General features: G+C 33.3%; 1 protein-coding gene across 3 annotated transcripts; it reads right to left on the bottom strand.

Moving 5' to 3' along the window:
* Window positions 1–8437: 8437 nt before the first annotated feature.
* On the bottom strand, window positions 8438–54645 carry LOC127730973 (solute carrier family 28 member 3-like). 3 transcript variants are annotated; one of them, XM_052239610.1, is made up of 14 exons: window positions 54525–54645; window positions 53717–53814; window positions 46788–46888; window positions 43389–43513; window positions 35425–35663; window positions 33924–34065; window positions 32939–33130; window positions 30441–30602; window positions 28464–28589; window positions 25213–25343; window positions 18668–18836; window positions 15536–15712; window positions 11604–11784; window positions 8438–9140 (listed from the first exon to the last, which is right to left on the bottom strand). In XM_052239610.1, exons 3-14 carry the CDS (start codon window positions 46873–46875, stop codon window positions 9025–9027), a joined length of 1848 nt encoding a protein of 615 aa, XP_052095570.1. In that variant the 5' UTR covers window positions 46876–46888; window positions 53717–53814; window positions 54525–54645; the 3' UTR covers window positions 8438–9024. The 3 variants fall into 3 exon arrangements, with proteins under 3 accessions (XP_052095570.1, XP_052095569.1, XP_052095571.1); XM_052239609.1 differs by lacking the exon at window positions 53717–53814 and having other exon boundaries at window positions 54525–54627; XM_052239611.1 differs by lacking the exons at window positions 43389–43513; window positions 46788–46888; window positions 53717–53814; window positions 54525–54645 and adding an exon at window positions 41566–41712.
* Between the last annotated feature and the right edge of the window lie 3869 nt (window positions 54646–58514).

The following is a 58514-nucleotide window of genomic DNA, read 5'->3' as shown; positions in this document are numbered from 1 at the left end:
AATCCATTAGATCTGTCAACCTTTACTTTAGAGTAGAATTATTTTGCTTTTAAAAGCCATTATTTAATTGAGTTAATTAGTTATACAGAGAAAAAATATTTACAGGAAATTATTCACTAAAAAACGCAATATCACGAATATCAAACAGATTTCTTAATCAAATTAATGATGTGATTGGCTTGTCTTGGCTAAATCAAGTAAATGTAAAAGTGTTTTTATTTGATATCATAGCAATGTTTTTACATGTCTTACATAGAGTCAAATGTCATTTATCAGCATCTCTCTTGGCCGTATAACTCTCACTAAGCAAATTAGCACTGTATAAGCACACCAAAATCATTTTTTCCAATATCTTTTCGAAACGATTTACATTTTATTTTATGAGCCAGTTCCCGCGAACTCTACATGATAACCAAATATTGTGCCGTAAAACCACGTCACTGAATGTTGTTGCATCGCTTGGCGCATTCAAGTGTAAAAAGTTGGACATAACCTCACATGGACCTTTATCAGTAGTTCTCGTGAATACCTTTTTGTACAAGTATCCCATAGGTTAAATGTTTAAGCTATATTTTCTGATAGTATATGTCATAATCGTTGGCGCACGATGCAGTGCTTTTTGTCTGCAATTTGCTTTAAGTTCGACGTTGCTTTTTGTCCGATATATTTTGCTTTTTTCCCGCAACTTTTGCTTTTTGTCCGATTTTCTTTTTGTCAGAACATTTTGCTTTTTTTCAGATTTCTATTTTGTCCGATAATTTTTCTTTGTATCCGAATTGCGATAAATATATCTGTTTAAGAAGCCTAACTTTGCTTAAATAAACTAGTTATATAGACGTTACGACCGCGATACGACCTCTCAGTGACCATGCACAAACATTCACGATCGCAACGATCTCTGCGACGTCTCCACTTTATTTGGACCAGGTTACAAGAAAACAGTTCATTTACCAATAGTCAGCTGGGAAAATATCTTTCGTGGTTATAAATCTGAGACTGCAAAACATCTTATTTTAGTTATACCCATTATAAATCAAAACTGTTAACGGCCGAGAGCAACAGTGAACTAAATCTTTGACCTATATATATTGACCTCGAAATCAAAAGGCTTCTTTCCCTTCCATATATTTTCCAGTATATGTGTCATTCCAATCATGCAACGGATACTAAAGTTATCATCCGAAAACAATTAATTTCGGTCACACAAAAGAATGGACAGACTGATGTAAGACGGACTGACAATACGATTATATGCTCCATAATTTTTTTTCGAGTAGCATATAAAGTAATATGCTAGATACCACTGTGAGTGATGAACTGATTAATTTTCTCCTTTACAACATCTACTTACGTTTCGGAAACAAAGTTTATCGACCGGTTATTGTATTCCATTGGGCAACGATTGCACCTCTTTGATAACATATTTGTTCCTGTATTGTTATAAATCACAGTTTTTTTGCCAAGCCCTGTGAAGATCCGTCTAAATCTATTTGATAGAAAAAAATGTATAACACTTTACCGTTACTAAATGGTATTCATGTTTTTGCTTATACTATCAAAAATTCTTTACTTATACAGCTGGCATTGCCTCCAGGAAACAGATTTTTTAATAAATCTAATATGAGAAGTACTATTTGTCCCTTTTTATTTGAACATTTTAGTTTCACGCATAAAACTGTGTGTTAAAATTTAAGAAAGAGAGACGATTTTTCGTTCCCTATTGTTAATTTTCAATTTTAAGACGATGATGTTCCTTTGCTACGTTCTTACCGTGTTTTTATTTCCCGATTCGTCGTTTAGCCTGAAGTGACGTATCTAATAAAAATGTACATAATCTGTGTATAATTGGTAAAGTATCAAGTCAGGGATATTGCTACCATTAATGGATCAAAACCTTAACTAAATTCTTTCAAAGAAAATAAAGATTTGGGTTTGAAGTTTGGCTGTACCTGTATTCTAGAGATTCCGTTTCATTTTGGTTGAATGTTATGGTACATCCGTGTCAAAGATGAAGCGACAATCCAGTCTGCTATTCCACGAATCAGATATTGTCGAATGCGACTTAGCACCGAATGGTTGTTAATGCTATGATTTTCACTAGTGGAGCAGGATCTACTTACCTTTCCCGAGGACCTGAGATCATTCCCGTGTGTTTGTGTTGCTAAGTCTTTTCAGTTTTCTGTGTAATGTTTTGAAGACTATTGTTTGTCTTTAAGTCATGGTGTTGTCTGTTTATCTTCGGCTAAATGATTTGTTCATTGTACCCTTAAATCTTCTGCCTTACTTTTCAAGTAATAAAAGAAAACCAAACGGTCCCTTACATTTAAATTCATGGAAAATAGTCGTGTAATATGTTAATATATTAAAATTGACCGTTCTGAAGAGTAAATTTGAGATTTCTTTTTTTCAAATTACAAGTACTGACTAAAATATTTAAGATTTCAAATTTTGACCCATCTAAATTGACTACATTTTGCGTATTGGTCTTAAAAATTAAATGAAAATCTTTAGAACTTATGATTATCGGAGTAAACATACGTTAGTTCTGGCAAAGCCGAAGGGAAACATATTTGCACTCAGTCTGTAAGTCCGTCAGTAGGTCATTTCATATCATAAGAAGTTATCAAGCTACGTTAAGGTAAACATATTTGCGTAAAATGTTGCCATTGGAATAAGGAATTGCTTGAAAATCTCCGCATTTTCTATTTCTGTGTTGGAATAATGCCTTGGGTCAAGTGGACAGTTAACTTGTACGCAGCACGATCAGACTCAGCTTGTCGATTTATCCAAAGCAGGGTATAATCGTCCTGATTATAAGTGTAATATATTTGCCATTTTACCGTGAGCGACCATCAAAGTATCAATCAATCTATAGTTTCCTGTACAGTATTTTTTTAAATGTTATGCAATAGATAAGTATTTAACTAACTACCTATCTTAACAAATACCTAGCTGTTCTAATATAAGAATTAGAAATTAAAAATGGACTTAACTTCAAGGTTATTTTCTGTATAATACGGAAGAACAAAGTCACAACAAAAAAGACTTTAAGTACAGATCTGAGAGTACTCGCAGCTACTGACAGCTAGTTCAGAGCCAATAACAACTAATAAAAAAAATCATGTATCTAAGACTAAAATATCATTCAGTTCACATCCAACATCCAATAGATTTAGTGTAAAGACGTCATTAACAGTCAGAGAAAAACATGACCTTATAATTCAATTTCACACGACGCATTTGCTATTCTGTTCAATCAGTAAAAATTGCAATTTTTCCTTGTTAACAAGAAAGAACAGAACACCTATTACTTAATTATGATCTTAAAGAGGCAACAAAATGAATTACACAAATGACAATCATAATTATGTTTTATTAATATGCAATTAACAAATCTGAGTCACTGTTGTTAGGAAACTAACGTAACTTAATTTGTTTGGATAACACTCATTCTCTTTCATTGTAACACAATATTTGCAGTTTGAACCGTATCGGAGACTATCATGACTATATTGCGTCAACAAAACTTTCGATATCTTTTTTATGTAGTACTTTTATCCAATCGACCACACTTGAGTTCGAAACTCCAATAACTGACAATTACGACCATGTTGACTTATTTGTAGATCTAGTCTTGCTGATTATTTTTGTTATTAAAAGTATTAATCTCTCTAGTATAGGTTTCAAGATAATAGACAAATACACAAAAAGTGGTAAAAATTGTCATTAAAGAGCAATAACTCCATGTCGTCTTATTTTTTATATCTTTTCATTATTTTTCAAGATATTAGGCAAAAACCCATACTGTGAAACATTAGTAAAAATTGTCATTACAGGGCAATAACTCCAATAAGGAGTCGAATGACGATTTCAGCAATTTGACTTTAAAGTAGATCTTGTCTTGCTGATCATTTTCCTTTCTAAAGTTTCTCTATTTATTATCGTTTTTGGAAATAAAATTGACAAAATTCGTCTTTTACTATAAGGGCTACATCTATAATAAGTAGTCTGCCAGTTTTGATGTAAATGGACAGTAGGGAGATCGATCTGAAAATTGTGAACATTTCTGCCCCTGAAGATATTCTCTATCTAAAGCCGTTTCAAGATATTAGACAAAACTTGCATTTTCCCCCATGTTTTATTTTAGTTTTAAAAAATACCCCAATGATGATTGTGGGAAAGTTTGGTTCAAATACGCCCATCAGAGAAGACTTTTTGTAAAAGTAAACAGACAACAGACGACGGATGCAAAGTGACAAGAAAAGCTCACTTGACCCTTTGGGTCAGGTGCTGAACACCAAATTTTGAAAGCCATGTATGTATACTGGAGGAGTTATATTACCTATAAGAGACAAGTACTGAATGGCCAAATCCATCTAAGATCATTTGCCCAAGGGAGTTATTCTTTCTTAAAAATTATATAAATGTTCTGCTTTGTTAAAATAATGCATAGGATTTAAAATCAGCGTCAGAATTCCTTGTTGTTTCAACTTCATCATCATCTTGCAAGAATATCTAGTGTAAGCATGATGTCATATTAGCAGATTATGTACTGTTAGGTTGCTTTTAGTTAATGTTACTATCAGTATAAAATGTTTTGTAGACTGTTTTACTTTTTGTCGTTTTTCGTTTTTTTTATGGTGGCGTTGGTCTAGCATCGACTTGTGAATTTAGATAATCAAATAATTGATTTTTTGACATATATATCAGGGACATAACTTTTTTATCCTTTGAAGTAGACTTTTGATATATTGTCATATGGGTGCATACATAGCTTTAGAATGTTGTTGCAAACCATTGAGATTACCTCAAACCTAAAACCATATTTATTCTTGTTTGCAATGGCAAAACCTTTTGCACCAATGAGTTTCTCAAAGTTTCATAAAATTTATTGTGTTTCTATCTGTTTTTTATCTAAGTAAATGAGAAAAACTTTTTTTTTGACAAATGTATAATAAACTAAGCTTGTTTTGCTGCAATCTTTTAATGTATCATTTAGTAAATATGCTACCAGTTTAATGTATCATTTAGTAAATATGCTACCAGTTTAATGTATCATTTAGTAAATATGCTACCAGTTTAATGTATCATATAGTAAATATGCTATCAGTTTAATGTATCATATAGTAAATATGCTACCAGTTTAATGTATCATATAGTAAATATGCTACCAGTTTAATGTATCATATAGTAAATATGCTACCAGCTAAGTCCAGCTTGCAATGTTTCACCAATATGTTGACAAATTTTACTGTGTGGTCTCACAAAATTTTACATAAAAATATCAACATTTCTCTCTTGTAGACTAGATAATATTGAGCAATGAGTGTATAATACTGATGTAAACTTTTAAATCCTCCATAATCTTGAATTTATCATTATAAGAATATCAAAATATTTATAAAGTATGATCATGGGTGCTAATATCATCTATATATATTCAGTATGGAACAAAGATGTATGATTACTTTATACCTTACTTTTCATTGCATCAATTTAATATTCATGAAATGAAAAAGAAGTTTATCTCATCTAATACAATATAATTAAAGTTTGTAATTGATAAAAACATATCACTCCCAGGTCTCAAAGTTACAAAGGATATCAAATATAAAATGAATTATCTGATCAGCTACATGTAAAAATGTTTAATGTGAATAGACAGAACATAAAAACTGTCTTTTCATCAAAATTCAGGAAATTTTTATTCACATGATTTATACTTTTTCAAAGGTTGAAACTGTTAAAGTAAAATTAGTTCAACCATGAATTTAGTCCAGATAAAAATAACATCTGCAGAGAGTATTATTCTGTTTTGATTTTCATAAATCCCTCATTCACACAGTAACTGGCTCTTTCTATTCATGACACTATCAATCTTTATAATGTAGGATCAGTGGGATATCCAGTGAATGAAAACAAACGAAAATTCACTCTTCTATGATAGAGAAAGTCAATAATAAAACAAAGCCGGTGACGATTATGATTTCCAAATAATAATTGTTCATTTTAAATAAGTTAATTGTTAAACTGTGTTATTAGAAATATACATGCAAATACACGATGTTTTATGTTCAGTATTTATCGAGATAATTGCGTTAGAAGCTTGTGAAACTGAAATTTAAAAACTGCCAAAATCTTTACTGTATATTGATAAAAAAAATTGGAAAAAATCATGAACATAGAAAATCTAAAGATCTTTCGGGTCACCAATTTTCGGAGTGTTCCACAAAGTCCTTAGCATGTTACAAGTTTGTAGTTTTCAATATTTACAGGGGAGGTAATATTTTGTTACTAGATTTCCCACTGGGATGTCTTAGTTCTGAATATGTTTGTCATTATGTTAAAAATTCAAACATTACTAGCAGATATGTCAAATTCGAGATCCATGCTGCCATTTTTATAGGGAAGGCATAATTGTACTTGCAAGCAAAAATAATATCAACTGAAATGGATATCTAAATAGATTTAAAACAGCATAAACAAACATAAAAAAATAACTTAAAAAACTAACAATAAAGACAGAAATGGTAGATCACAGGTCTATGTTGAAACAAACTTTACTGTTTACTGTGAGCAAAGAACTGGCTCCCACTAGTTGCAATTTGAATTCATTTTTTTTTGTTTTAGAGGAAAACAAATGTAACTGTGAGAAAGCTAATTCAGATATTTAGTTCAAAATACCCTAACTAAACATTTGGTACAAGATTCACTGAAATAAATGTACTTATTAGAAAAAAGATCCAGAAGATGGTAAAGGAAAAAAAAACAGTACCACAGCAAAAATCAACAAATAACATATACATATCACTTCATTAAAAACTGAAGACTGAGCAACACAAAAAACTCCACAAACAGGGGATAATCTCAGGTGATCTGCCAGGGTAAGCAAACCTTGCTCCACATGTGCCACCTGTTTTAATGGAAAATTCAGGAAAGTTTCGATCCAAAAGATATACTGACATAAGTAAAAAAAAAACTCTTTCATGTATCAGTGTATATCAATGCTTATTTTTATCAAGAGAAGTCTTTTCAATTTAAGGGCATAACTCAATAATATAAAATCATCAGACTTATTATTTCCCTTCATCCATTAGATTCATTCAACAAATAAAGTGAATCTATATATTCTTCATAGCTTTATAAATTATTCTTTTTTAAATCTCTACTATCCAATAGTGATACCCTTGGCCACACCCTAAATCCTTTATAAATTATTCTTTTTTAAATCTCTACTATCCAATAGTGACACCCTTGGCCACACCCTAAATCCTTTATAAATTATTCTTTTTAAAATCTCTACTATCCAATAGTGACACCCTTGGCCACACCCTAAATCCTTTATAAATTATTCTTTTTTAAATCTCTACTATCCAATAGTGATACCCTTGGCCACACCCTAAATCCTTTATAAATTATTCTTTTTAAAATCTCTACTATCCAATAGTGACACCCTTGGCCACACCCTAAATCCTTTATAAATTATTCTTTTTAAAATCTCTACTATCCAATAGTGACACCCTTGGCCACACCCTAAATCCTTTATAAATTATTCTTTTTAAAATCTCTACTATCCAATAGTGACACCCTTGGCCACACCCTAAATCCTTTATAAATTATTCTTTTTTAAATCTCTACTATCCAATAGTGACACCCTTGGCCACACCCTAAATCCTTTATAAATTATTCTTTTTAAAATCTCTACTATCCAATAGTGACACCCTTGGCCACACCCTAAATCCTTTATAAATTATTCTTTTTAAAATCTCTACTATCCAATAGTGACACCCTTGGCCACACCCTAAATCCTTTATAAATTATTCTTTTTAAAATCTCTACTATCCAATAGTGACACCCTTGGCCACACCCTAAATCCTTTATAAATTATTCTTTTTTAAATCTCTACTATCCAATAGTGACACCCTTGGCCACACCCTAAATCCTTTATAAATTATTCTTTTTAAAATCTCTACTATCCAATAGTGACACCCTTGGCCACACCCTAAATCCTTTATAAATTATTCTTTTTAAAATCTCTACTATCCAATAGTGACACCCTTGGCCACACCCTAAATCCTTTATAAATTATTCTTTTTAAAATCTCTACTATCCAATAGTGACACCCTTGGCCACACCCTAAATCCTTTATAAATTATTCTTTTTAAAATCTCTACTATCCAATAGTGACACCCTTGGCCACACCCTAAATCCTTTATAAATTATTCTTTTTAAAATCTCTACTATCCAATAGTGACACCCTTGGCCACACCCTAAATCCTTTATAAATTATTCTTTTTAAAATCTCTACTATCCAATAGTGACACCCTTGGCCACACCCTAAACCCGCCTCTGCCATCCTTTACAGTAATGTTGAATTTTCAAATGTATACATTTTATTCAATATTATTGTTGTAAATATTGAGACAGAAATAAACCGTCTTAAAGACATGATTAATAAAATTAAAACACTACACACCGGTATATCAAGAAAAACACAATTGAACACATAAATGAGAAGTATTATCATAAAGCACATTAAAAATTATCCCTGTAAAATGGGGAATCATTACCAAAATATCTACCAAACTTTCTAAACAAATAGGTGATATACATGTTAATACTAGCTCTATTACAAATGGTAATAAAGATGGAAGTGTTAGCAAATAATAAATTGGGACAGCATTATATGCATTGCACTTGCTTTCATATGTTGGATGATGCTGGTTTTTTTTCAGCCAGCTAAATAATCTTCTGTTTCTTGCTTTTTGTCAACTATAAAGTTAGCGATTCAAAACTAATAGCTAATGTTGTTAGGCCTGCCTTATAAATAATGTGTCAGCCTATATGGAGTATGATTTGACAGATCTAGAACATATATTTGATATAAAAAAAGAAATAAAAAAGCAATCTTACAGTTGTATATAAAGGATTGGAGACAGTCATAAAATTAAAAATAACATTTATGAAATGTTTAAAAAAAAATTAAAACCGTTAAAAATATGTACAGACTAAAATACACTGTCATCATAAAGCTTCTGTGACATTATAGGTAACACTTGTAACTGTAGAATTTAGGATGGCTGAAGAGTTTGACATGTATGTACAGGCTATCATTGATGGATCATCAGACACCAAAAGTCCTGAAAAAAAAAAGTAAAATAATTGAAAATAAATAGCTTGACCATGAGTGCACAATTCCTAACCCCCTTGTTTTGATCACTGAAGTCTCATAACTATTAAACACTGTAGAATCTGCTAGTGGTCCTGAAACACAATTAAATTTGTCAAATTCAAAACAATAAATGCCTATAATTCTGGAGTGACAAATTTAAAAAACATCAAAGTAGAAAGTAAGCTGATCTCTGTGGAACCAAGAATTGTGATAAACTTCAAAAAGATCCAGTAAAGTGAAATGATTTGAGATATCATGAGACATTCTCTGAAGTTCTGAACTGCTGAATATTGAACCACTGAAGTCCTTTTATTCTGAAATATTAACCTTTGTTAGTATGAGCACATCTTCAAATAACTCATGCAAGCTTTCATAGATATTTTACCAAACTATTTACACAATGTTTGCATCTATGAAGATAAGCTTCCTTAATATTTGGAATGCTTTCAGATTTTCTTATAATGTTCCAAAAATTGATTTCAAATGGTATCATTGATGTTTCTTCTTCTTCAAATTTTAAAGAGCAAATAAAACATAAATGTACAGTAGTTTTCTCAATTGAATTGTTTCATATTTATTATGTTGGGGCCTTTTATAGCTGACTATACGTTATGGGTTTTTCTTATTGTTGAAGGCCGTATGGTTGCCTATAATTGCTTACATCCACTTCATTTGAACTTTGGTGGACAGTTGTCTCATTGGCAATCATACCACATCTTCTTATTTTCATATTATCCCTTCACTCAATACTCAAATGATTTCCACCTTTACTGAAGTCAAACTGGGAATGCTAAATACCAAAATATGTATTTTGTGGCAGTATATTAACAAGAGTGCACACGCTGAAATGTCTCACCTTCTTTACTAATCATTGATATTATGTTGATAGTCCTAAATATAAAGCTTTATTACAACTGTCACATAAACTTAACATTAACCAAGTAAACTAAACATTGACCAATGAACCATGAAAATGAGGTCAAGGTCAGATGAACCATGCTAGGCAGGCATGTACAGCTAACAATTCTTCCATACAACAAATATGGTTGACCTATTGCTTATAGTTTAAGAAAAACAGACCAAAACACAAAAACTTAACACTGAGCAATGAACCTTGAAAATGAGGTCAAGGTCAAATAAAACCTGCGTGACTGACATATAGATCATAAAATATTCCCATACACCAAATGTAGTTGAACTATTGCATATAGTATTAGAAAAAAAGATCAAATCTCAAAAACTTAACTTTGACCACTGAACCATGAAAATGAGGTCAAGGTCAGATGACACCTGCCAGCTAGACATGTACACCTTACAATCATTCCATACACCAAATATAGTAGACCTATTGCATGCAGTATTAGAAAAAAAGACCAAAACTCAAAAACTTAACTTTGACCACTGAACCATGAAAATGAGGTCAAGGTCAGATGACACCTGCCAGCTAGACATGTACACCTTACAATCATGCCATACACCAAATATTGTAGACCTATTGCATACAGTATAAGAAAAACAGACCAAAACACAAAAACTCAACTATAACCACTGAACCATGAAAATGAGGTCAAGGTCAGATGACACCTGCCAGCTAGACATGTACACCTTACAATCCTTCCATACACCAAATATAGTAGACCTATTGCATACAGTATAAGAAAAACAGACCAAAACACAAAAACTTAACTATAACCACTGAACCATGAAAATGAGGTCAAGGTCAGATGACAACTGCCAGTTGGACATGAACACCTAACAGTCCTTCCATACACCGAATATACTAGACCTATTGCTTATAGTATCTGAGATATGGACTTGACCACCAAAACTTAACCTTGTTCACTGATCCATGAAATGAGGTCGAGGTCAAGTGAAAACTGTCTGAAGGGCATGAGGACCTTGCAAGGTACGCACATACCAAATATAGTTATCCTATTACTTATAATAAGAGAGAATTTAACATTACAAAAAATCTTAACTTTTTTTTCAAGTAGTCACTGAACCATGAAAATGAGGTCAAGGGCATTGGACATGTGACTGACGGAAACTTCGTAACATGAGGCATCCATATACAAAGTATGAAGCATCCAGGTCTTCCACCCTCTAAAATATAAAGCTTTTAAGAAGTTTGCTAACGCCGCCGCCGCCGGATCACTATCCCTATGTCGAGCTTTCTGCGACAAAAGTCGCAGGCTCGACAAAAATATTCAACAGATTTTGAATGATGGCCTTTTGAAAGGCAAAATTGCTGCTCCTATTAAACATACTACTTTTGTTATTAGCTATAAAATATCAAATGTCCAATTTCTATATTGAATGCTTTTTAAATCAGCAAATTGATTTATTGTTACAACTAGGTCACTGTAATATTTATTTATTATCTAACATTTATCTGTCCCTAGATGTTGAAAATGAGCAACCAATCACTCACCTGCTACAGAAGCTGTTATGAGACAGGCTATAATTCCTCCTAGTAAAGATCTCATTACAATCTGAGCTAAATCTCCTTTTCTTGAAGGGGCCATTGGACCCAGAGCTCCAAGCTGCATCCCTAGGGAACTGAAATTGGCAAATCCACACAAGGCATAGGTAGCAATAGTCTCTGATCTTACCTGAAAAAAAAAGAAGGAAAATGTTGTAACCGTTACAATGGAATTGTTTTTTCTGTATACACATTTTTAGCCAGAATAAGCGAATTTTAGCGAGAGCTAATCCCCCTAAAAATAAATAAAAGTAAAACCTCATTTTGCCTTTAATTTCTGCCAAACAGTACAGATACCATGTGCTACCACTGAAGTTTGTCTTGCTTAATAGGACAGATACCATGTGCTACCACTGATGTTTGTCTTGCTAAACAGGACAGATACCTTGTGCTACCACTGAAGTTTGTCTTGCTAAACAGGACAGATACCATGTGCTACCGCTGAAGTTTGTCTTGCTAAACAGGACAGATATCATGTGCTACCACTGAAGTTTGTCTTGCTAAACAGGACATATACCATGTGCTACCACTGAAGTTTGTCTTGCTAAATGCATAAATTTTCAAATCCCATTATAATCTTGCTAGCATCTTAATGTTTAATTTTGAACTTTTAAATTTATCTAATCTTCCCCTTTCAGGACCTTTTTTTTCTTTCAAAAAAACGTTTTTTTAAGGTAGCACAATACAAAGATTTTTTCACCCCAAATCAGACAACTTTAAACTGATGTAATTTCTTTCATCCAGCTTTAAATTTTATAAATGAGGTACCAAAAGAAAGAAGAAAGATTAATCTTTCAAATATTGAGATGTCCACACTTGAATGAAAATAGCTTCTTTGTTATTCATAGCATCCCAAAATATTTTATAGATTCTTGTATAACACAGTTTGACCTCCAAAAGGGTGTCTCAGATTTTTCCTATTGTATTTCATTCTCTCATAAACCTTCAATGAAGTTTGCAACCTAAATTCATAAGAGATCACTAAATTTAATTGGGTATAAAATTTGTTCTATTGATGTTTTTGGAAATCTGAGACACCCTTTTGATTGATTGATTGATTTTTGGTGTTTTAACGCCAATTTTAAGCACCGCTTTTGGGCTATTTCGTGGCGGCCAGTTTTTATTGGTGGAGGAAGCCGAAGTGCCCGGAGAAAACCACCGACCTTCGATAGGAAAACTGACAATCCTAGTCAATTAAGATTGGAGTCGAGTGCACCCGCACGAGCGGGGTTCGAACTCACAACCTCAGTGTTGACTGGCTAGTGATTACAGTAGTAACTACTTAGACCACTCGGCCACCGAGGCCCCCGACACCATTTTGAAGATAACTGGTCAAGGAACAACATGTGTGAAAATCAGACATATAGGGGCACCCATCTAGGAGCTAAATTCATTTAAAACTACATTTTCATGACAAAAATGAATGTGTCACAATTGAATAAATAAGGATTTTCCTACTTCTACCCCATTAACTTCAATATAATTCACACATGTACCATTGGGATATTTCAGGATTGGCCTTCAATCATAAATCAATTAGGTTTTGACCAGTAAGAAAGCATTCAATTTCAGGAATTCTAAATATATAGAGAAAATGCACACCCTATGCATCAAAAACCAGATCTGGCGGGAGATGTTATATCATTATTGACCTTGTTGTAAGTCAGTTGCTACTGATATGGTCAAAACTCCGCCCACCATGATAAACCTTTACTACTAATGATCTTAGAAGTTTAATTACACATTGCATTTACTTTTTTCAATATGGATTTTATTCATTTAGTACATAACATAATATATTTTGTTTTTTGATTGTTACAAAAAGTAAGTTATGCACGTGCACACAAAATGATCTGTTGGTCAGTTTAGGGGATCCTTATGGGGGATTTTTAGAATTGTAATTGTATACAAGGACAATATGGTGTTTTACACAAACTAGATTTTGTTCAATTTTGCAGTTTGAAAATGAAATATTTAATTTGTATTTTCTTATAAAAAGAATTCACATCTAAACATTCTCCCCCAAGAAATTCCAGTACATTAATTGTTATACAATTACATTTGTTTAATTTCTGTACATTTATATTTTGATTCCCTCTATATCTCCAAATTGTACTTTGTTTTTTTTTCTCCTGGCAGCTCCATTAATGAAATGTATTTTTATTTGGAATTCATTATCTTCATTTTTCCATTAATCCCTAATCCACCTCTTTTTCGTAACTGTTATTTGTATTGCTGGTCAGTGGTCATAAAGCTATCAAATGATTCTATTGATTAACCACAAAGTACTGCCCACATGTTCTTATCTTGTATCAGTCAGACACATGCATTTGTTTATAAAACTAATTATCATCAAAACTCATTAACAGTTCAAGATATGTAAATGAATTTTTCTTCTGTGGTTTTGGAATATTAAGAAGTAACAAAAACAGCTGAAAATGAAATTTTGATAAAATTTAGTTGCTTTTGTATTGTGCTACCTTAAAAGGACAACCAACTTTTAACTTTTTACACATTGTGACTTGGATGGAGTGTTGTCTCATTGGCACTCATACCACATCTTCTTATTTCTATATAAAGTATGCCTTTTTTAGCATTAAATGGTGTATTTAGTATTTTATACCAAAATCTTGTTTTCCAAAATGTTGCTAAGAAAAAGTTAAGTAGTTTTTAAAAGTTCATGCTAACAAATATTACCTGTTTTATGGCTGTCTTCAATTTTTAATCATTGATTTTTATAGTGAAGACACCCACATTGGTCTATGACAGGTATATATAACATAAATTTGATCATTAACACCATAAGGATGATTTTGGTCAAGTAAAACTTATTTTTTATTGTTATTTCACAAACAAATCCCCAAACATGACAGGGAGGTTTTGGAGAAGCAATTAATTGATTCCAACCCATTTAGATATTTGACAGACACCGGTGCACTTTTAAATGGAAGATGTCATGGGTTAGTTTATCAACAAAAGCTCCATTATCGCAGCCACACTGGACAAGTTAGGTGATGTCATTGGATTCTTTCTGTAACTGATCATTAAAACTTTTTTCCTTATTCTGTTTTATATAATACTTTCTATTTATAGTAGTGGTGGACATTGACTTGGAGCAAGAACTGCACTACTAGAGGATTTGTTCATACACACAAGTAGAGAAGATATGACTGAAATATAACAGACCAGCCAGTGACTGCAGGAATTCAATTGCACCTTGTGTACAATCTTTACCAGGAAATGATTCAAATTTGATCAGATAAAAAAAAAAAATTGTCCCAGAATGTTCTACTTTTAGTTATGGTGGTCATCCTGTTTGGCAGGAAAGGGTATTGGCAGTTATCTTAATGGAAACCTAAGATAAAATATTGCTACAAATTTGACAAACTGGCAGCAGGATCAGATGTTTTTTTTCTGGAAAAAAAGATTATATAAGACTTACCATACACCATATTCAAATTGAAGCAGCCAATAATTTTAGCAAAATTGTTGTACATTTTTTTATGGAACTTACTCTATTTTAGTCACAGAAGCAATCTTGGGATTTTTGAAAACATTCTGTGAGTGCACGACTAGAGAACCATTTTAACAACATTTAAATCATCAAAGTTGCCTTACTTCAGAATAATTTAAAAATAAAAGCATTTAACCCTTATGTTCTATTTCTAGTAAAAGCAGCCATGTAACCATGCTGACGAGCATATTATGCACAACTTTCAATTAGACACCAAAAGAATGATAGTGGCCAACTTAAATGTAAATAAACCTAATGTTTTCAAAAGAAAAAATATTGAAAAAGTTTACAAACCTCAAACACAAAGCGATGGCCCATTTGGGCTTAAAGGCAAGAAAGGTTTTTTATAACAGACTAGCAAACCTACAGATAAATGAGGCCCTGAGCAGTCCATTCTGTTGGACATGTAGCCAGCTAACTCTTTATAGGCCAGGAATTCATTAAGGAATGTTTTCATTCCTATAAGTTCTCCTACCATACCAGCATCCTTCCAGTCTACTCCCATCAAATAGGCTAATGGCATCAACACATAGGAGCAGATTATCTACAATTAACAACAGATGTAATAGGCTAATGGCATCAACACATAGGAGCAGATTATCTACAATTAACAACAGATGTAATAGGCTAATGGCATCAACACATAGGAGCAGATTATCTACAATTAACAACAGATGTAATAGGCTAATGGCATCAACACATAGGAGCAGATTATCTACAATTAACAACAGATGTAATAGGCTAATGGCATCAACACATAGGAGCAGATTATCTACAATTAACAACAGATGTAATAATATTTCTCTTATGTCTTTCACACATTCATGCAGGTTTTTGAATTACAAAAATTTATTCAGAAAATTATAATTGGAGTTTTTTATTGAATCATTAGAGGAACAGATTCTACCATGAATTACCTACTGCCATTTAGGGCTTGCAATATCATTTATACACTTGTCCATCATAGCGAGTTGACCTCTTGTAAAACTTGTATCTGTTTAAATTTTCAAAATGATCCAGGCAATTCAAGCTTGCTTTAATTCAAAGACACTGTCCATGCAACTCTCTGAATTTTTGTTTTTGTTGTAAATGTGTGTTATTAGGCTAGGGGTCAAATTGAAACACTCAATGCCTCTTTTATTCATACTTATTAAACAGTTTTGGATGTTCTGTTTAGACAGTTTTGGGGTTTCCAAACCTTTGGTCTTAAGCATTGCTTAATGAAGGCTATGATTTTATTAAGAGGCTAGATTTCATCTTTACCTAATTTTACTGGACATAATTTTATTGTGACATTTTGCATAGCATTATTATAACTAGTACTTGGGTGGTTAGATGTGTTGATCAGTTTCATGCCACATACCTCATGAATAACAAGAGGCTCACAAGAGCCAGAATCGCTCACCTTGTAAAAATATGCCATTTTGAAAAGTTAAAATGTTCAAAATTTCTCTCTATCTGTTATAGTTTTCAAGATAATAACCAAAAATTTTCAAATCTTCAAATAAATGACATTTTCTGAATTTTCCATAGAAAACAGACCTTGACTTCTGATTGTTTTTAACCTCTACAGTTTTGCTCTAACTGTTTAATTTTTTGAGTGTAGGCCAAAAAATGAAATCAAATTTACTTTTCAGGGGCAATAACTCCAAAAAAAGGCAGTTGGATTTTCCTAAAAATATCTGCAGTGAAAGACTTTGACATGTTTATAATTTTCCCCAGCATCAGTTTTTCTCTAACTGCTTTAGTGTAAGAGAAATAAGCCCAAAACTGCATTTTACCCCTATGTTCTATTTTTAGCAACAGCAGCCATGTTTGTTGATGAATCAAATCCTCTGATACAAAGTTTTGAACAAGATTTTCTAAGGAACGTTTGGCCCAGTAGTTTCAGAGGAGAATTTTTTTTTTAAAGTTTACGAATAGGGATTTAGGTCAACAACTACAGATGTCAAGTGATGGCAAAAGCTCCCATTGCCTTTTAGAGGAGGTGAGCTAAAAACAACATATCTATCAAATTGTTACATATTGTATATATATATATATATATGTATAGAAAGGTAACACATACATCCTCAGTTATTTATTAAATTTGTGTTGCTCAGAAATAGTTTCCTGTGAAATGTTTTGTGATAGTTTTTTGTCTTCTCCATATTGAAACAGTGTTGTATTTACTTTGACTTGGTGCTTTTTTGTATCACCCTATGTGTATTCTTTATAAACATGAATACATAAGGTAAAATTGAGTATGAAAATGGGGAATGTGTCAAAATCCCTCACCCGGAGGCATGCTTCAGCTGGCCCCTAAACAAAAATGTGTACTAGTTCAGTGATAATGGATGTCATACTAAACTCCAAAACATATAAATGAACTAAAATTAAAAATCATACAAGACTAACAAAGACCAGAGACTCCTGACTTGGGACAGGCGCAAAAATGCGGCAGGGTTAAACATGTTTTGTGAGATCTCAACCCTCTCCTATTCCTCTAGCCAATGTAGAAAAAAACAAACACACAGCAATACGCACAGTAAAACTCAGTTTAAAAGAAGTCCATGTCTGGTGTCAGAATAGGTAACAAAAGAAACTAAGCAAAATGACAATGATACATAAATTAACAAAGGACTACTAGCAGTTACTGACATGCCAGCTCCAGACCTCAATTAAACTGATTGCAAGATTATGTCTTCATCATATGAAAATCAAGCACAATCTCTCCCGTTATGGGTTTAGTATCATACCATCAAAATGCAAAGACTCTATGAGTGAATCAATATTAATACCAATAATGCCATCTTTAATGGCCTGACAACAGTATCGTAACTATATCCCTTCTTAATAAGTCTGTTTAAAGGTTTGGTTAGCTTTTGAGGTGAATGCCGACATTTTTGTGCTTTGTAAAGAATATTACCATAAAAGATTGGATGTGAAATACCTGAACGTATAAGATGTCTGCATGTTGAATTATATTTACGAATGATGTCCTTGTACCGATGATAAAATTTAGTAAATGTTTTGACTAGTTTGTGATATCGAAAACCCTGGTGTAATAATTTTTCAGTAATACATAGATTTCTTTCGTTAAAATCAAATGTTGTTACATACACGAGCAAATCGAAAATAAAAAATCATCTCTTTTATCATAAATTTTGGTATTAAGCTTCCCGTTAAAGATATAGATATCAAGATCCAGGAAAGGGCAGTGTTCATTGTTAGTATTAGCTTTATTTAAAGTCAGTTCAGCAGGATAAATCTCTTTAGTGTACATACTGAAATCGTCATTATTGAGAACCAATATATCATCCAAATATCTAAAAGTGTTATTAAATTTATGTATCAGATGTTGTTTCTATGGGTCGTTGCTGATTTTAGTCATAAATTGTAACTCATAACAATACAGAAACAGGTCCGCAATAAGTGGTGCACAGATAGTCCCCATTGGAAGGTGTTTGTATCATACATGGCCTAAGAGAAAATTATTGGCAAGTTTAAACAGTTTTACCTGAAATGAAAGCGTTGGAAATCCAACAAAGCTGCCAAACCATGATAAGACAGCATTAACAAACTCTAACATGGCTATAAAGGCTATTAAATTGACTGCAATGTTGGCTACCAGTTTAATGGATGCTGATGCACCAGCTGCTGCTGCTTCTAGAATGTTTGTTTCTTTCCTGAAATATCAGAAAAATCTGAAGATTGATTTAATGCACTAATATATATATATATATATATATATACACAAGTCTAAATTGAAAACAACGTTCAAACCTATGATTGCGTTGGATAAAAACCACAATTTTCATATGTGTGCATGCAAAACAAATTTCTTGTTAGAGGGGTCTAAATACAGCACAAACAACATTTTCCAAAAGACCAAAAAAGTGAAAAAAGTATTTTTTATCAAAACGCATTTGACTAACAGGTCGAACAACAAATGTTCTTAAACCCTGCTGACTGCCATTGGCGATTGCCAAATAAACGGACCACCGATGTAATAAATGGATCTTAATTATAAATTTAATACTAAACAGAAAACAATAAACTTGCGGAAAAGACGGTATACCGCAAAAAAAAAGTGTGCAAAGGTTTGAATTTTGAGGAGTCAAAATAGGATGAACGGATCATATATATATATATATATATATATAATGATTAAGCACAACTATAACAACCAACCATAACAAAATAAAAATTTTGGCAAGAATAAGGTTGAGAAGACCCAGAAGAAGAAATACTTCTTATACATAATGTCTCCCTTCATTGAACGGGAAACATAATAAGATATAATAGAATGCTTCGCTGAGCGCAGCTGGATACAACCGCAGCTGGATACAACCGCAGAGGTCCAACCCTGAACAGTTGGGGCAAAAATGGACACAATATTCGCGCTTGATACAGGTCTGAATTTGGATTGTAATTAAATATTTGACACATAAAAGGTTTCTGACACCGAATAACTGTAGTCATAGAACACTATGCTGTTGCGAATTGACCCCCCCTTTTTTTTTGCTTTTGTGAATACACTATGCTGTTGCGTATTGACCCCCCCCCACCTTTTTTGCAAAAAAAAAATATTTGAAGAAATTTTCTTTTTAATTTTTGAAATCTGAAATGAAAAAAAAATTCCCCTTTTTTGCCCCTAATTCCTAAAAGGTTTGAGCGCCATAACCCCCCAAAGCCAATCCTAACCATCCCTTTGTGGTATGGAAACTTGTGGTATAATTTCAGAGAGATCCATACACTTAAGGTGGATAGGGGGTCTTAAATAAAATCCATAGAATTTTTTAATAATTTGTCAAAATGTAGTTTTCATCATGCTTTTTTCCAAAATATAATAAAAAGTATGGGTCACCGGACTTTTTTTCACCCTAAAGATTGTGCAAAATTGTCAGATTTTGTATAGATTATGCATGGAAAATCCAATTTTGTGTGATAAAAAGAAAACTAAACCATAGCATTTTAAGATAAAATGTGAGACCATAGCTCTTATAACATGCTTTCAGATAAGAAAAAGAAAAAATGGGGTCACCGGACTTGTTTTCTTGCTACATATTAAAATAGGTAAATTCACAACACTTTCTATTATAAAAATTCGTAAGGGTTCCACGGAACCCAGTGTCTCGCCTACTTTTGGTGTTAATCGCAGGCTCAACAAAAATGAGGAAAAAAATTAATAAAAATATTCCTCTCTATACTATCTTTTGATTGTAAGTAGCTTCTGTCCAAGTTTGGTAAAAATCCAGGATAATTTATGAATCTAATAAATGTTTTAAAAACTTAAACTGCAGAATGTATGTAATGTTGACTGGAAGAAAAACTAAGTCCATTTATAAGTAAAATATGAAAAAAATGGAACAAAATTTTATCAAAATTTCCTTCTAGATACTAGCTTTTGATCATAAACAAGCTTCTGTCCAAGTGTGGTACAAATCCAGGATAGTTTAAGAAAGTTGTTAAAATTTTAAAAACTTTAACCAGAGTGAATGTAACGTTAACTGGCAGAAAAACTAAGTCCATTTATAAGTAAAATACGGAAAAAATGGAATTTTTTTTTTACAAAATTTACTTCTGGATACTATCTTATGATCATAAACAAGCTTCATTCCAAGTTTGGTAGAAATCCAGGATAGTTTAAGAAAGTTATTAAAATTTCAAAAACTTTAACCACAGAGTGAATGTAATGTTTCCTGGCAGAAAAACTAAGTCCACTTATAAGTAAAATATGGAAAAAATGGAATTTTTTTTTACAAAATTTACTTTTGAATATAATCTTATGATCATAAACAAGCTTCTTTCTAAGTTTGGTAGAAATCCAGGATAGTTTAAGAAAGTTATTAAAATTTCAAAAACCTTAACCACAGAGTGAATATTTGTGGACGCCGCCGTTGACGCCGACGGAATGTAGGATCGCTATGTCTCGCTTTTTCGACAAAAGTCGAAGGCTCGACAAAAATAACTTTATCTGAGTTATCTCCCCTTATGTGGCAAAGTTGAAAAAAAATGAATCAAACAAAATTTTTGTGTTTTTCAGAAAATACAGCCGTAAATATGATAAAACACATTATTTTGTATATTAACATTAAAAGTCTTACACATGAATTACATACTACTCTCAAAATTTGCACATTTCATTAAAGATCTAGACCAATTGTCATCTGCTACTTCAAAATCCAAGTTGGAGGAAGACACCCCAGCCACCTTAAACACAAGTTATTGTCTGGAAGTTACAAAAATGCTTATTTTTGGCCCTAATTCCTTAACTGTTGGTACCATAACCCCTAAAATCAATCCCAACCTTTTTTTGTGGTAATGAACCTTATCGTAAAATTTCATATAGATCCATTCACTTAAACTAAAGTTATTCTGTGAAAACCAATGTGTCTTCGGACGTCGACGAAGACACCAACGTCATACCAATATACGACCGCAAAAAGGTCGTATAACAATGACATACATAATCATTGCTAAAATTAATATTCCTTTAATAGTAACTTCTAAGAATAAATTGACAGCTACCCCCTAATCACCTCAAGACAATACAAAATTTACGTAATCACGTAACTTTAAGCTTAATCACTGATCCATATAATGAGATCAAGGTCAGGTGAACTCTGTCTGATGGAAATGTAGACATTGCAAGGAACCAATATACCAAATAAAGTTATCCTATTACTCAAAATAAGTGAGAAATTCACATGACAAAAAAAATATTTTTTTTCAAGCAGTCGCTGAACCATGAAAAAGAGGGTTAGAACAATGGCCATATGATATACGGAAACTTTATAACACAAGGTATCTGCATACAAGGTATGAAGCATCCATGTCCTCTACCTTCTGAAAAATAAAGCTTTATACAAATAGTTTACATCGCTGCAGCCTCATAGTAATCCCTATGTCACACATGTATACACTGCCTACTGCAACTTTCTTTGTAGGCGAGACAAAAACTGTTTTGTAGCTTTCAAATCAAGAGGAAGGCAAATATTTGGTTGCCTATTTTTCACCGCATTTGTTATTTGGCTGGAGGCATAATTAATTTTTTTTCTTCCAGAGTTGGAAAGTGATTTGCTCTCCTTGCAAACCTGGAAAAAATAGTCCACAGTGATAATTATGGAGTTGATATCAAACATAATCTGAAAGAACCACAATAACCACAAGAGTGCACATGCTGAAATGTCTCGCCTGCTTTACTGACCATTGATTTTATATTGAAAGTCTTAAAGATAAAGGTTTTAGTAAAAGTATCACATAAACTTACAATTTCTAAAAACCTATGACAATGAGGTCAAGGTCAGATAAATCCTGTCAGACAGAATCATTCCATACACCAAATATAGTTGACCTATTCCTTGTGTTAATTGGAAAAACAGACCAAGCACAAAAACTCAACTTTGATCAATGAACCATGAAAATGAGGTCAAGGTCAGATAAATCCTGTCAGAGAGATATGTACACCTTATGATTATTCCATACACCAAATAAAGTTGCCATAATGCTTCTAGTGTTTGAAAAACAGAACAAAACACAAAAACTTAACATTGATCAATGAACCATGAAAATGAGGTCAAGGTCAGACGATACCTACCAGACAGACATGTACACCTTACAATCATTCCATACACCAAATATAGTTGACCTTTTGCTTATAAAACTTGAAAAACTGACCAAAACACAAAAAAATTAACATTGACCAATGAACCATGAAAATGAGGTCAAGGTCAGACGATACCTGCCAGACAGACATGTACACCTAACAATCATTCCATACACCAAATATAGTTGACCTATTGCTTATAGTACTTGAAAAATTGACCAAAACACAAAAAATTAACATGACCAATGAACCATGAATATGAGGTCAAGGTCAGATGAAACCTGCCAGACTGACATGTACCCCTTACAGTCATTTCATACACCACATATAGTTGACCTACTGCTTATAGTATTTGAGAAACAGACCTAATCATGTAACTTTAACCTTGATCACTGATCCATGAAATGAGGTCAAGGTCAGGTGAACCCTGTCTGACAGACATGTTGACGTTTCAAGGAACCCATATACCAAATATAGTTATCCTATTACTCATAAGTGAGAAATTCACATGACAAAAAAAACTATAAATATTTTTCAAGGAGTCACTGAACCATGAAAATGAGGTCAAGGTCAATGAACATATGACAGACAGAAACTTCGTAACATAAGGTAGCTACATACAAGATATGAAGCATCCAGGTCTTCTACCTTCTGAAATATAAAGATTTGTACATATATATTACACTGCCACTGCCAGATAGTAATACCTACGTCTCCAGACAACAAGAGTGCACACACTGAAATGTCTCGCCTTCTTTACTAATCATTAATATTATGTTGATAGTCCTAAATATAAAGCTTTATTACAACTGTCACATAAACTTAACATTAACCAAGTAAACTAAACATTGACCAATGAACCATGAAAATGAGGTCAAGGTCAGATGAACCATGCTAGGCAGGCATGTACAGCTAACAATTCTTCCATACAACAAATATAGTTGACCTATTGCTTATAGTTTAAGAAAAACAGACCAAAACACAAAAACTTAACACTGAGTAATGAACCTTGAAAATGAGGTCAAGGTCAAATAAAACCTGCAAGACTGACATATAGATCATAAAATATTTCCATACACCAAATATAGTTGAACTATTGCATATAGTATTAGAAAAAAAGACCAAAGCTCAAAAACTTAACTTTGACCACTGAACCATGAAAATGAGGTCAAGGTCAGATGACACCTGCCAGCTAGACATGTACACCTTACAATCATTCCATACATCAAATATAAACCTATTGCATACAGTATAAGAAAAACAGACCAAAACACAAAAACTTAACTATAACCACTGAACCATGAAAATGAGGTCAAGGTCAGATGACAACTGCCAGTTGGACATGTACACCTTACAGTCCTTCCATACACTGAATATACTAGACCTATTGCTTATAGTATCTGAGATATGGACTTGACCACCAAAACTTAACCTTGTTCACTGATCCATGAAATGAGGTCGAGGTCAAGTGAAAACTGTCTGACGGGCATGAGGACCTTGCAAGGTACGCACATACCAAATATATTTATCCTATTACTTATAATAAGAGAGAATTTAACATTACAAAAAATCTTAACTTTTTTTTCAAGTAGTCACTGAACCATGAAAATGAGGTCAAGGACATTGGACATGTGACTGACGGAAACTTCGTAACATGAGGCATCCATATACAAAGTATGAAGCATCCAGATCTTCCATCTTCTAAAATATAAAGCTTTTAAGAAGTTAGCTAACGCTGCCACAGCCGCCGGATCACTATCCCTATGTCGAGTTTTCTGCGACAAAAGTCGCAGGCTCGACAAAAACCACATTTTTGTGCTGGTATACCTGTACTTGTAGTTAAAAGTATTGGAAAACAGGATTTGTTGCCTTACAGCTTTCAACTCATCACCACCAAGCTGATGACTAAATGTGAAGTTATTCTGTTCAGTATTTCATTTTGCACCACATAAAAGTGTGACAGAAATACTTTTTTGGACGAACATCAGAACTATGAATAAGGTGAATGCTATATAGCCCCATTCCTAGAGTGGGGGGTATAAATAATTAAGCCATGTTTGATGGTAATTGTTAATCAAACAATTCCATGTGTTGCTAAATTTAGAAAATTCCAAGAAATTATGATGTCCAAAAGACTATTTTTTCCATGATTTTTTTAAAGAAATGTTGCATTAAAGATTCTGAAAAAAAATGTTTGTCTATGTAAAATAACAGAGGCAGTGATTTCTTAAGGCTATTAGGCACATTAAAAAAATTTGGTAATGCATCATTCTTTGGAAATTTTGTAAACTTGTCCTTTTTCAGGTTTTTTAATTTTAATTTTTATTCAATCATAAAAGGCAGTCATGTTTGATAGGGGTTATGTCATCAAGCAAAATTTAAAAGGGGATCATAAGTTCATCTTTTTTTTGTTTAGATAAGAGTTAATTGTTTTTATTTTGTATAATTTTTACTTTTCCTCCTGTTGTAAATCAGCTGTAGTTTTAAGCTTGCTCTGCTCAGTCTCAGGATACAGAAGTTTAGATACTGCTAAGGCACAGGGGGCATTCATCACAGATGCACACAATAAATGTTCTGCTGGTACCTAGGAAACATTAAACAAACATTGTTAACCTAAATATGTGTAACAGAGTTCTATTGTTTTCACATTTCAAATTAGAGACCACACTATCTTTAACATTTTTCTAATACAGTTTAGTAAGTTTTTATCAGTTGTGGATTAATTTTGGATTGTTTGCCAGCAGCAAATAAACTGCTTCGCTGAGAGCAGCTGGATACACCCGCAGAGGTCCAACCCTGAACAGCTGGGGCAAAAATGGACACAATATTCAAGCTTGATACAGGTCTGAATTTGGATTGTAATTAAATATTTGACATATTACAGGTTTCTGAATAAATGTAGTCAAAGAACTTGAAATTGGTTATATGAATTGAATTTATATTCAATTAAAGATTTCTTGCGGTTGTGCAATACACTGTGTTGTTGCGCAATACTTAGTAAATCTGTTGTCAGACTATAAACAAATAAAGTTAAATTAATTCTCAATATCATATTAGAAATTTATGAAAATCAAAAGGGAGCTTACATCAATAGGTATAAACAATTCACCAAAGTCTCATGAGAATTGCTGACAGCATTTTGATTTATTGTCCGAATACTGGAAAATCCCCCCTTTTTTAATGAATAAAACCCCATAACTCAGAAATGTAAAATGTAAAATTTATAAAATTCTAAAGGGAGCTTACATCAATAGATATAAACAATTCACCAAAGTTTCATAAGAACTGCTGAAAGCATTTATGAGTTATTGTCCGAAAACTGGAAAATCCCCCTTTTTTTAATGAATAATACCCCATAACTCGGAAACGTAAAATCTAAAATTTATAAAAAACGAAAGGGAGCTCACGTCAATAGATATAAACAATTCACCAAAGTTTAATGCAAATTGGTTAAAGCATTTTTGAGTTAATGCAGTGATTTTGCTAGCGCTCGTCACTTTCGTAATTTACGAAACTGTTTTCAAAATGACGAAAGTATTTCAAATCAATTTCGTCACTTAAATTTGGAAAGTGTAAAAATATTTTCGCATGAAAATACTAAATTCTACCTGTCTACATGTTTCTGACAAGTTTATGACCCTCAGCTAATTAACATTTACAACAGGTGTTATAAAGTTGTGATTACAGGTAATCCGCTTATCGCCATCGGATGGGTCACTAATCCAGTTAATTATTTTCCCCAGTAAAATTAGTCAGTCTGCTTTTTAATTTCAATATTTCTCAAGGCCAACGACCAGATTTTGCAGTTCGCTTGTCCTAGTTACGTCATTTGAACAAAATTGTTTTCCCCCGGACAATTCGCTTTTTAATTTCAATATTTCTAAAACGATCATAACTTGCAGTTCGTTTGTCGTAGTTTTGTCAGATGATTGTATTTTCGTCATCTTTGATATAAAACGTTCAATTTCGATTAAAAGGTTGAACTTTATTCAAAACGTTCAGAAATGTTTTCACGTTAAAAACTTCCATCATCATCAACGAGTCAAACAGGTGTTTCCTTTACGATATACTGCCCATGCGTGAAAGTATTCCTATGAATTTATAGACACTAAAACGTAAAATATGAAATAAATTTAGTGCCAAAATAAATGAGAGAGACAAATATAGTTCTTACTATGCAAATTGAAATAAAAAAATTATAATTTCCTGCCTTTTTTTAAACACAAACCAATCCGTAGATGAATCCTGATTCATTCTGAATTTATTATCTACTTGTCACTTCCCGTTTACATTTCATTTGAAAATCGAAAGAAAACGTGATCAATTCTCGATTAATTTACAATTTAGTTATTGGAATCGTTCCATGTGAAATTGTACAAATCCTTGGTTCCAACTTTATAGAAATTAATTCAAAATATCGATTTAAATGTTTTATAAGGATAATGATTATGCAGTGTAATTGTCTTACAAAGTTCATTTATACTGTGATTCCTGGTTTCAAAAGTTGGAACCCAACTTTTGTTGATCAGGAATGTCCCCGAAACTAATTGAAGTAAAATTTTGAACTAGATTTTCAGATCTTATATCCTAATCTTCATATTTAAGTGACACATCAGTCAAATCATGCAATTAGTCCTTCAAAGTCTGACAAAGATGTATAGTTAGTAATATACATACATCCTTGGTCCCTTGCTGTTACCCAAAATAATGTTGATTTTCATCTCGCGCAAAAGTGACTAAAGCCCTCAAAATCCTAGCTTAAACCAGGGTTAATGTCAGACATGTTGATGACGAATGGACAGACAGACGGACAACGGTATACCATAATACGTCCCGTAAACGGGCGTATAAAAATTCGATAACAATTCAAAGTTATGTTTGTTTTCGTCAACTGAAAACATATATTTTTTTTCAACTAAACTCATCAGTTATTATGCCATTAAAATAATTTTTTTTTACACGATTATTAATTTCAGATTCCTTTAAAGGGGCATTAGCTGTCAAATTCATATTCACTGATTTGACTCAAATTCTCATATTTGATTTATAACATCCTAAAACGAATATCCAAATTACAATAAGTCTGAAATAAACAATTAACAATGCATGGACTATATAATAAATATCAGCATTTCGTGTGTATTTTAGTCTAGATGCCATCTAATTAACCAATGAGATGACCTCGGAAGACTGCTGCCCGATATAAACAAACATAAATATAAATAGATTGCGACCACATGCAATTGGATTTTTCTAGGTCTGATTGATTTCATGTTATAGGTTAAAAAGATAAGTTAATCATTGTTTTTACCTGTATAAGAATGATTTTTCATGGATCTAATCAGTCAACGAAATGGTTTACCTTTGTTTCAATTTCAATGTTGACATTCTTTTCCTTTTAATGGCTGAACACTCATTATACATGCGTTACCAATCTCTAGCTAAGCAAGTTAATATTTCATCAGCGATGTTTCTTAGCTTATTTTGACAAAATTGAACTAAACTGGCTGCTAAAAGCTAATTATTATTTCACTATTTCACTTTCATAAATGATTGAAAGAAAAAAATCATATTTTATTTTTCTTTATATCTCGTAGCTAATACCCCACCATCCATAAAACCATGAAATAATTGGAGAATGACTATATCATCATACTAATAGTACTCTCTTGATATCATATAGACTCCCTCAAGTTGGTCTTACCCCAAAAGAGATATAAGCTGCTAAAACACCACCAGCTATGGTAGCAAATCCTCCTGTCATAACAGCATTAAGTTCTGACTTAGTCATCAACCCAAGAAATGGTCGAATCAGGATTGGAGCTTCTGTCTGAAATTAAAGATCTAAGTATCAAAATATTCCCTTTTTTATGCAAGATTTTTAATGGACATCTCCTTATTTTTATATTGTATATTAATTTTTTAGAGCTGAAACACATTGTATCAATTTTATTCAATCTATATAATCATTTAAGAAAGGATCAATTCAATCAACTGTCTCATCTGGTTTAAAGGGTCACGATTGAATCAATCGTATTCGATACCATCTTTTATGAGTTGTTCAATTCAATCAACTGTCTCTTCTCATTTTCAAGACTCATAATCGTATTGATTGTATTCAATTGATACAATTGTTTATGGGTAGAGTTATTGTGTACGAAATGGCGTTCATTAACATTCATGACCGTCGGACAATTTTCAATCATGTTGTTGAAAACACAACTCGAACAGAATTCAAGTTGTAAAGAATTTCTTCAGACGGTACATAGTTTTTCGACGCTATCAATCAAATTATTTTTTTCAAAATTTAACACTATAAGGTATGGGGAAAACCTGGATTCAGAATTTTTTTTTTGTCATCTGCTTGACCACAATTTTTTTTTCCATCAAATTGAGGATCAGAATATTTTTTTAAGAAAAAACCATAATTGTTTGTCAATCAACCGACAGATACAGTCCTGAAATGATTCTGACTTTTGCTGCACAGAACTGTCAGAAGCACATGTACAAGACGAGATTTTATTAATACATGTTTATATACTGAATACACTATTCATTATATATACAAATATTTAAAAAATCTCGTCTTGTATCTGTGCGAAGAAGTTGAGCAAAATGCTTCAACTTCATATTTGTTTTCGTCTATAGGTCCATCATGATGTTCTTCAAAAAGATTCATCATATTGTAGTTATCCGTATATGTCCTTATATTTTGCGTCCATGTGATCACATTTCGCATATTTGACAGCTAATACGCTACACGGTTGTTGAAAGCCATGCTTGATTATTTAAAATCTTGGTCCTTGAAACGCTTTACTAATCCATAATGGTCCCTATTATCAAACGTTTAGAAGATCTGTAGTATTCTAAATGAATAATCGGATCCGGACAGAGCGAAAAATCCCGATAATTAATATTATTTTTATTTTTGTCAATAAAATGTTTAGAGTCGTAGGAAACGTAGGTAGGGTCAGGAAACTGGAAAAACACAATTTATTTATTTTGGCCTTAGAATGCTCATAAGGCAATTTTCCATATAATTAATATTTCCAAGGGGCATTACTCTTTTAAAAATTATTGATCTGCACTGATTTTTAAATTCGACCAAGACATTGCTAATATAAACCTATGATTTAAGTTTCATAAAATTCTGGCAAGATTTGTACATATGAGACAGATAACAATGCAATTCTCCATATAATTTATTTTCCAAGGGCATAACTCTTTTAAAAGTAATTGATCGGCACTGATTTTCGATATCGTCCAAGACATTGCTAATATAAACCTATGATATAAGTTTCATAAAAATCTGGCAAGAATTGTACAAATGAGAGCTCTAACGATGCAATTTTCAATATAATTAATGTTTCCAAGGGGCATTACTCTTTTGAAAATAATTGATCAGCACTGATTTTCGACGCATTACGCAGGGGACAATAAGACATAATAATGACTACGAATGACAATATTTGTGGCCAAATTCCCAACCATTCCAGAGATATGGGCAATCAAACATACAATAGTAATTTTTGCGCAACAACTGTCAAATTAATTCTGGTCAGGCAATCGTCTCCTGATAATTTATTTTGGCTCGACCATTCCGCGAACAACATTAATTCAGGAGCAAAAGTGTTAAGTACTCTCAAAAAGACATGGTTAACAAGATATCTACTGAACTTACATTGCCAATGAATATATTTCCCGCAGCACATAGTGACTCTGCAGCTGTAGTACCCAGTGTCACTCTCATTATCCACGCTATCTTACCAATCACAATCTTCATAGCTCCAACATAATATAATACTGATATCGCACAACTAACAAATACTACCACTGGTAAAATCTGAAACATAAATGGTTTAACACTGATAACAATCTGCATAGCTCCAACATAATATATAAGCATTTATATCACAAATCTAAACAATACTACCACACCACAGGCAATACCTGAAACATAAATGGTCTAACATTTATAGAACAACTGAAGAATACTTCCACTGGCAAAATCTTCATAGTAAAACTACCTTCAACCCAAAATTTACAAACTGCTATTCACTAAATAACACAGAGATATGTCTCGCCTTTTTGTACTTTTGATAATGCAAATGTTGAAATTAAAATAGCAATACTTTAACACGTAAGTTATGCAAATATTCAAAGTCAATGAACCATGACTGAAGGTACATGGCAAAACAATCTCCATGGAAATGAGATGTGCCAATGCTAATACAACTGCATACCAAATACCATAGACTTATCATAAGTCGTTCCCTTTCAACAAACCTAAACACAAACATTGACTTGTAAACTATGTAAAAGTTTCAAAGTCAATGAACCATGATGCGGGGGTGGGGCTATATAATCTCCATGGAAACGAGACTTGCAAATGCAAATAAATTTGCATACCAAATATCATTGCCTTAACATTAGCGGTTCATCTTAAACTGATCTAATCACAAACTAATACATATAAACTAAGCAAATGTTTCAAAGTCAATAGACCATGACTGAGGGGGCGAGGCCAAATATTCTCCATGGAAATGAGATGTGCTAATGCTTATACAACTGCATACCAATTAACATAGGCCTACCACTAATGGTTCCCCTTGAACTGACCTAATCACAAACTAATACATGTAAACTAAGCAAAATTTTCAAAGTCAATAGACCATGACTAAGAGGGCGGAGCAAAATAATCTCCATGGAAATGAGATATGCCAATGCTTATACAACTGCACACCAAATATCATTGACCTACCACTAGTGGTTCCCCATAAACTGACCTAATCACAAACTAATACATGTAAACTAAGCAAAAGTTTCAAAGTCAATAGAACATGACTGAGGGGGCAGGGCTAAATAATCTCCATGGAAATGAGATGTGCCAATGCTTATACAACTGCATATAAAATATCATTGACCTACCACTTGTGGTTCACCATAAACTAGACCTAATCACAAACTAATACATTGTTGACGCCGCCGTGATCGACGCCGGAAACAGCATACCTATGTCTCGCTTTTTGACACCATCAAGGCGAGACAAAAACCCCATTGCACTTTTAAAGGAACAAGAAAAGGGAGGCCCTGTGCTCTGAATTAAAATAACATAATGTTTACTTTCTATTTAGGACCAGCTAAAATGCTGTACATATTTGTTTTTCCTTTTTAATATTAGTAGGGGTGATGATAACACTTAAAATAAATATAGGAAGATGTGGTATGAGTGCCAATGAGACAACTCTCCATCCAAGTTACAATTTATGAAAGTAAACCATTATAGGTCAAGGTACAGCCTTCAACACGGAGCATTAGCTCACACCGAACAGCAAGCTATAAAGGGCCCCAAAATATTACTAGTGTAAAACCATTCAAACGGAAAAACCAACGGTCTAATCTATATAAAAACGAGAAACGAGAAACACGTATGAACTACATAAACAGACGACAACTACTGTAATCTGATTCCTGACTTAGGACAGGTGCAAACATTTGCAGCAGGATTAAACGTTTTAATGGTACCAAACCTTCTCCCTTTTCTGAAACAATAGTATAACATCACAACATAGAAAAACACACTATAAAATATCAATAGGAAGGCTTAACTCAATCAAAAAACGTAAATAAACACACAATGAACGAATAAATTTGACCTGTGACACCTGAATGCAAAGACTTTCTATTTGTCAACTGATTGTTTATCTTGAATTGCTTTTCCTTTACAGCTATTTTCTTTGTTTTCATAATAAAAAAGTGGATTCTAACACGTCCATGTTGGTGTCCAAAAAAGCATTTTAAAAATCTTCAAGAAGCCATGTTTTTTTCAGTTATTGTATTCACAAAACCTTTTATATTTCTACATTTTTTGGTAAAAGAAGAAAAGACTTTCGTAAGGTGACATTTTTATTTTTATTATATTATTGAGATGTTCTTCTGCAAGCTGGAGCAAAATATCAAGTTTTTACACATCTGTCTATTCAATGATATTTAAAGCAAATGGATTTTAAGAATTATTTAAATGTATTCTATATAAGTTTCCTGTTTGCAACACATTTGGGTATTATTTGTTGTTACAACTAGTTACAACATGTTTGTCAAAATAGTGTAGCACAATGCTATCTGACAAATGTAAGAATGTATCGAATTCAACATAACCAATAAATAGTGTGTGTATACCTTCATGGCAAACAAATGTTCTGTATACTTTGGTCCAAAAACAAATTCTGACCCTTTATCTGTAAACATCAGGAAAGTTTGTACTTGTTTTCCAAGAAATTCAAATATTTGGAAACCAACACTCCATTTCAATATAAATGCAGCAAAGAAAAACTGTAGTGTAAAACCTCCAAGAACAGGTCGCCACTTCACCTTTAAAATAAAACAGAAACTTTTTCAAATATTAAATACCAGTACATAATACAATCAAATTGCTACTTTAACACAACAGATATTAAACCATTGGTTCTATATATCTAGACTTTAAAAAAAATCTTAACGTCATAATTTTTATAAAACATTTGTACATTATCATGATTATTCTTGGAAACAAAGCCATGTGGCTGCCTTTTGAATGTGTCTTACAGATCTGCTTCAAAGTACAAAAGTTCTAAATTTTACTATTAGAATGGGCTCATTTTAACAGGGGTAGGCATCATTATGACTAGCTAAAGATATTAACAAATATAATATCTATCCCATGTTAAAACAAGCATACAGCATGGCATGAAAGAATTGTTTCTTAATTTACTTTCTTTAAAATTGTGTTTGAAATCTATTGCCAAACAGACAATTTACATATTATACTATTGTTATGATCAGACCTTAGAAAATTGTATGAGTATTGCTTTTTATATATATTAATTAACAGGACATTAGCTACAATTCACAAAATAAAAAAACATTAATAAAAGCAGAATATTTAAATCTCTCACTATATAATGCATTGTTTGTGGTTTCCTATGGAAATTTTATAATTCTTGTAACATTTAAGTGTGTTAAAAAAATCAAATTTAAGAGTTTAAGTCAATTCAGTTGTAATGAATTTTTCAGCTAATGACCGTTTAGTTGTAAAATGGTCAATTTTATCAGTGAGTACAAATTAAGTGAAATATTATACAAAATAAGAAAAGATGTAAAGAACTATTGGTGCATCAGAACCCACCTTTTTTGGATGAGCAGAAAATATCAACAGGATGATCAGGAAAACAGCTAATCCTGCAAGTGAAATCAAATTCTGTGGACGGTTCCAAACTGATGTCACGACCAATGTTATCATTCCGATTATAACTGCTATCATAAACAATCTGAAATGATGATGATGATAATGGATGGCTGCTAAACATCCAGTTGCAATTAAATACATATTTAGGATAAGAACATGCTAATGTGATATGAATATGAACCCTACCTTGAACTAAACCAACAAGCTAGCCAGATATTTAATGTGCTAGTTCACAAGGTAACAGTTAGCAGGAAGACATGTCACCCTCCCTAGACACATTATTCTGATTTCGAACCAACAAGCCTTTGCTCATAATCAAAGTCTTTGGTTTGACCAGGCTGGCAATCTGAATTGCAAAAGGCAAGTATAATAGAACCTGTCTTGGGAGACAACATTCTTGCTTAAGGAAAATCAAACAACACAGAAGACTAATGAAAAAGGTTATTAGTTTTTGTCTACTGTAGAATTAAGAAAAGAATGTATATATATATTCTGGAGGTCACAACATTGCCATATCTCTGTATTTGTCAATTATTCACAAGTCACACATGATCAATCTATATTAAAATAACACTACATCTGAGGACCTTTAAAAAAAAAAAATTTTCACATTAATTTGGAATTTATTACCTTTTGGATATCTTCTTTCATCTGTGTAACCAGAAATTTTTTCGAGTGTGACTAATTTCATGAATGAAAATTTTTTTGATCTTCAAGGAAATCATTGATGGACTGTCTTGAAAATTTGTGGTACAATTGTTTTATATAAGGTACAACAGGTAGATTCCTTAACTTTGGGAAAAGATTTGATTTTTTTCTATAACTTTGATTGTTTGTGCATACAAGAAAACTTCAAATAAATAACAGTGGCAACAGAATTTTTCACTTAAGTTTAAACCCATCATAGTGATATCCCCCCTAGTATTTTCTATGCAAACATCTAAAAATCTGATAATATTCTACTCCCAAATGTTGGATTTGGACCATGTTTACCCCTCTCATTCAGTTATTCGCAGGAAAAAATATTCATGGGGTGCTCCAAACAGATGGAGAAAAATATGCATGGGGTGCTCCAAACAGATGGAAAAAAATATGCATGGGGCACTCCAAACAGACGAAGAAAAATTGGCATGGGGCACTCCAAAAAGATGGAGAAAAATATGCTGGGGAGCTCCAAATGCATGTAGATGGAGAGAAATATGCATGTGGCGCTCCAAATACATGTAGATGAAGAAAAATATGTGTGTGGCGCTCCAAATAGATGGAGAAAAATATGCATGGGATGCTCCTAATAGATGAAGAAAAATATGACCTTTACACATAAATCCATATTTTCAATATCAGATTACATTTTATCAATGGCAGTCAATACCAAAGCTAACTATAATGATAAAGAAAGAGAGAGAGAGAGGGGTTTGTTCTTGTATCATTTGTTTCTTACATTTTGACAAAGGTCTGAAGCTTTTGCTTGGATGCAAAACAGTCAATGACAGGCTGTATAAAGGTCTTGTAGATGTCTTCTTTAAATTTCTTTCTGATAAACCAGATGATAACGAAAGCCAGTACAACAATGGTCAGTACGAGGAGAGGTGTTGGATCTCTTACTTTGTCTACTGAACACTTCACCATGGCAGCAACAAAGTAAGCAAGGTAACCAATAAACAAGGAAACATACCATATCTGAAATGCAATAAATAAGATAATCAATAAAATACGAAAACATTAGGCAAACTAGTTTAAATCACAAAATTAAGGCTCAAAGGATTTTGTATGGTATCCATGTGTAATATTGACTTATGTTTGATACATTTCAAATCAAGGCTCATGCTAGTTGGGAATTTTGGAGAAGTAAATTTTACATATATATTTCACTTCCATATTTTTCAACCATTAAAGAATATTTAATGCTGCTGGATTTTTTAAGCTGTCTGCATCATCATCAGTAATTTTCTATTTGATGTAACAGAAATTTTGCATTCTTTAAAAAGAAATCTAAACATAGTTACTAAAAACAAAGTATATACTGTTGGCACAGAGATATGTCTGCCTGTTGGCTTTAAATTCAGAAAAAGTACATCTGATGGACAGCAACATTGCTTATCAATTCAAAGTTGCTGGACCACATCTAGTGGGCAGGGCCTGAACAGGTATAGAACTACTAATTAAGGCCCGGTCAGAAAGAACATACAAGAAAGTAGTACATATTTTAAACAAAATTGTTCCTACGCATAGCTGTATCTTTGTCAATAGGTGGAATATTTGGGTAGTTTTGGTATCAAATGAAAGCTTGGGGACTTAAGATCACTGTAAAACCCTTGTTTAAAGTTTCTTTTGAATAATAAAGAAGCATATACAATTTTAATAGGAGGGCATATTTGCCCTGTTGTTCAGATCAGAAGTACCTGTTTTTGTACTATTAAAATTCCGGGAACCAGTACGCTCTAATATGCAATTAAAGGTATGTTGAATTTTTCAGGACAAGTCAGGATAAGGTATAGTTTTGACATGAAATAACTGCTACTTTATTTGAACTTAAGACAAAGTAGCCATTAATGCTTGAAATTGCAGAATTTAACATAGAAAGCAATGGGCTATGAATTAGTGGTTTTATACCAAAAGGGTCGACAAACTGAGATGTACAGACAGTAAAGTAACTTTATAGAAAATATCGTTGTCTATTGTAAGTAGTTCCTATCAATCTAACTTAAGCAGGAAACTTAACATTGAAAATTGCTTATTAATTCAGTCACTGGACCATGACCTAGGGGGCAGGGCCTCGAAATGATCGTCAAACTGATATGAACTGATAGTACCAGTAATGCAACTTCATACAAAATATCATTGATCTATCACAAGTAGATCCTATCAAGCTAACTTAAGCAGAAAACTTAACATTGAAAATTGCTAATTAATTCAAAGTCACTGTACCATGTCCTAGGGGGCAGGGCCTCAAAATAGTCGTCAAACTGATATGTACTGATAATATTGCGACTTCATACAAAATATCATTGATTTATCACAAGTAGATCCTATCAAACTAACTTAAGCAAAAACTTAACATTGAAAATTGCTAATTAATTCAAAGTCACTGGACCATGAACTAGGGGCAGGGCCTCAAAATAGATGTCAAACTGATATGTACTGATAGTAATGCAACTTCATATTAAATATCAATGAGATATCATAAGTAGTTCTTATCAAACTAACTTAAGCAGAAAACTTAACAACTGTTGACGCCGCTGTCGCAGCAATCCATATGTCTCGCTTTCTGCAACTTTCGTCGCTAGTAGACTGCTATAACATTTTTTCAAGGACAAACTGGTCTGTCCTTAATTGCTGTTTTAAACATCTATTGTGGTAAAAAAATCTATTCCCTTCAATGATTTGTTTCAAACATCAATTCCCTATGTGTAAGATAATATTATTCATCCTCTATTTGCAAACATAAGTAATCTTTAATGGCAAAGTTCACATTGTCCCTAAATGGCTTGATAAACTGTCCCAGGAGGTTGTTATACTCCCTTAAATCATCCTTACACCAAGTTTATGATGGTACAAAATGTAGATCACTTATGATATAAATAATGAACTAAGAAATGTATCATTTAACATAAGCATTAAACTAGAGGCTCTCAAGAGCCTGTGTCACTCACCTGCATTTACTGATGCTTTGGAAATCATGTAAAATAAGGTTAAAATCATAATTAATAGTATTAGATATTAGATATTATAATGATATCTAAGATAATAACAAAAAACTGCAAAATTTTTGTAAAATTACTAACTCAGGGGCAGCAACCCAACAATGGGTTGTCAGATTCGTCTGAAAATTTCAGAGCAGATAAATCTAAATCTGATGAACATTTTTGCCACCTGTCAGATTTGCTTTAAATGCTTTAGTTTCAGAGATATAAACCAAAAACTGCATTTTACCCCTATGTTCTATTTTTAACCAAATCAGCCATGATGGTTGACAGGCGGGGTCATCGGACAAATTTTTTAAACTAGATACCCTAATAATGATTATGGCCAAGTATGGTTAAATTTGTCTCAGTAGTTTCAGAGAAGAAGATTTTTGTAAAAGATTACAAAAATTTACAAAAAATTGTAAAAAATTGACTATTAAGGGCAATAACTCCTAAAGGGGTCGACTGACAATTTTGGTCATTACAACTTATTTGTAGATCTTACTTTGCTGAACATTATTGCTGTTTACAGTTTATCTCTATCTATAATCATATTCAAGATAATAACCAAAACTGCAAAATTTCCTTAAAATTACCAATTCAGGGGCAGCAACCCAACAACAGGTTGTCAGATTTGTCTGAAAATTTCAGGGCAGATAGATCTTGACCTGATAATCAGTTTTACCCTTTGTCAGATTTACTCTAAATGCTTTGGTTTCAGAGATATAAGCCAAAATCTACATTTTAACCCTATGTTCTATTTTTAGCCATGGCCGCCATCTTGGTTATTTGGCGGGGTCATCGAACACATTTTTTAAACTAGATACCCTAATGATGATTGTGGCCAAGTCTGGTTAAATTTGGCCCAGTGGTTTTAGAGGAGAAGATTTTTGTAAAAAGCTAACGACGACGGACGCCAAGTGAGCTAAAAAAGGTCAGAGTGAACTTCTTTTTCTGTGAAGCTGCTACTCCCCAAAATTAATACATGTAGTTACACCAAGGAATATTGTTATACGTATGAGAATTCAAATTAAATACAAGTCAGAGAAGCTTAAGTTATAGGCAAAAGTTACCAACTTTTTATGGGACAGGGGGTCATGGCTAACTAAAAATAAAATGTTCTCCCTTAAGCTAAAGATTGACTTCTACCAAAATTTTTCAATTCAAATGAAAATCATGAAAATGAGAGGGAAAATCAAGTTGATGGTGGATTTCTTGTAATGTTTATTTATCATAAACCTTCCATTTTGGTTTGTAGTAAATTGGACTGAAATGTGTTACATTATAAGCCTTCCATATTGATTGTAATTAGTTGTGTAGAATTGTAAACATTATATACCTTCCATATTGGTTTGAAGTTAGTTGTGTAGAATTGTAAACATTATATACTTTCCATATTAGTTTGTAGTTAGTTGTGTAGAAGTGTGTTACATTATATACCTTCCATATTGGTTTGTAGTTAGTTGTGTAGAATGGTGTTACATTATATACCTTCCATATTGGTTTGTAGTTAGTTGTGTAGAAGTGTGTTACATTATATACCTTCCACATTGGTTTGTAGTTAGTTGTGTAGAAGTGTGTTACATTATATACCTTCCATATTGGTTTGTAGTTAGTTGTGTAGAAGTGTGTTACATTATATACCTTCCATATTGGTTTGTAGTTAGTTGTGTAGAAGTGTGTTACATTATATACCTTCCACATTGGTTTGTAGTTAGTTGTGTAGAAGTGTGTTACATTATATACCTTCCATATTGGTTTGTAGTTAGTTGTGTAGAAGTGTGTTACATTATATACCTTCAATATTGATTTGTAGTTAGTTGTTTAGAAGTGTGTTACATTATATACCTTCCATATTGGTTTGTAATTAGTTGTGTAGAAGTGTGTTACATTATATACCTTCCATATTGGTTTGAAGTTAGTTGTGTAGAAGTGTGTTACATTATATACCTTCCATATTGGTTTGTAGTTAGTTGTGTAGAAGTGTGTTACATTATATACCTTCCATATTGGTTTGTAGTTAGTTGTGTAGAATTGTGTTACATTATATACCTTCAATATTGATTTGTAGTTAGTTGTTTAGAAGTGTGTTACATTATATACCTTCCATATTGGTTTGTAGTTAGTTGTGTAGAAGTGTGTTACATTATATACCTTCCATATTGGTTTGAAGTTAGTTGTGTAGAAGTGTGTTACATTATATACCTTCCATATTGGTTTGTAGCTAGTTGTGTAGAATGGTGTTACATTATATACCTTCAATATTGATTTGTAGTTAGTTGTTTAGAAGTGTGTTACATTATATACCTTCCATATTGGTTTGTAGTTAGTTGTGTAGAAGTGTGTTACATTATATACCTTCCATATTGGTTTGTAGTTAGTTGTGTAGAAGTGTGTTACATTTGTAGAAGTGTGTTACATTATATACCTTCCACATTGGTTTGTAGTTAGTTGTGTAGAAGTGTGTTACATTATATACCTTCCACATTGGTTTGAAGTTAGTTGTGTAGAAGGGTGTTACATAGTTGTGTAGAATTGTGTTACATTATATACCTTCCATATTGGTTTGAAGTTAGTTGTGTAGAAGTGTGTTACATTATATACCTTCCATATTGGTTTGTAGTTAGTTGTGTAGAATGGTGTTACATTATATACCTTCCATATTGGTTTGTAGTTAGTTGTGTAGAAGTGTGTTACATTATATACCTTCCATATTGGTTTGTAGTTAGTTGTGTAGAATGGTGTTACATTATATACCTTCCATATTGGTTTGTAGTTAGTTGTGTAGAAGTGTGTTACATTATATACCTTCCATATTGGTGTGTAGTTAGTTGTGTAGAATGGTGTTACATTATATACCTTCCATATTGGTTTGTAATTAGTTGTGTAGAAGTGTGTTACATTATATACCTTCCATATTGGTTTGTAGTTAGTTGTGTAGAAGTGTGTTACATTATATACCTTCCATATTGGTTTGTAATTAGTTGTGTAGAAGTGTGTTACATTATATACCTTCCATATTGGTTTGTAGTTAGTTGTGTAGAAGTGTGTTACACTATATACCTTCCATATTGGTTTGTAGTTAGTTGTGTAGAAGTGTGTTACATTATATACTTTCCATATTGGTTTGTAGTTAGTTGTGTAGAAGTGTGTTACATTATATACTTTCCATATTGGTTTGTAATTAGTTGTGTAGAAGTGTGTTACATTATATACTTTCCATATTGGTTTGTAGTTAGTTGTGTAGAAGTGTGTTACATTATATACCTTCCATATTGGTTTGTAGTTAGTTGTGTAGAAGTGTGTTACATTATATACCTTCCATATTGGTTTGTAGTTAGTTGTGTAGAAGTGTGTTACATTTGTAGAAGTGTGTTACATTATATACCTTCCATATTGGTTTGTAGTTAGTTGTGTAGAAGTGTGTTACATTATATACCTTCCATATTGGTTTGTAGTTAGTTGTGTAGAATTGTGTTACATTATATACCTTCAATATTGATTTGTAGTTAGTTGTTTAGAAGTGTGTTACATTATATACCTTCCATATTGGTTTGTAATTAGTTGTGTAGAAGTGTGTTACATTATATACCTTCCATATTGGTTTGAAGTTAGTTGTGTAGAAGTGTGTTACATTATATACTTTCCATATTGGTTTGTAGTTAGTTGTGTAGAAGTGTGTTACATTATATACCTTCCATATTGGTTTGTAGTTAGTTGTGTAGAAGTGTTACATTATATACCTTCCATATTGGTTTGTAGTTAGTTGTGTAGAAGTGTGTTACATTATATACCTTCCATATTGGTTTGTAGCTAGTTGTGTAGAATGGTGTTACATTATATACCTTCCATATTGGTTTGAAGTTAGTTGTGTAGAAGTGTGTTACATTATATACCTTCCATATTGGTTTGTAGTTAGTTGTGTAGAAGTGTGTTACATTATATACCTTCCACATTGGTTTGTAGTTAGTTGTGTAGAAGTGTGTTACATTATATACCTTCCACATTGGTTTGTAGTTAGTTGTGTAGAAGTGTGTTACATTATATACCTTCCACATTGGTTTGTAGTTAGTTGTGTAGAAGTGTGTTACATTATATACCTTCCATATTGGTTTGTAATTAATTGTGTAGAAGTGTGTTACATTATATACCTTCCATATTGATTTGTAGTTAGTTGTGTAGAAGTGTGTTACACTATATACCTTCCATATTGGTTTGTAATTAGTTGTGTAGAAGTGTGTTACATTATATACTTTCCATATTGGTTTGTTGTTAGTTGTGTAGAAGTGTGTTACATTATATACCTTCCATATTGGTTTGTAATTAGTTGTGTAGAAGTGTGTTACATTATATACCTTCCACATTGGTTTGTAATTAGTTGTGTAGAAGTGTGTTACATTATATACCTTCCATATTGGTTTGTAGTTAGTTGTGTAGAAGTGTGTTACATTATATACCTTCCATATTGGTTTGTAGTTAGTTGTGTAGAAGTGTGTTACATTATATACCTTCCATATTGGTTTGTAGTTAGTTGTGTAGAAGTGTGTTACATTATATACTTTCCATATTGGTTTGTAGTTAGTTGTGTAGAAGTGTGTTACATTATATACCTTCCATATTGGTTTGTAGTTAGTTGTGTAGAAGTGTGTTACATTATATACCTTCCATATTGGTTTGTAGTTAGTTGTGTAGAAGTGTGTTACATTATATACCTTCCATATTGGTTTGTAGTTAGTTGTGTAGAAGTGTGTTACATTTGTAGAAGTGTGTTACATTATATACCTTCCATATTGGTTTGTAGTTAGTTGTGTAGAAGTGTGTTACATTATATACCTTCCATATTGGTTTGTAGTTAGTTGTGTAGAAGTGTGTTACATTTGTAGAAGTGTGTTACATTATATACCTTCCATATTGGTTTGTAGTTAGTTGTGTAGAAGTGTGTTACATTATATACCTTCCATATTGGTTTGTAGTTAGTTGTGTAGAAGTGTGTTACATTATATACCTTCCATATTGGTTTGTAGTTAGTTGTGTAGAATTGTGTTACACTATATACCTTCCATATTGGTTTGTAGTTAGTTGTGTAGAAGTGTGTTACATTATATACTTTCCATATTGGTTTGTAGTTAGTTGTGTAGAAGTGTGTTACATTATATACTTTCCATATTGGTTTGTAGTTAGTTGTGTAGAAGTGTGTTACATTATATACCTTCCATATTGGTTTGTAGTTAGTTGTGTAGAAGTGTGTTACATTATATACCTTCCATATTGGTTTGTAGTTAGTTGTGTAGAAGTGTGTTACATTATATACCTTCCATATTGGTTTGTAATTAGTTGTGTAGAAGTGTGTTACACTATATACCTTCCATATTGGTTTGTAGTTAGTTGTGTAGAATGGTGTTACATTATATACCTTCCATATTGGTTTGTAGTTAGTTGTGTAGAAGTGTGTTACATTATATACCTTCCATATTGGTTTGTAGTTAGTTGTGTAGAAGTGTGTTACATTATATACCTTCCATATTGATTGGAAGCTAGTTGTGTAGAAGTGTGTTACATTATATACCTTCCATATTGGTTTGTAGTTAGTTGTGTAGAATGGTGTTACATTATATACCTTCCATATTGGTTTGTAGTTAGTTGTGTAGAATTGTGTTACATTATATACCTTCCATATTGGTTTGTAGTTAGTTGTGTAGAAGTGTGTTACATTATATACCTTCCATATTGGTTTGTAGTTAGTTGTGTAGAAGTGTGTTACATTATCATGGACTTTGATGAAGCTGGCAAATAAAGCAGAACTTCTGTCAGAATCATCACTGTCAACAGCAGTAATAATAGTGTCTGAAATAATAAGATTAGCATAAAAAACATAAATTACAAATACATTTACAATAAAATGCTCCGCAGGGCGCAGCTTGATACGACCGCAGAGGTCGAACCCTGAACAGTTGGGGCAAGTATGGACACAACATTCAAGCTTGATACAGCTCTGAATTTGGATTGTGATTAAATATTTGACACAGCATAGGTTTCTGACACAGAATGAATGTGGTCTAAGAACTTAAAAATTTTAAATTGGACATTCACCTATTATGGTCCAATATCCAAAATCTAAATACATGGTTAGATTCAGCATATCAAAGAACCCCAAGAATTCAATTTTTGATGAAATCAAACAAAGTTTAATTTTGGACCCTTTTGACCTCAATGTGGACAAAGTTGATAACGGGGCCCAAAAATTAAAAATCTAAATACATGGTTAGATTCAGCATATCAAAGAACCCCATATATTCAATTTTTGTTGAAATCAAACAAAGTTTAATTTTGGACCCGATTTGGACCAACTTGAAAACTGGGCCCATAATCAAAAATCTAAATACATGTTTAGATTCAGCATATCAAAGAACCCTAAAAATTCAATTTTTGTTAAAATCAAACTAAGTTTAATTTTGGACCCTTTGGACCTTAATGTAGACCAATTTGAAAACGGAACCAAAAATTAAGAATCTAAATACACGGTTAGATTCGGCATATCAAAGAACCCCAATAATTCAATTTTTGATGAAATCAAACAAAGTTAAATTTTGGACCCTTTGGACCTCAATGTGGACCAATTTAAAAACGGGGTCCAAAATCCAAAAACTTAATACACTGTTAGATTCAGCATATTAAAGAACCCCAAGAATTCAAGAATAAAACCCCATTGAAATTGATCAAGAAATAAGCAATTTATACGAAGTATCTTCTTTTGCACAATACTGTGCAATTGAATATTTCTTGCTATTGCGCAATACTGTACAATTGACAACTTCTTGCTATTGCGCAATATTGTGCTATTGGATATTTCTTGCTATTGCTCAATACTGTGCAATTGAAGATTTCTTGCTATTGCGCAATACTGTGCAATTGAAGATTTCTTGCTATTGTGCAATACTGTGCAATTGAAAATTTCTTGCTATTGCACAATACTTATTATATAATAATTTACACATCCTGTTTGGTGTGTATCTCCTACCATATCATTATTATTTGCTTTTAAATAAAATCAGAAATAACCAACTTAAAATGGAAAATTTTAAAAGAAAAAAAAAAAGGAAAAAAAGAAAAAAAAAAAAAAAAAAAAATCCCCCCCCCCCCCCAATTTTTTGAACCCCCTTATTATTCATCACCCCCAAACTCAATCCCAGCCTTCCCTTTGTGGTATGGTACCTTGCAGTACAATTTCAGAGAGATCCATACACTTGAACACAAGCTTTTGTCTGGAAACTAGAAAAATGCTTATTTTTGGCCCCTTTTTGGCCCCCAATTCCTAAACGTTTCGGGCAATTACCCCCAAACTCAATTCCAGCTTTCCCTTTGTGATATGGAACCTTGTAGTACAATTTCAGAAATATCCAAACACTTACACACAAGTTATTGTCATGAAACTAGAAAAATGCTTGTTTTTTGCCCCTTTTTTGGCCCCTAATTCCTAAAAATTTGAGGCAATTACCCCCAAAATCAATTACAGCCTTCCCTTTGTGATATGGAACCTTGTGGTACAATGTCAGAGAGATCCATACACTAACACACAAGTTATTGTCTGGAAGTTACAAAAATGCTTATTTTTGGCCCCTTTTTGGCCCCTAATTCCTTAACTGTTGGTACCATAACCCCCAAAATCAATCCCAACCTTCCTTTCGTGGTATTGAACCTTATGGTAAAATTTCATGGAGATCCATTCACTTAAACTAAAGTTAGAGTGCGAAAACCAATGTGTCTTCGGACGACGTCAGACGACGACGACGACGACAACATCATATATACCAATATACGACCAAAAAATTTTTAATTTTTGCGGTCGTATAAAAACAAAAGATAAAATTATGATTCATATATTTTATTGACACACCTACGTTTGTATCTCAAGTGTAAGAATTGAATCATTTTATGTCTATAAATAACTAGAACTAGCTATATATAGGGGTTTTCCCATCTTTTCCAGCCAAAAAGCACATGGTTGTGAACACAAGTTAGAGGGGTGGAAGGACCTTTTTTTTAAATTTCGAATTGAGCTGTTTAATTCGTGGGAATTCGAGAATAGCCAGTCATTTTGTTGGGAATTCAGGATTTACTTATATTGTGATGCTGGAACTGACACATTATTTTCACAGAAATTCAGAATTTCACATTTATTTTCTCAGGAATTCAGGATGAGACCCCCTCCTACCATATTTATATACCCTAAAAATTAAATTTTGGAAATAGGTATTCAACTGGTACTGTCAAGCATTTAGATATAAAAAAGGACATGTGGTATGATTGCCAATGAGACAACTATCCACAAAAGTTTAAATGAAGTGGATGTATAGTATTGATAGAAAGTATTGCAATAAAATAAGACTGAAAATTCAAGTTGGAGAAACTAGGTCATGATGGTCAAGTGGAACATCTTTTAAAATAAACATGAGCACACAGATAATGATGTTTGACACACAACTAGGAAGAAAATAGACATTTACTACTGCTATACATGTCCCACATTAATTAAGGGATAATTTCAACCATGGTTTTATGAAGTAAACTTTTACCTCTTTCTATTCCAGTAAACAATGAATTGAAAGTAGTAAGTCGCTATTTTCAAAATTTTGATCAGAAAGAGAAATAAAGTGCTAGGGTTGGTAGGTCAGGAAACCCTGAACCACACATATAATTTTATTCAGCTGTATTATCAGGGTTTCCGCAGGCATTCGCCATTTAAGCATTTTGCGAAAAAATGAAAAATGTGGTGATTAAAATTCGTTATTGGCAAAAAAAGAAATATAACGGTTGGACTTCGTCCATCTTGTTTACTTTTTCAGGTTTCTCAGACTTTTTCCCTGATCAGACAATACTGGGAATTCATCTTGAACTCGTTACAATTTTGATAGAAAACAATGTGACAAACTGATTTTTTTTTGTTAGAAAGAAGGAAAATTTTAAACGAAAAAATATGCTTATGTTAGTTGACGAAAAATATTCTGTTTTGAGGAAAGAGGTGGCGAAAGAGAAAATTGACCAAGGACACACTGCGTATTATGTATACTCCATTCTCAAGACTGTATACTGGGCATAAAAAGCATATATCAGTTCTCACCATTGTCAAAATTAAGGGTCAAAGAATTTTTTTCCTCATAATTTTCATATCTCGGTGGATCTGTGTCTGGTAGTGGGACTGCTGACATCTTTTACAAATTTCTGAAAAAAAGAAGCACATGGTCATGTTTTTGTAAGCTTGTTTGAGATGTCTAAACTCTAAATCCATTGGATGTGTACTGATTGATATTTTAGTCTGGGAATCATGATTTACTTATTAGTTTTATTTGTAAAAACATTTTGTTCCTACAAGAGGTGCCATGCTGGTGTGAATCCAGGATTTTGAAAAACTGGACCCCACAAGAAACGTTAGGAATGAGACTTGTAAAAATTCTATGCATTAACCATACATGAAGCATGATACTTGGTCATATTTTATGAACATTTAAAATCCTCAGCCTTTAAATGTTCTATTGTCTAACCCATCATATACTACAGATATCTGATATATAACTTTATGTGAGGAAGACATGATACTTGGTCATAGTTATATATATTTCTCTGAAAGTGTCAACTGTTGTGACAGTGACTGTATGGATTGGTAATAAATTCCATTGCATTATGGTACAAGAAAAAATGAAAATTTATATGTATCTGTTTTGGTTGAAATGTGTCTAAAAATGAAATTATGATTTCTGCAGGTTCTACTGTCTGATGGTATGAAAATAGCAGGATTTCTACGATTTGATGGACTATTTTGTAGAACATTATTTATCTTGTGCGTAGTCTTCTTTCTTGTAGTGTTGGCAAGTTTAATGAATTTATCCTGTCGGTAGTACTACTGATGTTATATGGTACCTGTTACAGACATACATGTATCTAACAGCTCGTCATTACACCATCTCAATTTTAGAAGTTTGTTCAACTGTGTGAGGGTCCCATACTGTACGTGTACATGTATGATTATTGTAGTTTTGGTAAAACTGGCACCAGATATGCTAGAGTCTTCATGTTCTGACATGATGATTTTAAATTTCTTTTAAGGAAGCCTAAAAGATTGTTTGCCATTAGCTTTGATGTTGTCTGTATGTTTTGACCATTTTAGCATTTTGTGATCTAATTCGGATCAAACAAAACAATGTTTTTAAATATGAAGCAAAAATATGTGTCTGCAGATAATAGCAGTATGCCAAATTCATACAACCCATCCGTTATTCATGTTATTACAAAAAATGCCTAGTGACTGTAACTGATGGTTACTAGTCGAGGACTAGTATTTGTCTAAATTATCTACAGATATCTGATATGTAGCCTTATCAGTGTTCCCACTGTCTGTATCACTCTGCTCAACTCTTCATAAAATTGCATATCACGGCTTTGTGAACAGCTGTTTGTGAAGTCAAATACTTTAATCCGACCTAAATAACTTTGACCCAGACATATCACCGACGTCACAATGAATGAACCGACATTGATAAGTTTGACCCTAACTTATCAAGTTATCTTCCAGTTTGCTGGTGAAACAAAGAAAACACTTGTTTCTATCATGCACACTACACATTAATACAATTTGATAAATTGATAATATTGTCAGATTTTTATCATATTTTACAGTATCAATATGCAGGCAACCTGGAGGGGGTGGACAGGGTTAAGGGAACATAGAAATGAGGGGGCGGGAAGTAGGAGTCAAGGGAAGGGAAGAGGGAGTCAGGGGGCAAGAACCCGGGAAGAGGGGGAATAAAAATAAGGATATTCTGGGAAATATTATTTTGCTCAATTTTCGTCTGGGAGTAAAGGGGAGGGAAGTGGGAGCGTAAAGGGGGGGGGGGGGGATTTGGAGTAAGGGGAGGGGAGCAGGAGCATAGGGGAAGGGAATTTAAAATCAGGGGGATGGAATTGGGAATCAGGGACACCCTTGTCCAGTGTCTACCCCCCCTCAACCAGATAATCGGTACTTATGTTTGCCAGACATGATCATGATGATACTTGGTAATATTTTATGAACATTTTTTTTCTTTTCTTTAGGTATACAATATTCCATCGACATCCGATGATTACATATTGTTGCATACGTGGACTACTTATAAAATTTATCCCAATTTAAACAAAATATAATTACTTAGTGCAATGAAAATGACAAATTTTGATTAAAACTATATACAATCTTAATTTATGCTATTAAATAATAGTACAGAGAACAGCAGAAGTGAGCTTTTCCCTGAAGCTATCAACTGATTGTGCATGAATAAGTACCACAGGGAGCTGATTCCACTGTGGTATTGTATAAGGAAAGTATGAATGTCTGTAAGAGTCCTTAGATGTATATATATGCCTGTATGTGAGTGTATAGCTTTTCCTGGTTCTTGAGTCTGCTAGAATGAGTGTGTCATATGGAATAGCAACAAAATGGTATGATATCTTATACATGTGTTATACATCATTACCAATCTTGTGCGTAGCCTACGTTCTGCTAGTGTTGGTAATTTTAATGTGGTAAGCATATTTGTAACACTATTCTTATTGTGATATTTATTGCAGATATACCGAGCAGCTCGTCGTTGGACCATCTCAATTTTGGATACCGATTCGGTTGTTTGAGGGTCCCAAACAGAACAGGAATATTCAAGTTTGGATTGGATGAGTGCTTGGTATGCCTGGGTTTTTATATGTGGGTTTGTTGTTTTTAGATTGTGTTTTAGAAAACCCAGTGATTTATTACCTTTGGATGTTATGTCATTTATATGTTTGTCCCATTTGAGGTTTGACTATATTGTAATACCCAGGTACTTAGCTGATGTTACAGATTGAAGTGTATGATTATTTAAAATGTAGCTGTGCAGCCTGTGCTGTATATGTTCTTTCTTTTTAGTGACAGTTAGCACAGTACATTTATCTGGATGGAAAGCCATCAGCCAATCCCTCTCCCAACTAGCTGCGGCATTTAGATCTAGGAGTTTATAACAGTCAATCTGGGATCTGATCGGTCTGTATATTATGCTATCATCTGGGAATAGCCTGAGCTTACTGTAGGTCAAGTAGTCTGGCAGGTCATTGATGTATACCAGAAACAAGACAGGGCCCAATACAGTACCTTGTGGAACACCAGATGTGACAGGGACAGTGGATGACGACTTTCCATCCATGACAACAGTTTGTGTATGTTTTAATTTGAAAGAAATGCCTGTATCTAGTTTTAAAAGTGTTTGTCCAGAGATGCCATAATATTCTAATTTATAGAGAAGTCTTCAATGTGGAACTTTATCAAATGCCCGTAGCAAAATCCATAATAATTAAGTCGGTTTGAATGTTTTAATTGTCTGTTTCTAATAATTCTTGTATGAAGGAAAGTAGCTGAGTTTCACACAAGCATGAGTGTCGGAAGCCATGTTGGAGATCATAGAGGATGTTGTTGTTTTCAAGGTGGTTAATTAAATGCTTTGTATACATGTGTTCCAGAAATAGTTCTATAATTTACTGCTTTGTTTTTGTCTCCCTTTTTACATCGGATGTGACCTTGAGAGGTCATACCGGTATTATGTTGCCGCAGAAATTTCTGCACACATCCCTTGCACGTTCGACTGATAACCGAACGTATTTCGTATAAATACGGGGATATTATCGAGTGTAAAAGAACATTCCTTATCGCTTGTTTTAAATTCATTTCTTCAATGAATACTCATGTTCTTGAGGAGTTTTGTAATACCAGGTGTAGATATGGTTAGATGTGAAATATTTGGGTGTTCGCTAGGTCCTTTTTCTGGTACGGTATCATTGGGTTCTGATGTGACAACCAACTGAAATTGATCGTTCAAGATGTTGACTTTTTCAGTGGTGTCAGTTATGAGGTTTCCATCTTTTTTTGAGAGCCGAAATACATGATTTGTCTGTTCTTATGGATTTTAATATACTGGAAAAGTTTTTTTAGTCTTGCCTAATTGTTTGAAGGTTAATCTGGTTCATTTATAGGTAGGTCACAAATTATTGTTTCAATGTATTTCTAGTAAGCTACTCTTTTTTCTTTTTGTAATTTCCTTTTAAGATTTATGTATTTGTCATAGAAGTTGTTATCTTTGCATTTGTCATATAGTCTGTTTTTCTTTTTTATGAGTTTTCTAAGTGAATTAGTTATCCAGGGTAGTCTATGCTTGTATGTTAGCATTTTTGATGGAATGTTTGCTTGGATTGTGTTTATAAGTCTTGTTTTGAAAAGCTCCCATAAAGTATTTACGTCTGATGGTTTATAGATGTTAAGTTTGTCTGAATGATTTTTTTCTAACTCTGATTTTATGTTGTTCCAGTTTGCCTTGTTATATTATTACAAAACCTTTACGTGGTGTTTCTCTTACACTGTTCAGCCAGATATCTGCCTCGGCAAAGACAATATCATGGTCATTAAGACCAATACATGTAGGTGGAAGAGTGCTTATTTTGTTTATGGACGTAGGGTTGCTTGTCAAAATTAGGTTGAGTATACAATCTTTTTTAGTTGGAATGTCTACTAATTGATGCAAGTTTGAATCATTTATTAAGTCAAGTAGCATATCATGTTGGTGTTGGTCAGGTTTTCCTGAGATGACAAAGTTGTTCGACCAATTTATATGACCTAAATTAAAGTCACCGCCTTTTATAACTGTTGAGTTTCTTTGTTTATTTTGTTTATTGACAATTTTACTTGTTCTAATGCTGTGCCATTGTTAGAAGGTAGTCTGTAGTATGATGCTAGTTGTAAGTTTCTAGAACCGGTGATTTCTGCCCATACTATTTCACAATTAGGTTTTAATTCTTTTATTTCAGAGCTTACAAAGTCTTTAGTTATTGCTATGAGAACTCCGCCATGGCTTTGCTCGTTTTTGTTAGGTGGTCTGTCATTTCTATATACATTATAGAGTTCAGATGGGAAATAGTCATATGATGATGTATCTGAATCTAGCCAAGTTTCAGTGCCCATTATAATATCTGGTTTTACTGTATCAATAATTTCCTGGAGATCTGGTTTCTTATTTATTTATTGAATGGAACTTTATGTTTAAGATCTTTAAAGGCTTTTTATGTTTGTTCAGGGTATACTTTTTAAGTGTACTTTCATGTGATGGTGGACTTTTGGTAATTGTTGATGATGATGCTATAGGTGCACCTTGACTACCTATGCAGCCGAAGCTTGTTTGTTGGTTACTAAGGCTAACAAACATGTTATATGTTTCAATGGTTATTGAGTTGAAGAAACTTGTTGAAAAGTTTGGCATCCGGCATTGGATGCAGTGCCAACTTTGATTGCTGTTATTCATCATGCTATATGATTTGGTATACCTTGGCAGTCTGTGTGAAACCAGGTGTCACATGTCACAGCATACAGCTTTATGTTTCCAAGTGACAGCTTCCGCAGGGCCATCTTGGTGGTTTAGGACCTGGATTTGTTTCAGTGTCATAAGCATTTGCTATAAGCAGTTGAAACAGATAGTTAAGGACTGGTCTTATTGACTTTGGCTTTTGCATATGTAGGATTTGTATGCCATTAAGATTTGCATGGCTAATGTCTTGGTTTGTCAATAAACTACAACTTGTCATTAATGGGGGAATTAGAGTCATCTTGTACCATTGCAAACTCGTATCACTGTCAACTCGTACCAATAAAAGCAAACTTGTACAACTTCAAATTCATACCACTGCTAACTCGTACCAGGGTAAATTTGTACCATTGCAAACTCGTACCAACTTATTTAAATGCATTCAAATGGTGTTAAATGACGAATAAATATTTAAATTTTACTAAATAACTCATAAGTCTGTAAAAAGTATATAATTTGAAATCACAATGACCAATTTGTAGCCGATTGTTCCTTGGCTAATTGGATGAAGAAAACTGTAGCAGATCAAAGGAATTACATTTATTAATAAGTATGGTAAAACATAGCTGCGGAACCGTAGCTCTTAGGTCCTCATGATATTTTTTGACTATTTGATGACCATAGTCCGCAAATAGTCAAAAAATATCACAAGGACCTAAGAGCTACTGTTCCGCAGTTAGGTATAGCAATGAAACAAAATTAAAATAAAATTAAGAAATTCAAATTTTTTTTATAAAGATTTGCAAAAAGAACTCATAAAACATTTGTGTATTGTATTATATTTTTTCAATCTAAAATTCAATATTAAAATTCAGGAAAATCAATTAATATTTTATAAAGATTTGCAAAAGCATTGCGTATATATTGTATATTTTTAATGGTATGAGTTTGCAGTGGTATGAGTTCGCAATGGTACGACTTCGCAGTGGTAGAAGTTTACAATATAGGAAAGGAATCAGCCGAGTTAATACAAATGCATCGAGCTTTGGTTCTAAGCCAATGAAATCAGACTTTCTACTTTCTAGTTTCATTTCCACGAATAAACAAAGCCATACACGTGTGCAATGTGGTTGCGTCATGTTTAACCTTGGCACTCCTTGGCGTATAGTTTATTCACTTATGACATACCAGATCACAAGTGTTTTGTTATTGTAATTTTATGTGTAGATGCATGTTTTCATTAACATACACAAAAGAGAAAAACTCTTCCTCTATTTGACATCTTCAAAGATTGGGAAATGGAAAAGCTTAAATTAAAATTCTGTAAACACATTTTAGGTGCAACTATTAAAATTCAAAATTTTGTTTATAAAGATTTGCAAAAAGAACTCATAAAACATTCGTATATTGTATTATATTTTTTCAATCTAAAATTCAATATTAAAATTCAGGAAAATCAATTAATATTTTATAAAGATTTGCAAAAGCATTGCGTATATATTGTATATTTTTAATGGTACGAGTTTGCAGTGGTATGAGCGCAACGGTACGACTTCGCAGTGGTAGGAGTTTACAATGGTACGAGTTGACTTGCTTCTGTTCTGGAGGTACTTTTAAAAATCCTCGGCCTTTAAATAATCTATTGTCTAAACAATCATATTGTATAGATATCTGATATGTATGTATGCCAAATAATTCTCACCTTAGTTTGTTCTATTTTATCACTATCCGCCGAGTATCAATGAATCTACCGCTTTTTTTAATCTTTATGATGACCAGTTGACTGTCCTCAGGTTTCTTCTATTTAGATATAGGAAAGGAATCAGCCGAGTTAATACGAATGCATCGAGCTTTAGTTCTAAGCCAATGAAATCAGACCTTCTACTTTCTAGTTTCCTTTCTTAGAATAAACAAAGCCATATACACGTGTGCAACGTGGTTGCGTCATGTTTAACCTTGGCACTCCTTGGCGTATAGTTTATTCACTTATGACATACCAGATCACAAGTGTTTTGTTATTGTAATTTTATGTGTAGATGCATGTTTTCGTTAACATACTCAAAAGAGAAAAACTCTTCCTCTATTTGACATCTTCAAAGATTGGGAAATGGAAAAGCTTAAATTAAAATTCTGTAAACACATTTTAGGTGCAACTATTAAAATTCAAAATTTTGTTTATAAAGATTTGCAAAAAGAACTCATAAAACATTCGTATATTGTATTTTTTTTTTCAATCTAAAATTCAATATTAAAATTCAGGAAAATCAATTAATATTTTATAAAGATTTGCAAAAGCATTGCGTATATATTGTATATTTTTAATGGTACGAGTTTGCAGTGGTATGAGCGCAACGGTACGACTTCGCAGTGGTAGGAGTTTACAAAGGTACGAGTTGACTTGCTTCTGTTCTGGAGGTACTTTTAAAAATCCTCGGCTTTTAAATGTTCTATTGTCTAAACTATCATATTGTATAGATATCTGATATGTATGTATGCCAAATAATTCTCACCTTAGTTTGTTCTGTTTTATCACTATCCGAATATCAATGAATCTACCGCTTTTTTTAATCTTTATGATGACCAGTCGACTGTCCTCGGGTTTCTTCTATTTAGATATAGGAAAGGAATCAGCCGAGTTAATACGAATGCATCGAGCTTTAGTTCTAAGCCAATGAAATCAGACTTTCTAGTTTCGTTTCCACGAATAAACAAAGCCATATACACGTGTGCAACGTGGTTATTCAAATTTTAAAGTAAATTTGGATTTTATTAGATAAATACTTACCATCATAAATTCTGAGTGTAACCCCAATTGCGTCATAGGTCAGATGGAAAATCCCGACTAAAAATAAACGTACTCTCACTGGTCCGGACCTATACCCCTGTTTGCCCATATTCTCCCATTCAATTTCCTCAAGACAGAAACGTAGGGAAAGGGGATGAAGGGGAGGTGGGTGGGACCTATAATTTATGATGGTAAGTATTTATCTAATAAAATCCAAATTTACTTTAAAATTTGAATATTTTATAGCTATAAATACGTTACCATCATAAATTCTGAGTAACAGAATCTAACGTAAAGCTGAATCCCCTGTAACAGAAGAAACAGGAGGAAAGTTCAATCTTTGTGCTGAAACTATAGGTCCAAGAGAGTATAAACTCTCGGCAAAAGTAGCCATAGATTGGAGGTAATGAGATATAAAAGAGTTCTCATTTCTCCAGAAACCTGCAGACAGTACCTCTTCTAAAGATGCACTGTTAAACAGAGCCCAGGATGTAGAGATACCCCTAACATCATGAGCTTTAACATTAAAACTATTTAAAAGTTCTGACTTAGAAGAACCATAAGCTAAAGATATGCATTTGCATATCCAAGTAGAAATAGTTTTAACAGAAAGATCTGAGATTCCTTTTTTAATAGGAATAAAGAGTCTTGAGTTAGAAACAGAACGTAAACTACTCGTTCTATCCAGATAAATAGAAAGGATTCTTACTGGACATAAAAGTACAGAAATAGAATCGCTAGGGAGTGCAGGAATCACGACTGATTCTGCACCCTTATCTGGAATCTGATTCTTTGCCAAAAAAGCAGGATCCGTTAAAAGAGTAACAGAAGATTTATCCCTGTTAAATCGAAGGCAAGCATCAGAAATAGAGAAGGCATGGATTTCACTCCTTCTCCGTCCAGAAGCCAAAGCTAAAAGAAAACAGCATTTATAGGAAAGAAACCTTAAATCTATTGTTTCTGCTGGTTCAAAAGGAGGAAGTTTTAAAAAGGATAAAACTAGTCCAAGGTCCCACTTAGGAACTAAAGTTTTTTGTCTTGGTCTTTCAAGACTAAAACTACGAACCAAAAGAGAAATATGCTCATTGTTTCCAAAATCTGGGCCACCAGAAATATGAATAGTTCTTGAAATAGCTGATCTATATCCCTTAATAGTAGAGGGACATAATCCTTTGGATTCAAAAAGAAAAACTAGAAAGTCTGCTAATTGTTGTACAGTGACTTGGAAAGGATCAATTTCCCGCTCACTACACCAATCTGAGAAGATTGACCATTTTGCATCATAGACAATGCTAGTGGAGTCTCTGACAGACTTTGTGAGATGCTTGGTTGCTCCTTCAGAAAAACCTCTCTTTCTGAGGCTAACCCTGAGAGAAGCCAGGCGTGTAGATGAAGTTTTTCTGGATTTTGATAAAGAACCTTGCCCTTGATTTGAGACAGAAGGTCTGGTCTCAGAGGTAGAACTAGAGGACAAGCACATGATAGGCGCAGAAGGTCTGGAAACCAAGACTGTTTCGGCCATGCTGGAGCAATAACTATGATCTTGCAATTTTCCCCTGCTATTTTCTGAAGTACTGGGGAGAGAAACCTGAAAGGAGGGAAGGCGTACCCGAACATTCCTTTCCAAGATAGGCTCATTGCGTCTACCGCAAAAGATTTTGGATCTGGAACCGGAGACACAAATGTTAGAAGTTTGTGATTGAGACTGGTCGCAAACAGATCTATCTGAGGTGACCCCCAATGAAGAGTCACAGCTTTGAAAACTACTTGAAGTAGTTCCCACTCCGTGTTTACTGGAGCAAGGGATCTGGATAGAGTGTCGGCTAGAATATTGAGGTGCCCCGCAATATGTCTCACCACTAGATGAACCTGGAGTTGAAAACACAGAAGGAGAATGTCTCTGGCTATCTGATAAAGAGAAGGTGAATGAGTTCCTCCCTGATTCTTGAGATAAGCTACAACTGTTGTGTTGTCCGTGGCCAGAATGACAGACTGGTTCTTTAGAGACATTTGGAAATGATTCAGTGCAAACAGAACTGCTTTCATTTCCAATACATTGATATGCTCTTCTAAAAGATCTGGATTCCAGACTCCCGAGATTGTAAGCCCCTCCAGATATGCTCCCCAACCGAGGGTGGAGGCATCTGTGAATAATGTTAGACTGGGAACTTGAGGGGACAGACATAGGCCCCTCATTACATTTTCCCGTACTAACCACCATTGAAGGTGTGGAAATAAAGGCTGAGTGATTGGAATCAATGCTTCCCATTCTTGTGAAGCTGGAATCCATAACTTGTGCAGATAAAACTGAAGCGGACGAATGTGAAGTCGTCCCAATGGAATTACATCTGCTAGTGAGTTCAATAGACCCAGAAGTTGCAAGAATTGACGTGCTGTGACTGATTGAACCGTCAGGAATAAATGTATTTTCTGACATAGTTTTGTAAATTTTTCCTCTGGTGGGAGGACTAGGCCTACACTGGTTAGGAAATGTTCTCCCAGGAAAACAAAGTCTTGAGAAGGAATTATCTCTGACTTTTTCCAAGAGATTAGGAAGCCTAGGGACAGAAAACAATTGATGACCAAATCTGTCTGAACCCTCAATTTGATTGGGCAAAATTCCTTGAGAAGGGAATCGTCCAGGTAGGAATGAATCTGAATAGACAGGGAATGTAGGTGAGCTATAGCTGCCTGCATGATTTTGGTAAAAGCCAAAGGGGCTGTAGACAGGCCAAAAGGGAGAGCCTTGAACTGGAAAACTTTGTTGTTCCAAACGAAGCGAAGGTATTTCCTGTAAGTATGGGAAATGGGAATGTGGAAATAAGCATCTGAAAGATCCAGAGAAGTAGTCCACATTCCTGGAAGGATTGAAGCCCTGATTGATCTGTTGGTTTCCATTTTGAAATGGGGAACAATAAGAAAGTTGTTCAGAATAGATAGGTCTATGACCGGCCTCATTCCTCCAGTCTTCTTTGGAACCAGAAAAAGACGGGAATAAAATCCCGGAGACAGAGTTAAGAGCGACACCTCCTCTATTGCAGATTTTTGTAACATTGTGTCCACTTCTACTGATAGAAGTTGATACTTGACTGGGTCTTGAGTATGAGACAAACTTATCGGAACTGCAGACAGAGGAGGTGGGTTCTTGAACTGAAGTGTTAATCCCCCTCGAATTATTGACAGCACATAACAGTCTGAGGTAATTTTCTTCCACTGATTTAGGAAAAAACTTAACCTCCCCCCTACTGGTATTGATTTTTGAGGAACTTGTTGTAAATTTTCCCCTGGGGAAGCTGTCAATAACGTACGAGGGGGCAAGAACCTAGGTACTAGACCCAGGTTTCTTGGGACCCTTAAAACCACCAGAAGGCTTACCTGAGCTTTTTCCGGAGTTATTGGGTTTGTTCTGCGGTTTGCCGTAGTTATTCTTCCTTTTCTTAGCAGAAGAAGGAGGACCACCTGAAGCAGAAGTACTAGTAGAACTAGATGTAGCATTAACCGACCTCTTGCCATTAGTAACTTGTACACTAACTTTAACTGGAGGAGGGTTTTTGCTGAGTTCCTCTTGAACCCGCTGTAAGGGTAAACCAAACATCTTGTCAGTAAGTGGAGATTTCAGTAAAGAATCTTTCAAAGGCTCAGCAACAGAAATGTTTTCAAGAAACTCTGCTCTTTTAGATAGGGTGCAATTAGCAATAGAACCCATTAAAAGCAA

This window comes from Mytilus californianus, unplaced genomic scaffold (genome assembly GCF_021869535.1).
Source record: "Mytilus californianus isolate M0D057914Y unplaced genomic scaffold, xbMytCali1.0.p SCAF_2, whole genome shotgun sequence".
NCBI classification, from domain to species: Eukaryota; Metazoa; Mollusca; class Bivalvia; order Mytilida; family Mytilidae; genus Mytilus; species Mytilus californianus.
Note: the sequence above shows the minus strand (reverse complement) of the source record. Positions and strands in the feature narration are given on the sequence as shown.

Bases quoted from the DNA above. Each gene is read 5' to 3' on its own strand.
- LOC127730973 (XM_052239610.1), bottom strand. From the start codon at position 46,875: ATGTCAGCAGTCCCACTACCAGACACAGATCCACCGAGATATGAAAAT. The intron at 30,603-32,938 runs GTATACACACAC...TTTATGTTTCAG, and splicing joins AACATTTGTTTGCCATGAAG to ATTTTACCAGTGGTAGTATT. The intron at 18,837-25,212 runs GTAAAAATTATA...CTGATATTTCAG, and splicing joins GATTTACAACAGGAGGAAAA to GAAAGAAACAAACATTCTAG.